General features: G+C 38.6%; 2 protein-coding genes across 5 annotated transcripts in view; both read left to right on the forward strand.

Annotated features, from left to right (window-relative positions):
* Nucleotides 1-13,452: 13,452 nt before the first annotated feature.
* Nucleotides 13,453-44,399, forward strand: LOC140942705 (bone morphogenetic protein 2-A-like). 4 transcript variants are annotated; one of them, XM_073391671.1, is made up of 4 exons: nt 13,453-13,588; nt 15,532-15,638; nt 41,137-41,462; nt 42,162-44,399. In XM_073391671.1, the coding sequence occupies exons 3-4, from the start codon at nt 41,150-41,152 to the stop codon at nt 42,980-42,982; spliced, it is 1,134 nt and encodes a 377-aa protein (XP_073247772.1). In that variant the 5' UTR covers nt 13,453-13,588; nt 15,532-15,638; nt 41,137-41,149; the 3' UTR covers nt 42,983-44,399. The 4 variants fall into 4 exon arrangements, with proteins under 4 accessions (XP_073247772.1, XP_073247774.1, XP_073247775.1 ...); XM_073391673.1 differs by lacking the exons at nt 13,453-13,588; nt 15,532-15,638 and adding an exon at nt 26,284-26,418; XM_073391674.1 differs by lacking the exons at nt 13,453-13,588; nt 15,532-15,638 and adding an exon at nt 34,252-34,273.
* Nucleotides 44,400-48,539: 4,140 nt separating this feature from the next.
* The window catches only part of LOC140942703 (uncharacterized), a 29,941-nt gene continuing 6,391 nt past the window's right edge, over nt 48,540-72,089 (forward strand). The window contains exons 1-9 of the mRNA XM_073391668.1: nt 48,540-49,570; nt 50,189-50,295; nt 52,143-52,239; nt 53,117-53,183; nt 54,583-54,732; nt 55,050-55,106; nt 55,724-55,780; nt 70,814-71,055; nt 71,613-71,705. Coding sequence (XP_073247769.1) covers nt 48,620-49,570; nt 50,189-50,295; nt 52,143-52,239; nt 53,117-53,183; nt 54,583-54,732; nt 55,050-55,106; nt 55,724-55,780; nt 70,814-71,055; nt 71,613-71,705 — 1,821 coding nt within the window. The 5' untranslated portion in view covers nt 48,540-48,619. The remainder of the gene's footprint in view (nt 49,571-50,188; nt 50,296-52,142; nt 52,240-53,116; nt 53,184-54,582; nt 54,733-55,049; nt 55,107-55,723; nt 55,781-70,813; nt 71,056-71,612; nt 71,706-72,089) is intronic.

Consider the following 72,089-nt stretch of genomic DNA (forward strand, 5'->3'; position numbering starts at 1 on the left):
CCCCGAGGTCCATCCCCTATTTTTTGTAAACCATTTTTGACAGAAAAAAGGTACTTCTTTCGTAAACCTTCTTTTGACAACTACAGTTAATAGTAGCCCCCTTTCACATCCCTCGTTGAAAAACGTTGCATTTCTTTTAGCTACTGCAAATGCACTTTCTTTAAAATATGAATAAATCACAAAAACAGAACATTTTCTCTCCTTTTACACCGCCATAAAATGCATATGTTGGCACTTTTGAGCCTTTTTACAGACCGAAATGACAGATTTCTACCATTACTTATATTTCAACCAGTGAAATTCCTACCCTTTTATAAACCCGCCTGAAAAAGATACCCCTTCCGGTGGAGCCTTCCCGTATAGACCATTATAGGGAGTCCCTCCCCCACCCCCTGGAGAGGAATGTTGGAGTTCAAATCTTACCAGACCACCAACCAAGATATTAAAAGTATCTCAATGATAATTCATGCTGACTGCAATTAACACCCTGCATCCCTACTTCAGTATGAGATGGCCTTCCTTGCGTACACACAGTGAAGTTGCATTGTCGGTATTCCGTAGCATGAGTTCGTGAAACAGTGAAGACAGACCTACTGTACTGATGATCGAAACAGGCCAGTGTCTTTTTTTTATCTAAGCTTAGGTCAAGTCACAAGACCCAGAATGACTGTCACAGGCGTCTAGCCAAGGGCCAAATAACCATAAATTTAATGTCTTGCGATTATTGCAGCACGTGCTATACCAGTGACTGAGTCCAACAAAGCTTGTGAATTGACTTATAAGAAAAACCTCCCATAATCCCTTTTTCGTCCCTAGGTTCGTACGTATGCCGATTAGCTTGAAATATCAGAGGCGCAAATTCGGTTATTAGTGCCTCGATATATTATGTACGACGAATTCATTTATAGTTCTGCGACAAGAGGCATTATCGCTCAAATCAGCTTCAGTGTCCGAATTTGAACCTATACTGGGCCAGAGAAAACTTGTAACTGTACTGAAGGGCAATGCAGAAATAGAAATGGAATTTTAAAAATTCTTGGGACTACCGAAAGATTTCATCCAATTATAATTATAACATAAGTTGGGCAAAACGTAATCCTGTCTGGCTAGTTTTTTTTTTGACAATAAAACTAAAACAAGCACTTAATGTTTCACTTTGTTTGGTTAAGTTCAATCATTCTATACATTGTAGCTTTATAACTAGGAGCGTTGCGACCTCCACCCGGAAACGAAAAAAGTGTGTAAGAGTTAGAGGCGTTCACCTTACTAAGCTTTGGTTAATACTACAATTAAAAATGATCTACAGAGAAAAGTCGTAAGCATTTTATTCCGTGACTACGTAACACAAGGCACGCAAAAGGGAAAAATACAAATATTAGTGGTAATAAATTAAATTATCTAAAAAAGCTTTAACTAAGTTCGTTCTGAAGGCCTGAATAACTTGGATAATCGGTTTGATCTTGTTAGGCTTAAAAAGACGACCTTTCACAAATTCGAGCGCAGAAAGTTCTAAGGAAGTAACATTATGTGGCCCTTTGAAACCAACCCTTTTGACGGCGGAAGCATTTCACTTTGCGTGGGCACATCATCTGAGGTTACCTATTGACTCTCTGATGTCGGGTGCGGTGCATGGTTTGTTTGTTTTTTGCGTAACCTTTGTATGCAATTGGTTCCCAGAAAACCCCAACCCTCCCTTTTCATATATGGATATCTTGACCACACAGAAGCCAAAATTCCTTCTGATGAAAAATATCATTGTAAATGAGAAGCTTGAAATTCATAAAAAGTGGGGTGGTATTGAGTTAGACCTTTGGAGAGGATCAAAAACTGGCCGAATGTAAATCATTCTTCCTTCGGACACAGCCGGAACTTTGGTAATTTCCATCGTCAACACCCTATGCTATAAACGTTTTGGTCTAGAGCCCTGCTGCCCAATTCCATTTTTGGGGGGATGGGTAGGGAAGGTGGGGGGGGGGGGGAAGGGAGTTGTAACACAAAATCTGGCCACGCTTTTGTCAGTCAAAGTAAAACGAAACGAAAAATTTCATCTCCCCAGAGATGGTTTAATTCTAGTGGTATGGAAAAGCCCAAGTTTTGTGAAACACCTTCACTCTCGACTTCGTAGAATTTAATCACATTTCACTACCGTATTACCTTTACTTTTAATTACTCTGTTAAATTTAACGTTTTTAATTAGCTATTCTTAATTTGGTTGCAAAAGGGAGTTGATGAGGGTTAAGTCATTTTTGTCAAAAACACCGAGTTTAAAAAATCATTAAATCCTTGACTGGAATTTGTCCTTTATTTTTGGGGACTGAGTGTTTTCGTCTAGATTTTAACAGCTTTTGTCATTGGCCTAATGTAGGAGAAGACCACTGATGTGTTGGTTTGATAAGAATAACTAGAACGATAGAAACCCTAAGCGACTGGTGCAAAGATCTTCAAAAAAGGTGGGTCCATAGAATAGTTACCCCAAACCTTAAGGCAACTCCTGGTACAAATTCATATGGAAATACACGCGTTTATTTTTGTAAATTCATTTTTTCGTTGAAATGGCTGGCCCTCTTTGAAAATAGGTCAAACCTAAATCGAAAAATATTTCCTTATATATATATCTATTTTTTGATTAAAAAATGGAAAGTTTTTATGGTGCATGCAACAAAACAAAGCGTAACACAGCGACCAAAAGAAAAGCAAAAAGGTATTATAACCCACAGGTCAAACGAAATGATTGTGTTCTGCCTTTGAATTCCTCCACACTCTCGAACTTAACAAATTAGACGTTATTATTGTGCAGGTGACCAATTCGATAAAGATCGATAAAACAAGGGCCACCGATTAAGACCGGTATTTAAGGGCTGAGTGGAAGATCAAGAGCGCCCACGCTAGCCCTAAAGCCGAATGCCAAAGTAGTAAAACGTGGAATTTTGGATGCCCCTTTGTAACCTGGAATAGTTCGAGGGTATACAGGGATAGATATAGATATAGACATAGATATAGATATAGATAGGCCAAACAGGGAAAGGAATAGGCCACTCCTTTCAATACCTCCTCGGTAAGATAGATATGTCGATCACAATATCGCATTTCTGAACTGAAACGTCAAGAGTATAGTCGAGACAATTTTAATCTCCCACGCACCACCGCTGTTCTTTGTGTCTTCACAAACCGCTGAATTGTATGTCTGAAATTGTTAAAAATATCTCAGTGGAATCTTTTTTATAGAGCCTTGATTTTTTGCCAGAGATGCTGATGCTCACAGAGTTCTTCAACCAAAAAAAAGGTTTTCCATCCCCGCAGGGGGAGGGGATACTTCCTTATAAGAGGCTAACGGTGATGTGCCGCTGGATGCGGTCGCCTTTTCACGACTGGATTGACTAGAATGGTGTCGCATTTTCAATAGAGTTACTAGAATGGGGTCGCACATTTTCGGATTCTTGGGGTAAAACGTTCTTCATATTTACGGTTAGCAAACGTACCAGAATGTTTGTATTGTAGGTGAAAAGTTAAGTGTTCTTCATTCAATGTAAGGTAGATACATAAATAGAAAGAGACTAAGTTGGGATCGCGAAAATTACATATTTGCCCAAAAGTGACTAAGATGAGGTCTATAATTGGCCACAGAGTAGACTATATTGGGTAGGGGCTCTGAGAGGCCAGCGGCACATACCCAGCAAAAATTAACCCAAGTACCCTCCCGGGCTTTCAACCCCCTCTTTCTGCAGGGGACCCGCCCCTGTTAACTAATCTTTTCAGTGTTGTTATATCTCTTTCATTGGAACTAACCCTCGTTGCTTCTTGTTTTACAGAGGCAAAAACGTTCAATGCTGAAGTTTATGTAACCGCGATTTGGTATCAGTTTAATGCATGAATTTGATGAATATTGACTACACCGTTGGCACGTTTTTGAGTGTACGGGTTTTGCTTTTACACTGCGAAATGCGAACAGCAGCATTCACACTTTTGTGAAAAAGCTAAGTTGTTGCACATTTCCTTCTCGAGATCAAATTGTCTTCGAAGTCATACCCATAAATCTTCTTTGATAGGAAAACAATACTAATAGGTGAATAGTTAACAAGGGTGGTATTGCTCCTTTCGCGCGGGTCGTCACTTTTAGGTAGGCTAGGGGGGAGGGGGGAGAAGGTTCTTTTTCCCAACTTAACGAAACTTAAAAAGATAAAGGCAGCTGGTATTTTCAGCAAATGTAAAGGATCGGAGAGCCTTTTTGTTTTAAAACGATTAAGGAATCAATAATCCCAAAATCCCGCAGAAAATTCAAGCGATTACTGTCAGTGTGTTGAGTTAATGTGGTCGAATTTTTGGTGTGGCCACGATTTCGGAGTCAGTAATATAAGGGGCATAAAAAAGCGTCAACGTCTTCGAAACCTACGCCCTTAAAGGAATAGGACATTTTTTCTAGTGACAGTTTTAAATACCAACGAAAAGTTTTCGTAAATTGAATGGCAAACAAATGACTAAAAGATAAGTAGGTAAATGTCTTCGATCATAGTTTGCTAAAATGAGAATGGATACAGTCGTTGGTACAAAGTTGACAAAAGTTAGTATTCGAGTTGATATTCACTAATTTCATCTTCCTGGGTGATCCAAAAGGTGTTTATGTCATGACAAAGGTATTTTGCTTGAGTAAAACCCGATACAACAAACTCTTACATGATGAACACATCGTTATATCGTATTCCAATGTATAATTTTAGCTTGTTAAACCATTAATGGAATAAAGGCCACGATAAACCAAAATGACAGGAGCTACAATGGTCAAAGCTCATTGTTTATCACTCAGGGTCAGAGATCAAGCATGGCGGCGTCGCACATGTCTACCTACAGATCGGAGAGTCTAGCCGCGGAGTAGCTTCGTCTTTCTGTGTCAGTTTAGGAAAGTACCTCAGGAGTTACTTTGTTATGTGGCAAAGAAAGTTAAGCCAAATAAAGTCGAAGAATTCTCTAGAAAAATTGTTGAGTTTCAGTTGCGCTTTTCTTGTTTGGAATGATTTAAGGGACCTGGCTGTTGAAATGTTTTCTTTAAAAGCCTCTTTTCAAACGTCAGTAGTCGCAAATATTAAGCTGGATTAGGTATTTTAATAGCTTTTTTCAAGATGTACTTAACGGGATTTATTTTATGTCATTTTGATTAGCCTAAAAACAATACATCTCTGTTAATCCTTGAGCGGACAGCCAGCTTTAGGACGTCAATAAGCATTCATGACAATAAACATTCGACTTATATCCCTCCGACAAACCAGAGAACCGGTGGGTTCGAGAAAAAAAAAAAGAAGATGCACCCTCTTTTTAAGATCGCATAGGCGTCCCCCCTTAACATGGACACAATCGGATGTATGTGTTTGTTTTAAATTCATTACTTTTTCTCACCTTTAGTTAAAAAAGCAACGGTAACTTTGCCTGCTTGTCTTTAAAAGAGCCTAGTAGGTGTTTCCCTTTTCTTATTTATTGTAAGGATTAGTTAACGCTTTTCTATTCTATTTGCTTCATAACGATTCTCTACTTAGAACATACTAGCACAGCCCTAACAAAATCCAACGTATCAACATCTACACCCCCTTTCCGGACGAGGAGCCCTCTGATTGGCTGATCACCAGGTGGGCTTAAAGCATGTATAAAATGCTCCGAAATGTTGTACATGTTATTTACTTGAGTCTTTCTATATTCTCCCTGAAGACCTTCACCTTACGAATCCCAAGGAATTGATACGGTATGTATAAAAGTTACTTTAGGGGCGTTTTTGGCACAATTTGAGCGAGTCTTTTTTAGAAATAAGAGAAAAAATGCCTTTGAATAAATAACCGCGGAGGAGTACATCCTGGCTCTTTTAGGCGTGGGCTTCGAGTTACACTTTTGGACAAAATCCTTCCTATTTGAACATCAAGTTTCTAGAATTTCCTTTTGCGGTAAGGACAAAAGCGTAAACAACTTTTCACTGTTAGGTGCATTTTTTTTCTTGCGTTTGTGTGTGTGCTTACGTAGCACCGTAAGAGAATTGACTAAGGACTTTGCCAGAAAGCCTCCGCAAGTCGAATGGAAGTTAGACTTCATATACGTGCGTTCTCGTTGTTGAGTGGCTATTATGCCGTGTTGCTGCGCTCTTTGTGTGGTCATATTTTCTCTCCTTTTACTGACGATAAAGTTAAGACATCTTCGAAGAAGCTACTATGAAGAAACGAAGGCTCTTTTCTGTAGGCACTTCGGCTACAACGAGGCCTCTGATTCATAGACCATGACGTGTTAGTTCTCACGTACAAAATACTGTGAAACTCATTACAGTCTTCTTATATCCTCCTTGTAGTCCTTGCACTCTGCCGAGATTGGTGCTGTAAGCCTTCTCACGACTCGTACAAACAGCGGGTAAGTACTGTACGGCGTTGCTTGAGTAAAACCGTGAGATCTACAGCACTGTTCAAGCCGCGTAAGTGTTAGAGTAAAGTCGACCAGGCCAGTAACTAAGCCAGATGTCTTAAAAAACAAATACTCCTAACAAGGCATTTATCGAGGTTCAGAATCACCAAATGGCATTCAGGAATGCCCAGGATTGCTTTATAAAATACAGAAATGGGCGAAGGATTGCAGTTGTAACGAATGGATTTTCTATTTAAGCATGAAACATTCTGGAATATCCTTTGAGGTCAAGAGAATAAAGAGTAAGGGAGTAAGCAACCTTTACACTTCCATATAATTAAGAGCATTTTTGTGTTACATTTTTTAACAAGTGTGTTTGTTTTTTAGCGCAACAATGTTGCGCTTATAAAGGTATGCGTTTATCTGTGCAAAGCCAAGAGAAAATACATCACGGGATTGAACCATAAAGGCCTGTTTAAGTCAAATAGTCGAGAGTTAGACTTGCTATACCAAGGTTCATCGTTGTTGTTGTGTAATACTGTTCGTTGTTTCCGTGCCGACGGAAAATTTGCAGCAACCTTGACGCATCACCAAGTTCAGTACTGACACTAGTACTTTGAACAAGTGAGCGCTATTCAGAGTCTATTTTGTTGCTGATGTTTAATGTAGGAATGAATTCTTACTGATAAAGAATAGCCGGAGATGCATGGAAGATAGAACAAACTATTAGCAAGATCTTTCATGGCGAATACGAATGGTAGCCGATGGCTGTCCTTTTATGACACACCTCAACGAAAATCGCGTTTTTCTACAAATCGCTACATTATTAGAACATTTTTATTATTGTTGTGCAGTTTTCAGTATTTGTTAAGTAATCAAATTTTTAATCCGAATACTGGTAGGAATTAAGTTTCACACACGCACGATTTATCACAAGGATCTCAGTCTTCATGGAAAGATGTTTTCTCAAGGTCGTCACTGAAAATGATCGGCTCTTTTGCGGAAATCTTTCTACGATTGAAGGTCTCTCGTAGTTTATCTCAGAAAAATGCTGACTCGTCGCTGACTCATGATGACGAAGGAATGCATTCAGGTCGCCAGGAAATCGATCCGTGGGAGATCTTCACTAGGTCTAGCTCTTGTACAAAAATGACAATCGGCGAACTTTTTTTTTCAGTGATTTTTTTACTAGCAGTCAGAGTTGTTAGGATTATGTAGGCTCCCTAACAAAACACAGCAAACAAAATTAGACGAAAATTCATCGTCGATAAATTGACTTGCACACTATCAATATCTCTTTTTTCACTATAACTTGAAGGTAGCTATTGCAGATTATTCCATAAAACTTGGCAAACTGAAGAAAGCGAACAAATTGTTCGAGATTTGCTGTTCATTTTGAATCATTCAGGGCCGGTGAATAAAAACCAGTTAAAAGAACGTAATTTGACAACTTTCAGTACAAAAAAGACTAAAATCTAAAATAGATAACTAAAACCGTTGTGGTCTCATGACCTTCGTTATAGTTACAAAACAGCAGCAGTGATGCAAAATGAGACTATAACAATAACTAAACATCAGACAACTCGCCTGTTACGTGACGAGTTTTAATAAAGGCTAAAAAACTCAGAACAATCATGAAGTTGAATTGAAAAATACGAATGAACTACGGTAGGAATTGTACAAATATTACTACGACAAACGATTGGAAGTTATCAGAGCAGTTATGTAACAGGCAATAGGTCGGCCACTCAGAACCTTTGAAAATTCTTACACTTAGGAAGATCAACAAGCAGGATCCTTTAACAAAAAGTAATAAAATCCCCACTGAAAGCCCATGAATGGAAGTGCTTCCGTTAAATTTCGCTTACCTCGATCAGTGTTCTTGCTCTCTTTTTTCCTTGCGCGATCTGTATGTTCTTTATGCTTGCTCCGTGGTTTGTTTAACCCATTTTTTTCGTCTGTCCAGCAGTCTACAGAATTTAATAGCGTATTTGAAGGGTGGAAAGCTAAATAAATCACAATACCGCAAGGAATTAAAGTGAGCCAATCAGATCATGCTCTAGGCAAATATAAAATAACCCGCTCCAAGCAACTAAATTACTATTGCCTTGGAAGTAGCCTGTTCGAGGCTATGAGATAGTAATGTACAGATGACTGATGCAAAAAATGCGCGGGGACTGGGGAGAGAAACCCTTTTTTTCTCGCATCCACCCCTGATCCCAGATCACGCGCGGCTTATTTCTCCTGACGTCCATTCCATCTGAAAGCCTTGCACAGGCTACCCTACAAGACACCCATATTAATCAGCGTGGCGGGGATCGTCTCGAATTCTCTCTTGTCTCGAGAAAATACGGAATTGCAGATTGTGGCATCAATTAGGATGTGCATTCCATCGATCCTCCGAAATAAGAATTCTCACAAATTGGTGACAAATCCGCTCTTTAACTGGCGCAAGTGTTTGGACCACTGGAATACTCTATTCATCTCTGAGTGGAGATGATGTGAAGCGATGTTAGAGAGCTTTAGATTCTAAGACGAGTACGACTAGGAGTACGAGATTTTCTCAATACTAAGTAAAGCTTGCGCGTGAACCAGCGTCATTTTGGCAGGAAAATGTGGTAGCCGTCATCACTCTACTACGAGTTTTAGCGAGAATGTCGTGGTGGCGAAAACAAGATATCAAATGTTAGAGGTTTTATAATTTTGCGATGGGGAAAGCGCGAAACCTCCTTCACTAAAGGTAACAGTGCTAACTTTTCTTGTGAAATATGAGATTTGAGATTTTCCATATATTTGTCTGTAGTTTTACAGGGACTTTCTTACAGACAAATGTATAGAAATTTAAAAAAGTGGTTCTAGGTCTTCTGGTGCATGTAATTCCCTTAATTTTTTTCAGTAGAATCCTCAGGAGTGAAGCTTTAGTTTACAAATCATATTTTTTTCAGAGGAGCCGTTTTACGGAAATTATTCGACATTAGATTCTCAAACAAACACTGCAATTTCTCACGCATTTGCCTACTCGTCAAGATGGCTTCGAAAACCGTGACAAGGTCTATTGTGTTGTGGTCCGGGCACAGTTGAGGGTTTTTTCAATCCCTTGTTCACGTCATTTGGCAACACTAAGAAACTACCGGCTTAGGATGTCGAGGACGAAACACTAATATCTTTACACTCTCAGTATGCTTAGGGTTGGTTCAAGTAATGAAAATAGCAGAAAAGACGATAGATCATTTTACAGTTGTGAGCTTAGTAACTAAGCCTTTGAGTGAAATTGAGGCTGAGGTTGGCCTTGTTTTAATACAAACCTCTTTTCTTTTCTTATGGAAATTATGCTTAAAAAATACTAGTTAGAATAAGAACGACATGATGTACAAAATAAAGTAGGAAGGGTTGTATCAAAACAAGATCAACTCCCGCTCCGTTTCCACCTTTAACTGTAAATGAAAGAAAAAAAAGAATCATTCAATGAAAACTTCGTTTTCGGAGTTAAAACTACCATTAAGCTCTTATTGGCTGTCTATCTTAGATTGTTATCCTTCAGGGGCCAAATAAATCCCAATAGAAAGCCGCACCCAGATTTGTTCTCCTCTTATAGTTTGATTCAGAAGCATAAAGCTCCTGTTTCAGGTTCCGATTTTGTGGCCAACGACGACCCCAGCCCGCCTCTTTAATATGGCAGTCACTTCGAGCTATAATCTCACTTAATCTTACTTTGCCTCTGCTTAGTTAAGGAAAGTAGCGAGATTCTCTGTCACTCATAAAAGGTCAACCGTGGAGAAAAGGAGTAATTTCGAAATTTTTTTTTGGTGGATGGAGAACGCAATAAAAGTTATCTATTCACAAATTATTACCAGGATAGAGGAAGGATTGGAAGTAATTGATCATTTAAATAGAAGCTGTCTTCTCTTTTTTTGGAACGTATGAATGCCATGCTCCTTCGGAGTTAAAACACCGCTTTTTGTAATGCTACAGCTGGACCAGCTTTTTCCGAGAATTTCATCAAAACCGTATTCCTAAAACGACCGGACTGTCCAAAATATGAGGAAGAATTCTCTTGACGATTTTTATAAAAATCAAAAAACACCAATTCAAAGTCTGTTTTTCACAACAAACCGAAGTCAACGGAGGACAATGAACGAGTTAACTCCTGGAAATATCCGCTTTCTGAGATCTTTTATCACAATTACTGAGATGTGTGAGGTAGCTGTATAATTATCAATAAAAGAAGTTTAAGAAAATCCCTTTACGATAAAGGTACGAAATATAACCTGGCAAATTTTGAAGCTGAACTTAACAAAATTTTATCGAGGAAAAAAATAAACCAAAGTTCTTTGCACTTAAAGGCTTAAACACTGTATACTGGTCGATAAGCTTTAGGAAGATAACGTTGAACGTTAAAATCATTATCTTACCATTTTGCGGGGACAAGATGTCCCGGAAAATTTCTCTAATCCAAGATCTACCTTCTTTGAATTTCTATCTAATTAAGCGAGTGATCGTGATCTTTTGTTTATTCTCGGGGTTCCTATCACTAAACCAAATAAGTAAAACAGCTTTAAATGACAGCTGTGCTAAAGTTACAAATGGTTAACTATATCAAAGGAAAAATTTTTAACTGAAAAGAGGGTGAAATAAGAAGCAGGAACTCTGAACGCTGATAACTGTAGCTTAAAAGAGGGTTTTTTGCCTGAATCAAAGCGGAATGTGGGAGGTCATTTTAAGGTCCACTGTTTTATGCAATATACTCATTACCAGGCTTACAAAGAAATAGATCTTTATCGTCATAGCGAAGATTGTTTCTTATACTCTGATTTGGTTTGAAAAGCCTTTGCTGGCAACTCTGCGTTCCGCAGAGTTATCAAGAATTTTGCGCTTTGTTCCAAGCTTGGAACATAGCGGACCTTTTCCAGATTGAGTGTCATAAAACTATGAGGAAAGTCATTATTTTGACAGTACACCTAGATATTCCAATGAACTAATCCGGGCCAGATTGTTAGAAACCCTGACTAGAGCTAGTTAATCCAGCGATTAAATTGTAATCGTTGTATGTTTGCTTTCCTGTTGCTTGAAGCGCGAAAATCGTTAACCTACGATTCATCATAGCTATATTACAATATTTCACACGTGAAAGAAATCTTTCTCATGCAGTTTGAGTATGCGAAATTTCATATCTTCACTTTCATCTAAAAAAATTGTCAAATCTGATTGGCTATCCCCCAAGAATCTCTGAGGTTTGGAGGACACGTATCTCTGTAACAAAATTCTCTAATCTGATTGGCTATTCGCACCTCTGACGTTAATTGGAACAATTAAACTTGAATGGCTTCTTTCTCAGTTTTTCTCGCGCGTTTAGCAGAAGAAAAAAAATCTCGACAGACCTTATTCTGTTTTCAAAAAAATTGATATCATTACAAATTTATGCCTCAATTGATGGTGGCAAAACTTTGTTTTGTCCAATTTTGTCTGTTATCACACTCGTAATTAAACGTGTATTTTCATATGATTAGAGACCAAATTGGATTCCCTTTTATCCTTTAAAAACAATTACTAATGTTAAAATAAACCCACCTAACTATCGTAAAAAATACGATATGACGACAAAATAGTCAGGAATAGTTATTGTAGCGCTGTTGCCCGTTTTTAACATCTACGTTGTTTTTTCCTGAGCCAGTCTGATTCCGTACAGGCAGTTCCTTTTTTACTGAAGTGTGTTTAATGTGTAAATCTCCAAGTTTCCTTCAAATTTTTCCTTTCTTACGGAAACGTTTCTAGGTGAAAATCCTAAGAGAAAAAATAGCCCGTTGCAACATTTCAGCAAGAGGCCTTGTTTGGCTGTTAACAACAGAAGTATTTCGCTGTCTCGGCTCAGATTTAGAGTGGCTCAAGCAAATAGTTACTCGCCTTAACAGGGCTAGAGCTCTAAAGCTTAAAGAGTTAATGGACTGCCTTTCTTGTCACTTTGCATTACATTGTAGGTGAGAGAAAATTGGGTTTTAGCCAGCAATTTGTGCGGGTCAGTAAGCCAATAATACAAAACTTTTTAATTGCCAGTTTGTGGCGACCTTCTCTAACTTTTGACGGCTTCCTGTTTACAGAGGTTTACACAGGGCATAACATTCTACTCTAGAAGTTGTTTTGCGGTTAGCTACCCAGCAGTTAATGGAGAAAGAGCTTTAACACTTAAGATTATATAGAGAGAGCTTGAATAAATATCTCCCCCGGCTTTGTTCCCCTCTTGCTAGGCAAACTTAAGTTGAGGAAAAACAATTTTTCATAAATGTCCCTAAGTCACTCTCTATGATCAACTATGTTATTCTAGTATGCTTAACCAAAACCAAATTATTCAGTACCTCCAAATCACCCATTTTCATCTATTTTGCACTTGTTCAGAGACCTCCAGGGGTTAAGAAATCTTGAACGCAAATTTGCTTTGAATTACGTATTGTATTTGAGGACTTAAAACAATTTTTAAGGGAAACCATTTTGCGTTGTTCTTCTAAGATTCCTCTCGGCTTAAGTGACTGTTTAAATGTTTAGGACGTTCGTGAAAAAATCTGCATAGCGTTTACCACAACCAGATTAAAAAAACCTTAGGGCTTTCAGAAATACAAAAAGGGAAAAAACAAAAGAAGGTCAATGACCTTAAGTCAAAAATAAACCTCGTGAACTATAATAACATTCAAATATTAATGGTAACTTGCCTTTTAGCTTCAGGCGATTTGGGTGGTACTGGTTACTTTATCACACAGAAACTGGGCGTATGTTAAACCCCATTTTTTTAAAACTTTCGAATGGCTTGCGAATCTCGCAGCCTCCCTTTTCAGACCACATTACACGCAGCAAAGTTTAGCCGGACAAGACCATTTATTTTTCCCCAATTATTCTCAAAATTAGTGTGGTAAGGAGAAGACTCGAATTCCCATAATATCACGTCCTACTCTACGTCACTAGTTCATCCCTGGGAAAAATAACTTAGACTAGTAGTGGTTTTATGCAAATTCTCACCATATTAATCGGCCTTAAGGTTTAAGCTGTATACTCACTTATAAGCCGCCGTGAATTGCTAGCATGGGGGCCTACGTCCTTGTACAGATTGTAATGCCATCACGATCTTACTGACTTAGATAGAACGAAGAAATTGCAAACACAAAACCGTTTCGTAACTGCTGGACCAAAGATATACGGACTCAGGAACCCATTTCCTCGGATGCACTAGAATGTAAGTAAATTTGCATTTTTAATAAGTGCCAAATTCGAGGAACATTTGTGTGGCTCAATAAATTGACCCTCAGTTTTGCTAAAATCTTCACTTTTAAATTCTTCACCGTGTTGATGGAAAATGTATCCCGCAGGTACAACTTCCAGTTAATGGAACAATAATGGAGTGGGAAAAAGGAATACTGATAACGTGTATGAAGAAGAAGGCAATTTGCTTTACCATTAAGCCTTCTCCCTGACTGAATGCTCCCCTGCAGAGTTCCATTTTTTTAAATCACCCCCTTCTCTGTGAGACTCTAATATCGACCAGCCTCTCACCACAAAAAACTGTAGACGGGCTAGGATCTAATATCAGAAGCCGGCTTAATGAATGTAAGCACATTTTATGAGTTCGAACTAGGTTTGAGTTTGAAATCGTAAAGGCAAGTATTGGCAGATTGTGTTACTATTTTTAAAAAAGTGTTATCACCTTTGAACCTTGTAGAGCTTTAAGTAACTCCTTCATCTTATTAATCCGTATTTTCAATCAAGCCCCATATCTAGAAAGCCTGAATATAGATAAGGCCCACCTCTTGGAGTTACATACAGCGTTTAAAGTATTCCTCGGTTAACAAGCCTTTACATCTTAATTTCTCTGCTTTTGAAACGTTTTGCTTACGAACCATGCTTAATTTTTTCAACATTATTAGAGTGTGCGAATCCTATGTGACAGAGGTTTGCTTCACTTTTTGTTTGAAATGGCCTAAAAAAGCTAGGATAACATTTACAAATTGTTTCGTAAAAGTGGTCAAAGTATATAATAATTCAGCCTAATAACCACAAAATATAACTTAATCTTACGTGGTGCAGGGCGTTGATTGTATTTCGCTGTGCAAAATGGTTGTAAGGGGCACGTTTTTGCGTCGTTGTAAACATCACCACTACACCCTGATTATATGACACATAAAGTACTGTTCCGTTCTTGCATGTTAATAAAAATGACAAGCCCATCTTGATAGGATTATTATACTTTTGTTACTGATTGTGAACAAGTGCCAGGGACAATTTCAGTTGTATTTTGCAGTCTTATCTGTTTGTGGGGTCCAACACTTTTATAATATCATCATCAGATGGATTCGGAGCAGAGCTTCTTTGTTACGTTAAGTGATCCTCTGTCATTTTATTTGAAGATTTACGGTAGCCTGCATCTGAAATGTGTTAAGCTAGTTGCAAAATTGTAAGCATGCTCACATATCCCAACAAGTGTGCGAAGGATTATTTTATCAGAATGCATAATTCGGCGAGCCCAATTGTTTATCAAGGGGTAGATGGAGCTGATAATCACGCATGCGTACATAAATGATCACCAGCGATCAATTTTGCAACGACGACAGTCGTTCAGCATTTGCCTCAAAGACAGTAAAGCAGAAGGCGATTTTCCAACGAAATTCTGGCTAGTTTGAAAGTAAGTTCTTATGCCAGTCTCTGATATAAGCAGAATGACGAAATCACCAATTCGTGAGCGACTAGTCTATCGAAACCCCTAGGAGATCAATCAGTCTTAGCATAACATTCGAAACTCATTATCCAATCAAACAGCTTGTCACATTGTCGCTATTAGAGCGGTATTTCTTAAGTCGTTTATGCTCAAACCTGCTTGTTCAGGTTCCGTTGAACATTGGACAAGGGCCTAAAGCCAAACTGAGAGCTAGTTTCCTTACTTTTGCGCAGGGTAGGCGTTGCAATAAGTAACTTTTATCCTTACAAGTCCTTATCTCTTCCGAGTCTCACCTACATATTCAGCAACAAGTGAAAGTAATCTCATTGATACAAAAAGAGAGACTTCTCGCGTCTTTAATTTTTTTACTAGCTTTAATGAAGTGAGGGTTTAGCCCTTCTTGTTGAAGCTATTTCAGAACCGTTATTTTGCGATAATGGTTTGTTGGAAATTTCTTATCTTGACAGAGGGGAAAAGACTCATCTATTTTATATACTTCCTCACGCACGGATACTCCGCCAGAAAAACTTCCATAAAGAAGAATTGCAGACAAAAACGCAAGACGTCTTAAAAGGTAACTCTATATTATCATAGCAGGGTGGCTCTTTTGTTTAAAATATAGAATTGTCTAACACTTCTTTAAAGCGAAAGACGAAGACTGTCATAACATATTATTAGTGAACAGTATAACTTACAAGCTGGGTGAGTATGTTTCTGTTTCATTGCTAACGCCAGGAGGGATGGGAAAACATAAGATTTGAAATTAGCGGAACAGGAGACTATGCCTCCCCGCCTATAAAACGGGGGTTCACATTATGTTAGCGAGCAATAAAATTAACCGAAGGCTTTCAATCGTTATAAAGACAATACATGGATGATGACCATCTAAACGTTGTGTTGTTTTGAGAGACTAAATATCCACATTGTTGTTGCTATTTACGTTGTAGAACAACTGTTTTCTTATTTATTTAAAATATTCGTATAAACGACTTTTTCCTTTGATCTAGTCTTCAGCTGAATTGCTCCCTCAAACATTCAGTTTATACGTTTTCCTTGCTTTCTGATGTTTCAGTAATGTCAAATGCAAAGTAAACCGACTATTCTTTTTTCACTAATCCTGTTGGCTCGCAGCCCTTTCTTATGACGCACAGAAACACCCTGTAGAATCGCGCACTTAGAACTTCCACTTCTACGTCATCCATGCATTAAGAAAATACTTGCTTCCTGGTTACATTTTGGTTAATTTAGTTGTAGAAATGTGTATAAAAGAGGGTGTTTTATATTTGTAATACTATTTTCTAAGAAGTGAATGCAGAGGAAAAACAAAACGCGAGACTACTTGTTTTTGTAATCTTATCTTAAAAGAGGGTTTAAGGCAATCGTCTTGGAAAATGGATATTTTTTCACAAAACTAAGTCGGGTTTATTTTTTGTTCCTTTGTTGCATAACCAGGCAAATCTACAAAGATAATGAAATACGAAAAAGCAACTGAGCTAAGCTGTGGCTTAGCTAAAAGAAAGGGCGCAAAATCAACGCAAAAATATATAACCAAGCGACAAGACCCCACCAGCGTCCCAAAGCCAGCGTACAGGGCTAGCACCTGAGCCATGTCTTCTTAGTTCAGTGAAGAACATTTCCTGGTGAAACTTGCTCACGTGCCACAACTACTAAGTCCACTTAGAACATTTCCGTTTTGGCAGCTCAGAGTCAACGTTTTGTAAAGCAACAACAGTGATCAAGCGTTAGTTCCCATGAAAATGAGATTCGTAAGTGTGAGGTCACTAAAGCAAAATAACAACTGTCGAGCCAGGCCTCTAAGGTTTAAGCATGTCTGCACGAATTTTTTTCTGTGTTTTAATCTTAGGTCATAAAGTGAAGCTAAAAATGCTTCTGCTGAAACAGCCATACATTATATTATCAACTTTATCACTCTATCCCAGATCAGCGGGATTTCCTTAGCCTCACGTTTGCCATGAGTTTTTTATGTTGGATCTAATCCATGGATTTTGTACCATACTTTAAATCATCTACAAATCTATGTCATTTTCAGCCATAATAGAAAATGGCCATGTTGATTATGAGACCATGATCGCTAAATAGTTTGCCAAACAGTTCTTTCAGACTAATACGGGAAAAAATGTGTTCATTGTTAGTACAAAAAGGCTTTAAGCTAATACCCCTTGGGCTTGCATACCTTCATAGTTTCCACAAAAGGGTTCCTTTTGGAAAATTACGTCATCATCACCTAAACTAATTTTTAGAGCCAAGTGCGAAGGGACCGATGAAATACTTTTCCCTGATACGGCTTTTATATTACATTACAACAAGTTCCTTCTCCATACATTTCCGTATGCGGTGAGACACTGATAAGGCGAACTGCTGTATACAGACACCTCTCTTTAATGAGCGGGACACTCTCGAGGCCGTGAGTTAGTGTAATAGAGACAGTCCGTAAAAATGAGATGTGAGAAGAGAGAACAGATTTTCCTAGAAAACGTTTGCGTTAGAGGAATGTTTTTACGTCTTCAATTGAAGCGCGGCAGAAAATGTGTATATCCAACCAAAAAACAAATAATATATGATAAAAGCAAAGAGTATGGAGCATTTTTTATTGCGTCTGAATCTTGAACAATGACGATGGGAGAGTTACTAGAGTTGGCTGTCGGATTAAAAAAGAATTGGCTGTTGGAAGCTAAGGAATTGTCAGTAAGTCCGTAACAGCTAGATTCCATAATTCAAGAAGATTCAAGAATCCAAGAAGAAGTTCAAGGTTTCACTTTAACAACGGTAAGTTTAGCCGGCGATTTAGCTGCTATCAATATTATTTGCGTGTCCATCCATAATAGTGAGTCTGTGCCCACAATACGAATTTTGCCGGACTGTCTAATAAACATCTGCGGCTGTATACCGAATGACTGAACAGATATACTTCGCCCAGATCTAAAAACTAGTCATCTTGTTGCTTAAGTTGCAAAACAATGTACAACAACAAACTTAACCCACATACATTTATAGCGTCGCCACGTGATTCGAAACTCGGGTGGAAGCCAAGTGCTAGCTCTTACTACTGCGCCACTCTTGGCCCCCTTGGAAGAGATAGACGCACCACTTGGGCGATTAGGTTCCATCCTTGCCGCCCAAGATCGAGAGACCTCTTACTTAGTTCAAATAGCGAATCTTGACAAGAGAAGAAATGAGCGCTTTTTTAGTTTAAGCGAGGATCTTACCCGTGGAGTGCTCTGAAGATGTCAACACAACTTTCGTAAAATCAGTGATTTGATGGTCAACGAGGCCAAATGCAGAACAAACGTCAGTTTGCTTGGTTGGCGACTGTCATGAAAAAATGTCTATGATCTTTCCAAACTTGATAGGCTTATCATTGTTTACCATTGTCAAGAGAGATTAACCAACTTTCAGCCTTAAACTCATCTTGTAATCACCTGTAAGTGTTTATATCTGAGTAATGAATTGTTTACATATCGCGCTACCGTTTTCCACATATTTATGTGAGAGGAATGCAAAATGCAGACCGAATCGAAACGCAAAAGAGTACGGCCGGAGCCGTGCATTTAAACTGGTCTTTTGCTCCTTCTGTAAACTCCTATTAATCACATGAAACCCATGATTAAAGTTCCAAAAAAATGAGTAGAAAACACGCAAATTAGATGTCGAAAATTTGTCATAGTAGAGATCTGTACTTTAAGTCCTCTAATAAAGTTTGACAACAGTATCAATCAATATTAGTTTCATTTTTAATTTTTACCTCGAAAAAAACAAATATCGATCTAAAACATGACAAGAATGCATGACTGCACAGTATGCCGCATTATGCCAGTGATACGGAATCTTTCACCCAGAAATTTATCCATAAATTTCTCAAAAAATTCAAAAGTTGCAGAAGTTAGCACAGCTACCTTGCGTGCCAAAGTAGATTTTCGCGCACAAGAACCTAACGCAAAAAAGTAGCTACTCCCTACATGCTTGTAGCTATCCAAGGTTGCTTTGTTATTTCCTATTTATTTACAATAGTTCACCTGTGCATGTGAGCAAATAAAGGTTATTTATCTAAGAAGTGGCAGACATTTGTTTTTTAACTTGCCCTAGTCAAGTGTATCTTAAGCTTTGACATACTGAGTGCTTCTTTGTCCGGCTATTGACTGTTTTTGGGGGATGAATAATTCCATTGAGACTTTCGAGAGCTGAAAAAATAAATGAATCTTGTGGAGAATTTATATAGTCGTATCATCTACATTTATATCAATAAATTGTAAAATCCCTAAGAGGACATATTGACTGAAACTCAATACCAGTATGCAGCAAAATTTTTTATCGAAACAAACTTTCGAAAGCAAACAGCAATCTCTGATATTCTCTGACGTGAAGATGATTACATCTTAGAACGTGTTATACCTATTTCAGACCGAAGCTACCAAAAAGATGTTACGAGTTAGAGTTAAGAAAGGGGTGGAGACACTAGTTTTACTGACAAGTAAATTTGTTAATCGTCCATTTTTCTTAATCTTGCCCCACCTCGTTGAGCTTTCGTAATAACTAGCAGTAATTATCTATTCAAAATATTTTGAAGAAGAAGAACTTTGGCAACATTATTGTCACCGCTAACACTTTAGCAGACGCTTGTAAACATTCGTGTGCTCTTTGACAGTCTGAATGGATAAGCTCCGTGAGACTGTTGGAACTGATTTGAAACGTAGTGCGCGATTTGAAACTAGGTGTTTTTCTTTATTTTAAGCTAATTTTGAACGCGAGTAATCTTGAATGAAACCACAGGGGCACCCAACGGCAATTTTCGGGAAAATATCTGTTCGGAAGACGATATGAGAACTAGAATTTTCGGAACATTTGTTGCAAAATTTCTTGCTTGCCTGCCTCTCCTAGGATTTTCGAACATCTACAAAATGGTATCATTACCCATTTTAAACGGATATTTACCCTAAAAAAGGCCACCTAGAATTTTCGGGAGCCTTTTCCTGGCTGAAATTTTCGAAAAGGTAAGTTTTGATCCCTATAATTTTCGGATCATTAGACTTTCAGCTAGGAAATCCGAACAGATGAAAAGTTTTTAGGGGATAAAAATATGCCTATATCTACCGTTTAAATACTAAAATACGTTCAACAATGCTATGTTAAGTGGTTTTGAACTATATCCTCGTTTGGTGCCCCTGAAACCATTTGTTTTGTCCTTTTCAGATAAATACGTATAACTGAGGTATTCATAAGAAACCTTGTAACACACAAACCCACATTATTTTAGTGTTAATGCTTTTTAACACGAAGTTAAACAGCGACGTTTTTAGAAACCATTTGCCCAAGAATTTGTTCAAAATCAAGCAGTGCAAAATGTCCACTTCCGGCTTACGTGTGTCGCTCAAAAACGTCGTTGCTTCAACTCCCTAGTATTAATTAAGGACGCAATTTTAACATCTCCTTCTGGATACGTGGCCGTCATTTTAGCTGGTCATCCAAGCTACGCGAGGCTAAAGCCTTTTGCAAGGCAAAAGGAGAACTTTTAATTCTCAGTTATTCAGTTAAGACCCTGAATATTGGTCCGGCCTCAGGAATCGAAACAACCTCCCGCTCTGCAGCCAAGCGCTCTACCAACTGAGCTAGTCATCGCGTTTTTCTGGAACTTAACATAGCTGAGACAAGTGTGACCTCGCAAAAACTTAACATAGCACAAAGAAGTGTGACCTCGCAAAAACTCAAATTTGTGCAATTATGGGTTTGGTTGGCTTATTCAAGATTGGTTTGGGACAACAATATGGCGGAAGTGACGTCATGTGAAAACTTTCTATACTGAGCTTGTTTAACAGATTACTGGTGACCGATGGGGAGCGTTTGTCACTTCCGCCAAATTGTTGTCCCAAACAAACCCTCTCCCCAAGGCTCTAAAAGAATCAATTGGTGGAGTTATGTAATAAATGGTGAAAAAGATGGACGGGTATAGGTAAACGGTTGAACAAGCTGAGTGTGAAGAAAATAATGCAGTTAACATCCACACAATATGAAACGATTAATTCATAGGCGTTGTATCTACCGGTATTTTAACGATGGTTATCCTTTCCTTAGCTGCAAATTATAGCTATTTTTAACGGTTAATTGTTTGAATGGAAATATAAGTCATATATGATTCATATATTTTGAACTGCGGATAACTATATGAAAGTAGAAATGATCCTCGCAGTTAAATGAACAACCTAAGCGGTTGTTTGTTTGATACCGTGTCCATGACATCAAACGACAAACATAATACAAAATTTTCTCAAACATATGAGGAAAATCAACTAGAAATGTAACTAGCTTTTATCATCATTTTGAAAATATGTTGAGAAAAAGACTGGGCAAAATTCTATCGGATTTGGTTGAGAACATACCTAGACTGAGTTGAGATTATTATTTCTTTTGCATTGGTTTTTGTTTATGACATAATATCACACTTTCCAGTTTTGTAAATAATAGTTCCAACCGATTTCACAAACTGAAAAGTAACATAAAATATCGGTAAAGTTTGTATCCTGAAGTTGCTTGTAAGTCCTCATTTATCAGTTGAAAAAAGCGGCTTGCTGCAAACGTTTCTCCTCGGGTGTATGAAACAAACCAACTACGCGACTGACAAGCCACGCGAACAACTTTGTTAACGTAAGAGAGAATATTCTCCCTTAGTTAACTCTAAAAGCCATGCAAGAGAGAAATCTCTTCTCGCGGGGTAAAAAAATTTATGTATGACAAGTGAAATCCTTTAGGAACCTCCTGTGATTTTCTTCCCCCTTAATTGCATTCAAATTAACTACCGTATTATCCTAATTAATAAATGGAAAGATTGTTTTCACCACTAATTCAATTGGTGGAAAATAAATAAAGTAAGGTTAGCTGTAAGGCCGGGGCCACCCACAAGGTCAGTAACATAGTATTTGAAAGGGTTTAAATTTTATATGACCATCACGTGGTCGAATAAACCAACAATGTCCATTCTCGTTTTTTTCTACTACCATTTGCCAAAACAAACAATAACACACAATATAATACTTAATTCCATTAACTTATTTCCAAAGATTCTATACGATAATAGCTCAAGCCGTTTTACTCCTAATTCCATTTATCAAACGTCTCTGGATGGATGAATGCTCAACGCCAAATATAATAAACACGAGGAATGGTGTTTTATCGGATTTCTGAACACTAAAATGCTGTTCTGAAAGCAAATTCTATTTCTTGTTTTTTATAAAAATTGATTCATGATGGACAAAACAAAAGTCAGAGGCCTGTTAAAAGATGATGTTGATGAATTTTGCGTAATTTATTCATTGGTCTGATTTTCCTATGATGATCCACGTGGAGCCTGTCAACAACATAAAAGTTTAAGTAGCGTTTTCCATGTTTCGAAATTTGTTTATAGTTTTTTCTGTGGATGAAAACCTAAATTGTGACCGGCAACGCCATTGAGGTCACTGAGCAGTCACGATGGTGCCGTTTGTATTATTCATCCGGGACTTATAAGTAATCTCTCTGGATTGTGATCAGCTCTATAACAGCTACATACATGCACTTTCTCATGATGCCGTTTGTTTTCATTTTACGGTGCTGGGTACTTTCTTGGGCCAATTTTCTGTTTGGAGCTCCAATCATAGACAAAACTGTTGGGAAGATTACCACTTTAATTTACCTCCGTTTTCATTTCTCTCCCCGCACCCCTGGGGAAATGTTGTGAAAAACTGAAGTATTTAAGTACGTATGCCTTGTTTGATTTCCCATCACTAAAGGTTTAGAAGGAACAAGGGGATATTTGGGACGAGGAAAAACCGTGTTATTCAACATCAAAAAGAACTGGATAAAATGTAAGGTCAAGGATGTTCATTTAGGTCACTTTCCCAAGTTCTTTTGTCTACGATTGTAGGTTAAAAAAAATTAATACACTTTGTGGTTTAGGGCCATGCCCCTACTGAATCCAACCCATTGTATTGACTGTTATTTCTAAAAGTCCACACATATCGTGTTACTGACGTAAATTACACACCTTGCAGACTGGGTGGGAAAAATTGGACGGCTTTGTATACGTACTTGCCTCTTAATTCAGCTTACAAAGTTCATGAATAATTGATGAAAAAAATACAAACGAAAATCTCAAGATTAAGACAAAGCTGAGTTTAAGGCTCAGATATTCTTAGGTAAATAATCAAAACCCTTAGGATTATTAGAAGAAAAAACAGATATGCAGCAATTAAGTTTTTAAAGCCGTTTGATTAACCACTAACTCTCGTTTGATCATACCTAAGCCTTGTGTTTTAAACCTGATAGAACATTCTTGCTCGTTTATCAAGCAATACTTAGTCAAAGCATATTTAGCTTCCAGTCCAGTCTTCAATCAGAACAACAACACCACAAGGCGATGAATGTCTAGCCTTAGTGAATGACGCAAATAAAAGCTTCTTCTAGGAACCCATTTTCGGACAGCAGCTGGGCAAATGTCTTGGAACAAATGCAAGTTTTTACATGAGACAAAAATTCAATCCCCTCAGGATTTTTTCGCTAACTTGACAAACATGGCCAAACTTCATTGTTTTGTACACGAATATGGCCGACGAGAAGTCATGTGAAAACGATCTGATAAAAGCTTTTCAATCACGTGGCCATCAGACTATGCAAATTTGTTGGAACAAAAGTAAGTTTGTATATGAGAAAAGAGGTCAGTCCCCACAGGATTACAAATTCATGGCCGCTGTTTCATTGTCATTGGCAACGTGACGTCATTTGAAAACGATCCAGTAAATAAGAACCATAAGGGCTTTCTATGCTGAATGCTAAGTGCTGATGGGGCTTCTCTGCGTTTGAGAATGTCAAAACTCCCCAAGTCGACATATTGGGTACAGGCGTGAACGTTTTATTAATACAATAGATTTCCGTTTCGTTTCGTGGAAAAAAATCTTATGAAGGCTTTCAATTACTGTTTCTATAGTTTGCAAAAGACAGTCGACTTAAGGTATTCTTTAAGTATCTCTTTAGTTCAAAGAATTAACACATGGCCTTGACAGAATAACTGTGAACTCGACAAAATTGTCAAATTAACCTCGATGAAAGCAGAAAGAACATGGAGTTGCTTAAACGTTTGTTTTGTGTATTCAAACAAAGATATTTGGTAGTTTTTTTGGTTTTCTAGGTGGTTGTCTAAGAAAGAAAAATTATTAACCTCTTGAGAGCTCGAACGGTTAAAGCAATGTTGAGTTGCCCAACATCGCCAACTATCGCGAGCAGTTTGTTACGGTTCTTCGTGAACATCGTGCATGTGTTCCTAAAACGGAACTCCTTTGGTTTTAATTAAGTAAAGTTAACCTGGAACATATGAGGAATTTTGCCTCTGCGCCGTTAAGGCTACTTCTAAATTGCGATTTAACCCCTAGCATGTTTGGTCAGTTTATTAGTTTCGCTATCATCCCTTTCCATATGTACAAAAGGTCACAGCCCTATTCATCTAGACAATTTAGTGTCTTTAATAGTAAAAACATTCTTTTTCAAAAGCTATGTTGCGAGAAGTGCTGGCTAGGTTCTTCACATACCTGCATGCATCGTTCTTTCGCATCTGTAGTAACCATTTAAAGATTGAGAAGCCAAAGTGAATTGATTGTAGTGGACTGGTTCCAGCATTGCATTAGCAAGTGATTTAGCTTGAAACTCTGTCTTAATTAACAACTATTAACAGCAGCCAACATTAATTAATAACATCTTTACATGAATTGTCTAATACTAAGAACTCAAAAGAGCTACTGACATCTTGGCTCCGATATAATACTTCCTGCGGAATTTCCGTTATTTAACCTGCGATGAGTACATCTTGACGAATGCATGACGTGCACTTGTTCATAATTTTACTATCTTTGCTCTGGCAATGAGATCTTGCTCTGGCGGGGGGAGAGGGGGGATTATCAAAGGATCGACGTGGTGTGCTCATCGAAAAAATTGGGATCACAGCCACAGCTCCAAAGGGGACTAATTTGGGCGAGGCCAAGCTTTATTTAACCCCTAAAGTATACCATTCTAAATTCTGAAAACCAAATAATAGTATAGTAATTTCAATAGGCAATGAAGCAGCTGTCACAGAATCTTTCTTTTCTTCACTCATTTGCTCTTTCTTTCTTTTTTTTTTTTCATTTTATCATTCTCTTTCATTTCTACAGTCACAGCCATGAGCAAATCTTTGTGGGACGGTTAAAAAGATTGGCGTTTCCTAAGTTATTGTGGGAGTTCTCCTTTTCTCACCCAACCACCTCCTCCCCCCGCCACTGTAGGAAAGAATGTCCCTGATTATTCTAGTTTAATAAAATTAAAGAGAAATAAGAATGACAATGCTTCATATCAAATTCAAATCATCAGTTTAAGAAAGAGATCCAACTCAGTTGATCTGTGACGATCCATCACAATGATATTCAATTTAGGGTTAACTCTATTGTCTGTCTTGTCTAACAACGGAAATTAAGTCAACATGAGCAAATGAGGCACAGCCAGTAGCAATTTGATGGCGATAATACCTCTCTTGTCACGAGACGCGAATTAAATAATCACGAGTGTCAGTTCTAGTGATTGAACGTTCGATGGAGTTATATTTGCGGTTTGTTTCTTTCGATTACTAAAATCTACTAAATCCCCCGATATAGTTTTGGAACAATTGGTGGTATTTGGTTGCATTCAAGCATCCTAATAATTGATGTGGACTAAGTATGTCCTTATCAAGATTAAATGACGAAGAATTATGCCCTTAGAATTAAAACTACCCAAAACATCAAAGGAAATTTCTCCACATTAGACAATGAAGCTCTTTCTAGGACTATACTGGCAAGCGCCTACTATTCTTCCGTAAGTCTAAGAGAAACCGCAAACAACCTGTAAAGCCTTTATGGGAAGGAAACAGCACTCCCTTTTTCCTTAATCTTCTTTCCAAAATAATACTTGTATCAATAAATACTATTAAACACGTGCAGACTTTTGTAACGTCAAAATGGTTCGAAATCAGTCTGGCTAAAAAGTGTAATTTATATCCTTGCGAGAGTTGGTACTTTCGGAAACTTGCTCTTTTTTCACAGACTGCAAGGTTCATATCGATAACCTTGCAGTGCTGTAAGGATTTGTAATTGAACACGTAAAACTTTTTGTCTGTTATTCAGTCGCAATGCGAAGCGGCCCCAAACACTAAATTGTCGATAAACGCTTATCTGGCATATCTTGAGATAAGCATAAGTTTCCTCTACAAAATTAACCTTGGGCCATTACTAAGCAAAGCTGTCGTGAGGAGGTCGCTCAGTGTGCTCTGAAGACAACATTTTGCAAGAAATACTCAACGTTGCGAGGTAAGGCCAGCTGATTTGGTTTAAATTTTAGGTTAGTTTGTCTAAAGAAAAAAGTGGTGTGAGGAAATGCCTTCTAGAAATTTTGGAAACTGGTTATTTCCTCAGTGAGGCTAGCGTGCTGTTTTGGAAGGACAACGAATAAGCTTGCAGTTAGTGGATTCAAGTTTACTTGCTTCCGAAGATAACCTGACAAGAAAAAGTGCTGATTTCCAATCTTCGACTCCTTCTCGTCCAAAAGTACAAAAATAAGCTTATTTGATAGTTATCCTTGTAAGAGGGCCAAAGCCTATCTAATCGGATAAGGATAACAAATAAGACGATTGCGTGCAGTGTGACAATATTCTGAAGTCGTGGATTTGATTGCCCTTGTGGCGTCCTTCCTTAGGGCGTGTTTGTACGGAAACCTGGCTGCAAATCACTATGACAGGATCATAATAAATGCAAAAATTCGAAGGCATTTCAGACATAGTATTGCCAAATTAGGGCGATAAAGCTTCCCGGAAGCCCTGAATACTTGTGCGGCTGTTTAAAATCCAGTTGCAGTGCCGGTAGTTGGTCATGGAGTCGATTCTGGTTTCAGCTATTTCAAAACCCTTATGAAAATGGAAAAATTGTTAGAAAGGAAGTTGGTTGGTCAAATAGTTTACAGCGTTGAATTTAAGAGGGAAATGAGGACATTTGCCTGCAAAAGCCCCTGTTAGGGTATGATAAGAGAATTCATGTCAAATGATTTGATGGAATTTTCAGTTTTGGCTTAGAATTAACAGTGTTAATTTAGTTGATAAGGTTTAGTAAGGTTGTGATGACAGTTTATTTAAATATGAGCTGTGACCAAGTTTCAGCTCATTTCAATTCAGTTCCTCACAACTTATTCGGTAATCTTCACATTCTTACAGCCACAGCCTTTTTAACATTTATAGCTACATACCTTTTTATTTGATTAATATGAAGGTTTTAAGATTTTTTTCCAATTATAAAGTGACCACTGGAAAACCTTTCGTTGGCCTCGAGCACCGATCACAAAGCAATGATACATTTGTCTGTCTTTGGCGAAGGGTAGACTGTGTAATCAATATGAGCAAAACATATGTTTCAAAGATAAAAAAAAACATAAAATGAAACGTTTTATACATGGAGAAGGAATTATTAACTTTACGCAGACATGGTGCGAAGAAAAAATATTCTACGGACAACTAAAAAGGAAATTGAGTAAACTCAAGAAAATTGAACTCATTTAAAAACTCGGGAGAAAGAGTGTTCCATTTTTCTCTGCCTTTCGTTTCTTTACTTTTAGTCAAGATTAAATATTTGCTTTTATTAAGATATGTTAGCTTCGCAAAATCAGGAGAATTTTGGCCTGACATGAAATGAAATTCTACAACATGTGTGGCCTCGCAAACGTTTTCAGAATTTGTTGCTGTGGGGGTTAAACAGAATGGATATTAGCAAGACCGGTCTAGAACTGATTCTATGCTCATAATAAGAAATGAAAAGGTCTCGAACTTTACTTTGTAAACTAATAATAAAATGACCTGCTGATAACCAGTAAAAACACTGCTCCAATAGGTTTCCTTTCGATGGCCACACCACAGTATTTGGATTACAGACTTACTTAAATGTGTGAATTCCATGACCTTTCACCTTTATTTCCTCTCCTTACGTAAGAGTTTAGCAAGAATTCAAACATTTTCATTTATTATCTTCACACGCAATCACCCTAATCACTTAAATTCTCAAGAATTTGGTTACTTTGATGCTGTTGTATCTAAAGTACAGCAGCAATTAACAGCTTTAAATTACTGACTTCTTTTAACTGCTGGTCAGTCACGTCTTGGGGCAAAATCTATGCTGTGACAATTGAAATAAACTTCTTCACTCATACTTCCACATCGTAAATTTCATGTTTTTGCAATATTGGGAATAAGAGAATCCAAAGTGGGCATCAGATATTACTTTTGTATCTCACTGCTATACGATATTTGATATCTCATTCTCAAAGTTTTTGTTTAATCACCGACATTGCTCGGAATCACAACTAATCTAAAAAAGATCTAAATTTAATAATTCAAGTTATTAAAAACAAACATCGCAACATTGAGATTTAAGTACTTTAACCTGGAGGGTAGACTATAGTTTTGAATCTACGCTTTTTCCCAAATTTTCATAGTTTAGGCCTGGTCTCTAAATACCATACCAGGTTTCAGAGCTGGCATCAAAAGATTATATTCGATTAGAGAACGCATTTTTATTTCATGATTTATTCGGAGAGTTCGTTCCTCGTATTTGCCTTAAAAATGTCCAAATTGTGACCAACATGGCCAAACATCCCCACACCTTTTACTTTAGATCAGTTTTCCCCGATTATGCTCCGTTAATATTAAACTCCTGAACCCTGCAAGACTTTCTAAACAAGCAAATCAAGTCAGAGCCACTCTCTACATCATAAAAAATACAGTTAGATGTAATTCAAGTTCACGGTCACTATTAAAATGGTTTACTCGACATTGCTCCGAACCGACCAAAAAAGTAACTTCAGGCCAAACAAAATTGGAACTAATTATGTACCATGTGGCGACACAAATGGGTCAAAGTTATTTCTTCACAAAGATATTTTCTCTACAGCAGTTGCCATCAGAAATGCTCGACATTTTTTCTAATTGTCCCTTAGTTTTGGACCACAAACTCATTTCAAGGAATTACTAAGTAACATAATATCTCATACACAGGTTGATGTTCTTTTTGTAACAATATAGCAGTCAGATGTAAATATGGCAAATACCTGAGAGAGCGTACTCTCTGATGCTATTACGACCTCAGCTTACTAATGTCCTACTTTATCATCTCACTCAAATTCACGACAGTTTCAAGACTAAAATCGTTTCAAACAATATGATAAAGATCACACAACTGCAATTAACTGTTGCAACAGAACGATATTGTTGCATTGTTTTTCACGACGGTTACGTAACTACATAAAGCGACTGAAAAATTTTGCCCCTAGATGAACTCATGTAAGGTAAGAAACTTTAAATTTTCGGGTGGTTTTTTAAAGTTTTATGAAGATTGCAAAGAGATATTTTCATTCTAGGACGTTTCAATTAGTTTGAGCTTTATTACATAGGAATTAACACAACAGACGAATGAATTGACTTGCAAAAAAACAGTTTTCGGTAAGTATATTGGTCTTCGCCCTTCCAAGCTGAATATTATTAGACCTGACTAAATAAGAAAATTTTTGTCAATCTTGCCGATCTCAGAATCACAGACTTCTCAGATCACTCCCATTAAAAACGTTTGTACTACTGTTAAATCATCAAGTCTGGTGGCTTTAACCACAATTCCAGCTTCTCTAGCACCTCTCAGGTTCTCGATAAGAGCTTGACATTGATCAAGCACAAATATAGTGCCGCAGCTATATTGTACTGAATCTAGAAACTGTACTATAATACTAAGTTCGTGCAATATATAGCATACCCCTATTCCTCCAGTCTGTGGGTAACGAGTGTGTGTAACCAAAACACTTCGACCAAAGAGGAAATCTTCCCTGCTATACATGTTATTATTTTAAATTATCACCAATAAATTCCTTTATGAAATCCTTATAAGTGACGTTTCCAAGGACTGATTTTCATTTTTCAAAGCTACGACAAGCTATTTCCCGTCCTTTGAAAAAGGCAGTACGTGTCTCCGCATCAATTAAAATCCAAAAATAACGGCGCTGTTTTGTGAAATAAGACTATATTTAGCAATTAAAACCGTTTCCTGTTGTCTGTTGCTACGGATGGCAAGAATAGACAAGCCGATTGAAACTTGAAAAGATTGGGCCAACTTTTGAAAGTTCTCAGTGCTATGCGTGCAGAAATCACCCTAAAAATTATTATAATAGTGTGCCCCGTGGTGGAATTTGTTTAGATCTTCTTCAAAACTCTGCAGTAGCATTTTGTGTATGGGTAATTGAGGCACTAGGTAACGACTTCAGCAATATAATTGACCTAAACAGCAATATACTCGTGACATAACCCCGTACAGTACTTTCGAGACTTGATTTATATTTTTGTACAACCGGCGGTCGGGCTCGTGGCTACAGCTCCACCATTACAGTGAGAACACTCAAGTGCTATTGACACTTGATTTATAACTTTTCGTTACGAAAATACAACTGGTAGATTCAAGGTCAAAGCCCCACTCAAACCTTCACTAAAGTCAGATCTTTAACAATTGCGGCTCTCGGGAACTAGAGAGCAACTGAAGGTAACTTATTCTCTACTTCGTGTGTTATTTGTTCAAGTCTAGCTATGCTAAGGTACAGACTATATTACAATACACCGCCGATTTATAGAGGTCATGAGTTGAGGTTTTTCAGGTGATTATTTAGAATAAAGTATTCTTTTTTCGTTTAATGGACGCTTTTCAGTCGAGTACTTTGCTCATCTCCTTGACGTGAGCGACGGGTAATTCACATGATCAGAGGAACAGAAATGAAAAGAAATATGTAGCTATGCAAAAAGCTAGAACACTAGTGATATGAGAGGTTTTGCACCGGCTGAAAAGGGCCAATATTGTCCTTGTTTCGTTCAGTTATGTTCCTTACTAACCTAATGATTGGTAAGGCCGGAAAGTGTTCCTAAGCTAAAAGAGTAGTCTGCAGTAACAGAAGGCAGAAGGAGAGAAGTCTTTCTGAATAGTTAGAAAATGAGGGCATACCCTCTAAAGTTATATCAATCGCAGAGAAGGGTCCTGTCCTCGTGAATGAAGTTAAACGTACTTATGGGTCATGGTTAAACTAGGAGTAAAAATAGTTTGATGTTAGTCACTGAGAAAATACTACGTCCTAATGAACGTTTACAGCAATACGTACAATTGATTTAAAAATATGCCTTTAGCATGGTACTTTAAGGTGGCTTAGTACAGTTTGGTAGGTTGTGAATTCATTATTTTCACTATTGCAGGTATAAAGCTCAAATTTGGCATGGATAAACTATATTTATGAGGCATCACGTTTATTAGGTAAAACGTAACGTTTCTTTTGTTGCCATGGCAACATGGACGTTTTTAACAAATGACAGTGATATTCATCTTACTAGCGATCATAGCAAGCGTGTCTCGGTGAGCTCGTTCGCTCACGTTTCTACCGCGGGCGTGGAAACAATAGGCACGCAGATTATCCCCTGATCCTAAGGTAGACCGCGCGAATAAGAAGGATCGCTTTCATATTTACGCGTTGACTACAGGTGACCCAGGCTCTGTGATAAAATTACAGTGTTTGTATATGGGGTAAAGTTACGATCCTAAAATTTGTCGGAAATACTAAATAAAAAGTTAAAGCAGTTAGAGTTGCTGTTGTCTTTAATCCTCACTCTCAAATTCTCCCTTCATGCAATAAAATAGACAAAGTAGGCGGTAAAAGATGAACTAGCGGTCGCCATCGCTCACTACAAACACTTTACTCGTACTGTGGTACTATCATAGAACCTGGGTTACCTGTGCGTTGACGGAAGGATCCTATCCCATGACGGAAGTAAAGTTATTAACACACGCAAGCGCCCGGAAAATCTCCCCCTCGGCCTCCCGAGGAAATGTGATGTACAGCTAATTGAGTACTGTAAATCCCCCACCCCACTACCCGTTCATCGACCCGACGATCACATCTCTGTTTTGTCATCTTTTTGTGTATTCCACCGGGGAATGCAGTCACGAGTTTGGCACTGTTTGGAGCCATAACGGTTGGGCTGGTAAAGTACTGCCTTTTTGCAAGTAGACGCGGAAACCTATAGCGGACCTCTGGCCTAGAGCTCTATCATAGGTCAAAAAATATTGCCGGTCAGTGTACGATATTCACGAAACTTAAATTGAAAATGAAACAAGGCAAGAGGCATTTCTGATTAGTATCGTTTGCTGGGGTAAGGATAGCATTGCGGACTTCATGTTTACAGTACAGTGCTAGTGCATGTTGATCGGAAGTTTTAGAAAATCTCACATTAAATTCATTTCGAACAAATTTTTATTCTTTTCACTCGGCTGGTACTAGTTGTGCGTTCATGAACTGCTAGATGAATTGACTTTGTTCACCGGAACTGAATCTCGTAAACCAATATCCTCTCAAAGAAAAATTTTTGATGCGCATTTTTCAAACTACTTTAACCACCTCGCAGGTAAAGGTCACAGTCATTATTTATTTTTTATACATATTTGACATACCCTTATGCAGTTTAAGAGTCAACATTTTTCTTTTCATTTTTATCCTATACTGTTTACAGTAGCGGATGGCGGGAAAAGCGATCGGTCAAGTGTTATTAACGTCGATATTTCCAAAATTCTCAAGTTTTCGAGTAGTTGAACGCCATGCTGCAGGAATAGAGAATTTTAAAGTTTTCGCAAAAATGTAACATTATGGGGTGTTTAACTTGTTACATTAACGGTTCCGGATTATCGATATTTGTATTCCTTGATTTAAAAAATGCATCTCCGGAGCAGCTCAAGGTAAAAAGTGAAACCACGGCATCGTGAAATCTGTAGAATGTGGTGCGAAGTTGTTTGATCTCAGAGTGGGAGCTTTACGAGTGAATTTAGTTGAATGCATCCATGTGGAAGACCGCTGCTATTCCTTACATGGCAGAGCAACGGGCATTAGACATTGTTTTAAGTCACGTGCACAGCCCAATACTCCTATTGAATCTTGATGCTTTCGGCTTTACTCTATATACCAACGCATTTCGAGTAATCCCTGCGCAAGGTCGCAAGTGACCTTGATACAGCCGCACATTTCTTCTTTATTATATCTCGCTAAAGGAATTACGAGGTAACACGCCTTCATCTCTTTACGTTTAGCTGCGCGTAAGGTAAATGTCCGAATTCTTTCTCTTACTTTGTTAAACATTCCTATAGCCGACTTGCAAAAGGCGTTCATTTTTTCATACGGCGCAATTTTTAATTTTCTTAAACCGGTGCAAACCGAAGGTGGTTCCATGTTAAGACCGGAACTCCGTCCTCAATACTTGGTCCGATTTGTCCCGAATGCAAAACAAAAAATCTTGGGGGTTCTGTTTGTGGCTTTTCAAAACTCTATGTGACTAAAATGCTTTACTGAACTCAAATGCCACTTAGCCATAATTGTTTCCAAAATTCTCTAATTCGTTAACCGCAAAACTCACACTTGAGATTGTTACATTATTGCAAATGTGTTACATTTTTTTTCTACTTAATATCTCCGCGACGCTTAAGACTGATAAATAGATGCTCGGGCAGTTTGGCACGATAACTTAAAAGCTGCCAAAAACTATAAATTATGTACCCTGAATTGCATTCTTCCTGACCTTATAAAACATATTTTCATCGTCTTAAAGGATGCAAAGTCTTAGAAACCCAAATTCCTATGCCATGCTCTGGCTAATTATACGGTAATTCGTGAAAACCAGCTTTTAAAACAATGCTTTGAGAACGAATTTGCAGTATTTAGCGTATGCTCAAAATAAACGCAAATTCCTTTGATTAACGAGCTTTCCCGAAGCAATATTGAAAGTTGTATTCGGTGAAGCCATGGGTGAAATATACACAGATTTAAAGTTCCCCATTGGTCTTCAGTACCGGAGCACCATTAAGACACAATGGATGTCATAGCCCCTCATGACAGTGGTATCATATCAGAGTTGACACTGTAAACTGCTGTATCTCAGTCCATGCTGTAGGGGGTTAATCGCCTCATATAAAGCGTGTTGGCTTGCTTATAGATGCCAGTGTATTTCGTACGCGGGATGAAATACAGTCGTGCCAGGATAACAGCTCCAGTTAGAGAGGGTAACTTCTCGTTTTGTTAGTTTTCTTCAGCATTTGCAAAATCGTAGCTGACTATATATAGGTGAGTACAAATTGGTACAAATAAGCCTTTCTAATATCTTGAGTGTTTTTTACCGCGACTAGCAGATACATCTTCACGTTTCTCTCTCTTTTTGGTACTCTTAACGTAGTTTCGCAGTTGATAGCTAGTGCGGTTACTGATAGAGAGGGCTGATTTAGATTAAGCCTCTCTTGGTTCGAAACTGTAGATAATATTGTTTGCCCTCTAAATTCGTACAAAGTTTAGTTACTTAAGTGAGTCTTCCGCCGTGCGTTCCGCTACGTTATTTCACGCCATATGCTAGTGAATCATCAAAAAACGGAAAGAACAACGCCCTGTCGATGCAGGCTTTAAAAGGACACACCGGAGACTCCTTCTAAAGATTTTTGTTGGCTTTCAAAGACTACAACGGTGAAACTTGAATTTGTACGTACTTGCTTCATAACGAATGGCAAAAGGATCCGAATTTTTCGCGCCCACACGAAAGCACTGTTAAGAAATGCACGTAATTATGGCTCATTGTCGATTTGTTTTATTACCAGTCACAAGAAAAACGAATGATATGCTAAGCTCTTAGGCAGAGCGTTTGATTCGGGTACACCCAAACTGAACGCATGATGGCTGCATGCGTGGTTGCAAGGACTTGGCATCAATCTAGGTCAACAGTAGCTATTGGGTAAATCTAATTTACAATTGTCAGTCTCTTTCGAAACTTTATTAACTCAGTACAGTGGCAGATAAACCCTAGAAGCAAAACTGACTTTACGAAATTAATTACAGAAACATTGGTCAAGTCGAAGAGATTGTAAACAATATTTGCTCCGACACTTTCATGACCTCTTGGAGGAGGCTTAACGCAGAGTCAATCACGTCCCTTTTGAATCACTACAGTTGATTATCATATGTATTGGTACTCCGCGCATAGCTATCGTTTCATATAAAGAAGTGCTAATAGGTGTTTTATTCAAACATAAACACTCGTTACCTTATCTTTCGATCTTAGACAAATACCCGTTCACCACGACTGACTTCATTTGAGTTGACTAGATTGACAATGGGAATTACTGTTTAGTTTGCACGCGGATCGTGGAGCAAACGGTTTTAAACATGTTGAAACGGAGTGACTGACAGGTTGCGCATTGACTCTCCAGTTTTTAAGAGTGCAAAAATACAACGCTGCCAAGTTTTTTAACACCTGACTAAGAAAAACAAAGAAAACGCAATAACTAGAAGTGGAACTGAGTTCTTTGGTAGTGAAAGCCGGAGCCATTTTGCTTCATTGTTTGCAGGATTTTTTTTCGGAATTATTGAACACCTAGGACAAGTAGCTCAGACTCTTACTGCTTATAAGTTTTTATTGAATGTTAGCCGATCTTATTTTCTTATAGCCTTTTCCTTGTCAAACACAACGACTAAGAGTACAACAGCTGTTGTAGACTGTATTCTGGATTGCCTTCAGGTGATTGCTTACACTCGTGATGAATGACACTGCTTTTTGTTGTTGATTCCTCTTTTTGGCACGGCATCACCCTCAGTTTTTTGGTCTTGAGAGCCAAAAGGTGTATTGCTTCATGTCATTTGTCTTAGGTATATAAGACATGCAAGACAGCTATCACAGAGGAGACAAAAAAACTTAGATATTCCGCCTATATTGTAACACTTCGGAAAACTTGCAGGAAAGTTCATTTCCCTCATTACATCTAAGACAGCCGCCGTCGGAAAAACTATCGTGCCTTATGTGACAAAGGAACGAACTTCAGGGAACACTACAGTTCGGATATTGGCACGAGGAAGTTCATATCGTAATTGCTAATTATTTTGTATCCCAGACTGTTTGAAACTATAGTACTGAGAAGGGTTATACATTCCGCGGCAATAAAACGTTTAGCAACTATGTAATTAACGTGTTGCGCTTCCCCGAAACAAAAATATTTCAGTACTTTGCGGGGTTTTCCTGTTCTAATTATCCTAAGAAGTTATTGTTTTGCTTTCTTTTGTTTCGGGTACCTTAAGTGCAATTTAACAACTCTGGGGGCATTGTCCTTTTAATTTTGCTTTTTCATGGCGTTAAATCGGACCAACTTCAAGACAACTCGCCGGTTTGTTGTTAAGTAATTCCCAGTGGAAATTACCTTCGTGGGGGCTTGTGCAGACAAACTGCGAAACAATGTGTAATTATAAGCCGATCTTTGCTGCGAGAGAAAAAGACAAAGAGACAGACTTAACGCACATTTCACCACCATCATTCAATAAAAAAATCCATAGCTATTCTCTCCCAGGAGTTAACTTAAACGTGTCGGCACAGTTACAAGTTTGTCGACAAGGTAATGGTCTGTAGGCACGTGTTTGACGAGGCTGAAACATTTCAAGTTTTTTTTCCACTTTGAGAGACTGAGAAATAAGCTGAACGTTGTTGCAGGAATCTATTTAACATGTTCTCTGATCCTCCTTAGTTTGGGGCAACATATGGGAGTTCGCATAAGGTGTATGGATAGGATATTACCGTTCTGTCCGAAGAGCGTGAACATACCATGATCTTCTGGGCAAAGAATCTAATAGTATGGTGTAAAAAAGCGATAGATTTCATAGTTTAAATGACAAACATCTATCAGTTGCCGTTATAGCGTTTGATAACAACTGTAATCGGCCAAACAGGAAGTCATATAATTATGCGTACCTAAGGCTAACCTGGTGACGTAGAATGTCACTTGGCCTGATAGCTTCACATCATAAACCTGCAAACTTTAATTAAAAGATCCGGGCAATGTCTTGCATGTGTAAAGAATACTTTTGTACGTTGAATACAATTGTTTACCTTAGTTTACCTGACAGTTCATTTTGGCCCCCAGCGTGTTTGTGTTGTCGAATAATTGTAAATTAGTTGCTTTGTTCAAAGTCAACCTTTGAAGACAAAGTTAACTGGCCTTGGGAAGTGGAACGCTACGTTGTTTGAGCAGACAAACTGCCCAGTTTATGGTAAGATTACTTACGTTTCTGGAATTCTTTAACACTCCATTCGTGTCATAAAAGCACTACGACGCTATTGTAACGAGAAACTGTTCACTAACAACTAAACCTGTTTCGCAAAAAGCCAGTTTCGTGCTTTCCCTCAAACGGAGCTCACACAGCTAGTTTTGCGCGAATTTCGCGTGGCATTGACAACATTTAGCGACAGACGCGTCATTATTATATAGTACTACATTGCAGTCAACATAATGCGAGAAGCACCTTAAACTATGGAGACTTGCGTTCGGAATATTTGTGTAAGTGGAATCTGCTATTAATCCAACCTTGATGTTTCGCCAAGATGATAGCGCGTACAATTAAAATCATGAACCTAATAATTCATCCGGCCCACATATCATAGGATTGCCTTAGTCCTGTTTCAAGCTCAAATCCTACCTATTCTACGCGAAATCTTATCGTCAGGTTAAATCGTTAAGAAGAAATTCCTTGATATAGCATTTGGCAACCTCGTGTAGGTGGTTAGTATACTGAACCACAGTTTATCTTGCAGTCAGCCTAGTATTCTTGACTCTGCTTCGCCTAAACAGAAGACACGTGAAAATTTACTATCTTGACATCAGTTTTTTTTTTGTCTTTCCTTGACCTCCAAGCTTAGTAGCCGCACAATCAAAAGCAGTGATGCTATAATTCATTTTGCTCCTTGAGCTCTAGCTGAAGTTATTAATAATTATTAGACTGGTAGAACTTTTGAGCAAGTCTTGCGAAACTGTATTGCAAAAAGATCTTTCGAGCGTTGTTAATATTCGATTCTCCAAGCACTAAGCTCCAAAAGACCGCAACTTGCAAAAACGTTTTCTGGTATCATAGTGTCGTGAGGCAAGGATTACTTAACGCTGTCCTCTTTCAGAGTAGTAATCTTCATTTTTCGTGACCCTACATGATTATCAACATAAGTTGGTTGCCACTTTTAAATATTATCTATAGGATAATAAACCTTACGACTCAATTTATCAGTTATGTATGAAAAGTTTCGGTTTTACATGATCCCAAACTAAAATCTTTCATCATGAACAATGTGTGCACTGTCATGATGCAATCTATCCGATGTTCGTAATTTTCTATAAATATATATTGTTAGAGTCAAGACGTCCATAAGAATATGTTTTTAATTCTGAACGGTGTTTCCGGCCTTCTTTCAGAATCAAACCTTTTAAAACCTGTAAAAATGACGTGAACTTGAGTTTGTGGATTCAGTTCTAAGGCGTGACCATTACGTAAAGTAAACGAAACTTTTCGATGCTTCATGGTTCAGTTTCTTTTGTTTTGCTACAGAAAAAAGGATACATCATCTTGTTTTTATAATTAGATACACTTAAAAGCTGAAACAGGTGAGTGAGAGATTTTGCCCCCCCAAGATAAACGTAGTTTTCACCTAGATATGGTAAAATGAATAATATAGAATGGAAAAAAAATCGGGTTAGGCTGAAATGTGTTCTCCAAAAGTTTCATCTTTGCTGTCTCGTGGGAAGTTTAAAAATATTTATAAATGCATGGGGTGTGGTTTTCTAATGGCATAGTTCATTGCAGGTTAGTTTATAAACGTAATTAAAAATCATTAGATATTACTTGCACTAATGTTCTTAATTGAAGTATCACAGACGTGATTAGATAAACGCAGTAAGAAGAGAAATGGTGAAAAACTTTTTGTGGAGGGTGCGTTTTCAAAACTTTTCAATGAACTTGAAACCGAAACTTGATTGCCGAAACACCTCATAGTTCCCAGTGCGTACTCACTGATTTTAGAGGAAAACTAAAGTACTGTTCAACGGATTTTCTTTCCGGAAGGATTACAAGCAGAATAGAAAAGTTGGAAACTTTGTACAAACTAACAGGCACAGCAGAAAATAATCTTCTGTAGCTATATTGCTAAAATGGTCAGGCCTTGAGATTTTATCCACGGAATCGAAAGAGAGGGTTATTTTGTTCAGCATAATAGCAAATACTTCGTCGGGAAAGTGCTGCTTAGTGCATGGCATAAATGATTTATTTCATGCATCGTCAAATTCAAAAGTTAGCCTTCAACCAACTTGTACAGCATAATACAAGACAAAGTACTGTTTAGGAGCTTTTATTTGGAAGATTACACCTAGGATTTCATTCATAAAGTGTAATGTAAATTCATGTTCATTCTCACAGGAAAGTATTGCCTCAATACAGCCACTATACCAACGAGCATATTCCGGCCTCGCATCTTATAATCAGCGATCAACATCCTTATTCTCACGGGCTTTATGGTTGATCAAGTATTGGTAATATAAGGAGAAAATTGATCTTAGTTACTACATCAGGGCTAAAGAGTCAGGGGCTTGTTCAGGGATATTAGTCAATACATGTCAAAGTTCATATTACTTTTCCTCTTAAGATATTGTTCTAATTAAACGCGGTCATGTATAATTTGTTTTCTTTTGAAAAGAACCCTTTCATTATCCATCAATAACGAGTTTTGACTTTTTATCGTAAGAAAACATTGCACAAACTCCATAAACCGTCCAGAGCAACCTTAGTTTAGCACAAGTGAGTTAAATCCAGTTATCGAACTGTCAGGCTATAAATTTCCTCCATTTATACTAGCTTCCCACTGCATCGAATATCAGTTATAGAGATTAGATCAAAACTATACCCCAGATGACGAAAGCTCACGGCAAGTCCATCGTTTTCTTAGATTTCTCGTGGCGTGAAATTGTCTAGTCACTTTCGTATTACACCTAACCGGCGACTTGTTTAACGAGTATCGCGCCGTTTCAGGGGTTTCAATGATCGAAAGTAGATCAAATTTATTGTCCTCTTGAGAGAAGTTTAGTAAACGGAAATTTTGGGTTGTCGTGAGAATCACAATAATTAAGTTTTCACTTGGCACCTTTTTATAACCGCTGCGGCTCTTTAAGAATCCTTTTAATTCACTTTTAATAGCGTGTGTAATTATTGGCTAACTTCCGTTCTGAAAAGTTTAAATAGACCTCCTACTGCGTTCTTGTACTTACAGGCCTTTGTTTTACAACGGCAGCTGTTTATAAGTTTAGATGGCTGCTGTGAAGTACATTCAGGGGCCCCTCGCTTTAAACCGCACCGATCAAACATCGTGTAGACTTCTTTGGGCTCCTGGATAGAATACCATTAATTTGAGCCAAAAGCGCGAAGGCAGTAACTTGTCAAAAAGTTTGTTGTTTTTGGGCGATTCCTTCTTGTTTTGCATAGCCGAAGACAGAAATTGTCGCCACTGAGCGTTGGGTACGGATTCCTTTCATAAAAACGCCTTCGGATCGTATTTGCGTGTGTTGTGTGTGAATTTCTTTTAAACAGTTGAAGCGATCGTTCGTGCACGCTGTTGACTGTTGTTAAATCGCCGCCTCGTTTCAAGCAGTGACCCTTTGATCTTCAAGCTGGGGGTTTGACATTCGGCGCGAGGCTTTTTGTGGAACGTAAGCAAATATTGGAAACGTGATACGACAATTATTTAATTTACTTTAGAGGGAAACAATATAAGCGTTATGATTTTTGTTGTAAATTGCTTGAGGCGGCTTGGAATTCGCTGAGAATTTTTATGTGAAACAGCAGCAGTAGTGCGGTGAAAATACCAAGCCCAACACCTTTAAATTTGGTCCTTTGACGCATTGGCGAGGTAACTTTATGAAACGACTTAGTTTAAGTTGATGATACCAAAAGACTGCGTGGCATATACTCGGTTGCTGGAAAGCCACTCGATTTTAAACTGACGGGAAGTGCTAATTCTTGAGAGTTAATGACCTTATCTCCTTAATCACTGGGCAGCACTTTCCCACTTATCCTGAGATCCCATTTAGATAAATAAAATCATGCTATCAGGTCTCTTAATCATACTAACTCTCTTTTTGTCTCAGTTTACGGTGAAAGATGTTGATCGCTCGGCTATGCTGTTTATTCTTTGGGACAACGGTTTGTCTGGGACTACCTTCAACGTACGTGAAGAGCAATTCCAACTCAAAGCGTTCGACGGAACTGTTTCAAACAACAGAACAGGCCTTCCTGCAGAAGATGGGTATGAGAGCGCGCCCCAACCCGAAGAAAGGATGGAAAGACAGAGTACCACAGTTTATCCTTGATTTGTACCACAATCATATCAGTGACCCTGAGTGGATTTCCACGAATTTCAAACATAAAGGAAAATGGACCTCGGCTAACACGATCCGCGCATTTCAGCACGAAGGTAAGCTAATCTAAAAACACTTAAATGGTTGAAGCTCGAAGCAAGAACACGGAAAAACAAAAATATTGTTGCATGTCCCAAAATACACCTAGATAGCACATGTGTCAATAGCTTTTATTTAGATGATCGTACAAGAGGATTTAACAAGCTTAGGGTACGAATTACATACGAATTACATGACGCAACTTCAACCGTGAGAATCAAGCGGAAACAAAACAATACTGACACGAGCTAATATTTTGCCATGGAACCACTCCGGCTTTGCGACCATGAAATGGGAAACAAAGTAATTCGCGATCAGCCTTCCTTCTTAGGACGCGAGGGGAAAACGAACTTTTGCGTTCGCACTGAAAAAAAAAGAACGCCTGGCCCGGCGCTCGTTGGGACCAATGCGAAGCGCGTCCACTTAATTTCTTCCTGAGCACTCCGTGAGAACAAGAAGTAGCACGATTCCCTTTACCCCCTGGCTTAAACCCTAATTTCGTGATGTTTTGCCAGTCACGTATTTCATGTCGCTACGGTCATATGGCGAAGTGCTTCATTGAGTGGACTGTGCGACCATTCATTTTTTTTTTTCGGAAACTTTTGCATGACTTTGCTGTGACGCCGTTTATTGCAGTCAATACTTTCCCAAATGTCTTTTCAACATTCAGCCTCAATAGGTGTTAATAACTCCGATTATTTCTGTTTGTACAACAGGTGACCATCTGGCCACTACGGTGTCGCAATTGTCTCCGAACAGATGGAACCTCTTTTTCGACCTTTCGTCTCTACCAGATGTGGAAACCCTTACTGCTGCAGAGCTCCGGTTGACGTTTTCAACTGTAAAGAACGCTTCGAGAAACGCTATCGCAACTACGAAACAGCATCGTGTTAAAGTCTATCAAGTGCTTCTCCCAAGAACAGCTGGGCAACCTGGCCTGACACGATTAATAGAAACAAGACCAACATCCGCTAATGGAACTGACAACTTTGACATAAGACCTACTGTTCAACATTGGTCACAAAATCCCGGCGAAAATTTTGGCCTTGAAGTGCATTTGGACACTACTGGAGAATCTCCAGTCGTTCACTTGAACAATAACGGGAACGCTGCAGCAGAGAAAAAGCCTCTTCTGGTCACGTTCAGTCATGACGGAACGCAACACGTCTATCGTCGTCGTAAACGGCGAAGCGCGGGGAAAACGAAAGTTAAGAATGATCGCAATTTCTGTCAGAGACATCCTCTCTACGTTAACTTTGTGGATGTTGGATGGAACGATTGGATTATGGCGCCGCCAGGTTATTCTGCTTTTTACTGCAGCGGCCAGTGCCCCTTCCCAATAGCGGATCACTTGAATACCACAAACCACGCCATTGTGCAGACCCTTATGAACAGTGTCAACGCTGATGACGTTCCACCAGCGTGTTGTGTGCCTACAACATTGGACCCAATAAGTATGTTGTATTTAAACGAACACGGTAAAGTTGTGCTTAAAAATTACCAAGACATGGTGGTGGATGGGTGTGGTTGTCGGTGAGCGAATTAGGAGAACACAACAGGGAGCCAGAATTCGGCCCGCAGTAATAGTCTTCTGCTACTACTGACTATACGGCCTCTAGTGTCTCTATCTTTGGACTAAAGGCAGTCAATTTTACCCCGAAAGGTCTCAACGCGAAAGGCAGGACCACTTGACACTTGGTAGACGATATAGCCTACTGACAGACGACTAAAAAGCCCTTTTATACAGGTGTATGTATATCAGACATTTTACCAAAAGCGGACACAGTCAATCAAATTGATCATGCACCTCTAGGAAAAATTATTCATAGTCTAGAAAACGTGTTGTACATAGAGACTGTCAACTATAAATTAATATGTTGTTGACAAATTAAAAAAAGCCAGCGGCGAAAGATAGTAGAACTTTGATCTCTTAGGTCAAAGATAAATTAAAATACCTATAATTGTATCTGAAATGGTTTTATCCATTCGTTTTATATATCTACAGCAGGATTTATATAAAACTTAGTAATAAACAAAATTTATTCCCTTGGTAAAATTGTTGTCGGAAAAAAAGAAATAATGAAAGAGACCTCAGTTTTCTGAGTGTACAGAAAGTTTCGTTTATAAAATTAAGTATTAAACATGTTGAATGCTACTAATTGTCCGATACAACCAACATGAAATATTAACTATCGGGCGTTCTAAACATCTCAATTTATCCAGATAAAGGGCTATTGATTGCAATTTCAGTGTTGTTTCGTTTTCTTTTCTTCTCTTTATTTTTACCATTTCATTTAACCATTAATCTGGTACTTGCGTAGTGGGTCGTTCGATTCTATGTAGGAAATCAGTTAACCCTTTTAATCAATTAACTTTAAAGGCCTGCAATGTTTTAGTTACTTTTAAGTCTGGGCAATGTGACCAATCAAAAGAAACGTCTTCAGCAGTTTTTTTCGTTAAGACTGATGCTATTTATTATTCAGTATATTTACAAAAAATGGGATTTTCAATCCTGGTCAGTGTGCAATAAATACTGAATGAAAGAAAGGAGTGATAGCGACAGTATTTACATGAAACTCGTTTTCTTTGCAAGGAAGGGGCTCGAGGCGACGTGCCAGTGCGAGTTAACTTCAGTAATTACTTTTACTGTTTGTATTTAGGAGCTGACGGCACGCAATCGGGTCAACCTAACGACAGATCTCTACCATTAGAGTTAAAATAAAGGTCACCAGATTAAAAAGTTAACTTACGTAATGCACTTTATATTTAAGAGACGCAAAAAAACTCTTATTTTCAAGAGTTTAAAAGATGTTTCCTATTCGTTAGTGGCCGGTAGTTTTCCTATTAAATCCTGTTATTTAATTTATACCAAAGTTTATAAACTTAATGTATAGTTTCCAAAATTTGTGCAAGTAACGATATATAAATAAATGCCATGAACTGACGTGATTAAATTGTGGCGTTGGTTTGTAGGCTCGAACCAGAGAGTATACGTTGTACACACCTTCTGAGTGCTGGTGTGGATCATAAAACAGGGCTCAAAAAAATTCCCGTCAGGTATTCACGGGACAAGTAGATTTTCTTGTTGGGCAAGTAACTTTTAAAGCTCACTTTCCCAAACGGGGCAAATGTGAGAGCTGCTTGCCCAAAGCACAAGCTCAGGAATTCAAGTGTTTTCGAACTCTGGTAGATGGCTTCTGAAATTGTAAAGCGTTTTCTCCACTCAACTTAACAAGCACGACGCTGTTAACTCTTGAGGTATAACAATGGGACTCTTAAATACCGTCATACCGACCAGAGATTTTCCAGCAGGCCCACTTTGTCAACGGTTTTTAATGGATAAAACTTACCACGAACGTCCTACAGCCTGGGTTTAATTTCAATTTTCTTATCTTCAAACACCCAAAAGCAGACAGTCGGATCAAAAAAACTGTTCCTTTTAAATCTTTAACTCTTACTTTCTAATAAATTGAAACCTGCTTCGCCCCCACCCAGTTGTAGTCAAATGTATGGCACAGGACCCCGTTGTTAACGGTTTTTCCTCGTTTTTATAACGAAGGATTTTCCACCGTAATTTACCGACTAGATCACGAGATCTACACATGGGTCATTAGTATATAGAGCAAATAAGGTCGATTAGGGTGTCCTACGCAAAAGCCAATATTTCAGTCTAGCAGTCAAGGTCGCCTGAAGTTGCACGTGAGGAAATTGAATCAACTCTGGCACCACATTTCCTACGTGTTTTGGTGGTCTAGATAAAAATGGAAATCTCTTCCATCATCATAGCAGAATCACTGAACCTCAGACTATCTTGAATTTTTCATGGTAATTGGCTCTTCCTAAAGGGGTATGTTTTAAGGCCAAACAAAGGTCGTGCCACACCCAATTTAGGATAATTCTTATTTACCTTCCAGCATCCTGGCCCCTTGACTAGCGAGTTCCGCCCTTTCCTAAACTGGAGGCTGCCACGTGGATATTACTGTTTAAGGTGGATTCTGAGCCAAAGCCTACTTATTGCCTCTAACTATGCACAAAGTGCTCCTGTAGACTTTGAAGAAGATATCAAATGAATCTTATCAGAGAGCGCTAACCATAATAATGTTTTGGTGATTTTTGCAAGCTGGTATAGCAATGCAAATTGAAAAAGGTGGCCTAATTTTTTTCATGTTTCAATCTGTGACCATCCTTGCTATCATGACTATCCGTAGCAACATATTACAGAGAACAGTTTCCATATACTCTTATATAACAAAACTGAACTGTTAGTTTTGGAATTAACCCTTTCACTGCCAGAGAGGATGATGGAGTTTTGTAAGGTGACTCTTACTTTTGAGTCTGCGGACGAAATCCTATGATGTGACCATTCAAATGAAAGCTCTCTGCCTGTACTTGCACATAGTGCTATCTGTTCTTCAACATTAAACAAAATGAAATTTGGACATTCGGTCGAATTTGCTTTTTGCTAAATTTGTCAGGGAAAGGATTAAACTGATGCGAAGACACGTTTTCGCTTTTTAAGAAGACAGCAGATAACGTGACATAACTCCTTTCATAAAAAAAATTCTTTCCTTGTCAACGACACGTAGTAGTGTAAGATGAGATTATTCTCACGGGGATGTAGACAATCACTTTTAATTCATCAACCTTGGGGTCTTAGTTAACTGAATCCCACTGGAGGTCTCATAGCTGAAAATTGAATCATTAAGAGAAAGAATTCTTATCCTATTCTTCGTTGTTTTAAAGTTGTTTTTAGCTGCACGAGAGAGCTTTATCATTCTGTGGAATGCAAAAGAGTTAGCCAATGCGATAGGAGCAGTCTCTGAATCTTCAAATGGTGCCTCATGAAATTACGGCTATTAGCTCGTCAAATCTATTATATATATCTGGTGAATTCACTCATTACTTACAACGCCGGTTGCCCTCATAAAACGGAGCTGTCGATTTTCACACCCTATAGCCACTTGAGTTAACTGATGTTTTTAATTTAAAGTCTTTTCATTTGCTATATTCGTTCCCTATTAGGGATTCTCGTGCCCACTTTTAGGAGTTAATTTTCGGGCAATTTACTCTGTTGTTTGCGGCTTTTTATGGCCGTTTCATAACTTGGGGCTATTTGTACTTCATAGCACTGTTAGTAAGCGACTTTTAATTGCATCACCTGGTGCACTGACCCCTATGAACGTTCCCTTATATAGCAATAATAGCAATGAAAGATCGTTTTCAGAGTGTTTTTGCCGACTAAAGACGATTACAATTCCAGACACGTGCGGACTATTGATCACTCGATTTAATCCCAGACGTATTTACAACGAGTATGGGTGGGTATACCTATTTCCTGTTTAAAAGTGTCAAAAATATCTGTCATTTTTTTCTTTTTGCCCTCTACTGAAATTTCTGTAATGCTGTCCCGAACAGTGATCTCGGCGATGGGCTTGTTCACTGAGACGAAGGAATTTTAATTTAACTCCACTGGCACCCCATGCAAAGAGTGACAATTTTCGCGGGAGGTACAGCGCAATGAATCCTGCGTTTTATCCAGCCTTGTTATTTTTGCAATTCATCTGTAATCATCACGTTGTATTTATTACTAAACAGAATGCATTTGAATAGGTGCTAAGTGGCCTTCACTCCACGCCTCATAACTAGAATAATCTTCTTTATACGTTCTGTCAAAGATAAAAAGGGGTCGAGGGGTGGGTCAGATTAGAATGTCCGCGATAGTGGAATACTCCTCAAGTTGCTGCAAAACAGGAAGATGTTGGCACGGAAAAAATTGACCGCAGAAAATCGACTTAGGAACATTTTGCATAACTAAGACATTTTGTGGACTTCAATTTTACCTACGCAACAGCAGGAACAACAAACAAGCTTTCAGTTGTGCTCCAGTGAAAACTTAAATATATGAACAGAATCCTATAATTACAACTAACACCCTGGTGAAACGAATGACATTAGTTGTACATGTTTTGTCGAGTCAGGTACAAATACGCGTGTTATGTAGAAATAACATCATAATTCTAATCAAGCTTACACTCTTATTGTTTTCGATGTTTTTTTTTTTTTTTAATGCGATAACCACTTACAGTAATCAGTATATTGACCCAGACGGAAGAATGTGTTATTTTTCCAGTCTTCTCATTCAGATTTTAGAGTTAAGTACTACATTTCTGTGCAATTTAGGTAATACTGGTGGAAAAAAAAAAAAAAGAAAAAGACTATTTGTACAAATTAAAAGTTTCAGTTCCATAATACCAGCCTGGTAACTAAAATAGTCTATGTCCAAGAAAGTTCCAAATCAGGGACATTGTGATGTTTTCAAAATGCGTTAAAGGATTTGCCCCACCCCATCTCTGTGAGAGGTTTATAAGAAAAATGGCGATGTGCACTTTCGTAACACCAGAAACAAGAACAAGTTAGACATGCCCTTCTTTAGACCTGCTGCTGGTCAGTGGTCATTTGTTCCTCGAGCATTCCGCTTCTGGAATGACCGTCTAGAATCTCTAGCTACTAAAGTTTAAGGCAGAAGTGAAGAAGCTTTTTCTTGAAGCGTTTTTTTCTTAATTTTTAACGAAGTTTATATATTTTAAATATAATTTATCATTATGCTTGTATCAGTTTAGACCAGTAAAGTTGGCTAAAATAGCCATTTTTATGGAATAAATAATAAAATGGAATTTCGGAATCTCAACTCCAACGGTGTGAACATTCAAATAAAAGCTACTAAGAAGTACTTTCCTGATGATTCTGTAGCTACATTTCAGACAAGTCTTAACTGTGCTGATTTTTCGGACGTGGTTGGGCAAGAAAAAAGGTGCTCAAGGACTCATGTAAAATAGAAAAAATAAATGCTAGTAGATAAATACTGTTCGCTATGCCACAACTTGTATTTTAAAACTTTATCGAAAATTTGCCCGCAAAAAACTAATTCCTGTTTGCTTATTTCCGACAAAGTTGTTGGCAACAATCTACTGATTTATGGCAGGAGTTCCCTCGTTGCTTGTGTAAAAAACAACTATAAGTTTGGAACACGCACAGGTTTTTTAAACAGATTATTCTAAAAAGATTGTTTATTATTCATCATGCTTGGGTTACCTGTGGTACACTCCTAGAAGACTGGCGACAAGCTCGGTTGCCAAGGAACGCCTTGAAAAGAACAACAAAGAATTCCGCCAAAATGGCGGACGGAAGAATTTTACCGATCGTCAAAGAAAACACGTCGAAAAAAGGAAAACATAACAAGCGGATCGGATTCAAAAGCATTCATAAGCCTTTGGTGCTCCCTAGTTTGGAACTCAGCACGGTCGATGTGCAGTTAGTGAGCAGTTTGTTCTCCCACAAGCAGATTTGCAAGAAGGTTTGTGAATGGTTTACAAGTTGGAGGTCTTGGCAGCAAAGGATTTTACTGTGTGGTGTGTCTGACAAATGTACCAAAAGTCAGCTACAGGCGTTAGTGACGACTCTCGAGCCGGTTTTTCACCGAGATTTCACGACAAGTCTCAAAGGAATGTATCCAACAACTCTTATCAAAGCGCGGCTAGTTCGGACTGCGCCAATTCCAGCTAGCTTTTCCAAGGACGAACTAATGATCGTGCTGCAGCCTAAACGAACGGAAGAATTACACGAACCTCGGGTTGATTCGTCGAAAACAGTTGCAGAAGATATCGAGAGGCTCAATAGTGGGGATGTGGATTCTTTGCAAATTGACCATGAGTCGGACGATTTACAACAGAGTTTACAGGCCGTAAATATTGTACATGTAGATGAAGACGAGTCACTGAAAGAAGCAGATTCTCCGTCTTTTCTCCCTGAGGAGACAATGCTGTCTGCATCAGCTCATACTGTTCAACAAGCGCTCGACATCGAGGAATATACCCGACACGAGCATGCTCCGCCGTTTATTCGGAGAGTTAGCACGCCACATTTTTTCCCCCAATTTGATCATCGACAGTTGGGGTTAATGAAAACTGCTCTCAGAACTGGTGATACTGATAAACTTTACGGGAATGCACCAGTTACATTCAAACATGATAAGTGGTGGGAAGGACACAAAGGAGGACGCCTTATAAAGCCCCGCAGAAGTAAACTGTCTAAACACTTCAAGGAACAAATTGCTCAAATTCACCAGGTAGTACACATCTAGGGGGAGGTACTTTAGTAATGTTTGGGTAGGGATGGGCCTGCTGGGACCCGCGACTCTAAGCCAATATTTGTCCAGGTTTGGCTGAATTTTACTCCTCTAAGAGAGACTAAACTCCAAAAATCTCTCCCTACATGTATGCTACAGTCACTATTTTCCAGAAATTACTGAGGTCAATGCCTTCTTTGCTGTTAAACTGAGTTGCAGGTGATTTGCTTATTTTAGTTTCTTAGTATCAGTTCCAAGTCTCCTTAGACTAAAATTTTCAGCCAATTGATCAGTTTCCTGTAAAATGATACCCTATTCTAGACCTAAACTTTCTGATTTCTATACTCCATCCCCCGTCTATCTAACCCCCTCTCCTCCCATGGAAGGGGAGTGGACTCCCAAAGCCAAATGTTTAAAGTATGCCAAATTTCAAACAATATTGTTCATACAAGAAAGCTGGGTAACCTGGGTTACCATTTTATACAAGTTGGTGTGATCGTAAATAAAAGGCATGACAATAGCATACATGTACATGTATTTTGATAGCATAAGAAAATCATAATCTTATAAAAGAAATATTCCATGTAATATTATATTTAATATTTCATTCATGATTAGTGGCTGGATGATTGGCAGACACATGAGAGAGTGGAGCTTCTGTCTGAAGTAGTGAAGTGCTGTAATGATGAATGTCTTAATTTCTTTGCTCAGTGTCTATCACAAAGGTACATGTACCGGTATATACTTAACTTAATCCAAATAGGGCTGCTTTGGCAATTGGTCATTGGCAATTGGGCGTTTAGCCCGTGTCATATTTAAAACTTAGTTTAACCCCGGTTAGAGAGGTCTGTGAAGCAGCACCGATATCCTAATGTTCTGGGCCCCTAATGGACGCAACAAATTATCAGAAAGATGTTTCAAATTTCCCTTCCACCAGATTAATTAATGGACAGTGGTATTTAAAACAGGCCTATCATGGCACATACTCAAATCCTGGTACACATGTTGGGGGGGGGGGGGGAGTAGAAACAAAAATTTTTGCACTGTTTTGCAGACGGACTTAACCAGAAGTTTAGTCCTGTCCTCGGCACAGGCCATTGGGTAGTGGGCATAGACAACTCACTGCGATGTTTTGCTTGAGTGACTGGCAACAATAGTTTCCCAGTAAGCAATTCCAATGGCAGCCCAAATAAACCCTTTTTGAGTCAACTATAATATGTTTTTGCAGTTTTCTTTCATGTGAAGTAATTCCATGATTCATGATACAGCAGAGGTAAAGATAAAGAGAAATACTGGTGGTAACTTGTAGAGACAGTCATATGACCAGGGTTTTCATTTGAGGCCGGAGGCCGGACATTTCGTCCGGTCGTTTGCATTCCACGTCCAGTACTTTGAGATCAATATTGGCGATTTTTTTTTACTACTGTATTATATATTTTTCTTACTAAGGCATCTCATGAACATACTGACTAGAGGATAACAGAATAATCAATTACATTCTTCAAAAAGGCCTTATAACTCTTTTTTCTTTGCTTATTGAGCGGCGGGATATTTTATTCGTTTCCCCTCTTCATTTAAACGGAATTGTTACCAAACATCTTTTTTGAAAATCAAATAAATTCGCAATGATAAGCCAATGAAAATTCTGTTGTTGCCCTTCTCCCTCCCCCTCCCCCTACCAACTGACCATTTTCATTCAGTAATTTACTTTTTAAAGAGAATTTTAGTGAGCGCCAGCATTGCCTAGGAAACTGTTTCCTTGGTTCCAGAAACGCTGGAAATGGCGTTTCTGAGTATTCTATTTTAAAAATTTCCTGGGGGAGCATGCCCCCAGACCCCCCTAGGTGCTTGCGCCTTCGGCGCTCACAACGCGCCTTACGGCGCCAAGAAAAAATTCACGTCCAGTGCTTTCAGAAGTATGTCCACTACTTTACAAAACAGTTGAAAACCCTGTATGACCAAGTGAATTGTTTTACATAAATTTTGATAAGTTTATACAAGATTTTATTATCGAGAGGAGAGGAGCTGGGATATATAAATTGATTTCTCACCTTAATTTGAATCCCAGAATGGCTGCTGTCAAGCTTCCTTATGGTTCTTTTCGTCCAAATCTGTTTAAAAATGTAATATTGATTAATACAAAAACAAGTAAAAAACAACGCGGGCAAGAAAGAATGACGTTTCAGTGTCATCTTGATGTCATTTTCAAGTTCAAAATGCTTGATAAACTGTCAAAAAAGTTTTTCTGGCTGATAATTAGCATATATGAAATATGCAAAAGTTACGCAAAAAGTTTTGCATTTAGAGAGGGTGTTAGTTCCCTAATGGCGTCAAGATGACACTGAAACGTCATTCTTTCTTGCCCGCATTGTTTTTTACTTATTTTTGCATGACTATACCTTTGCTTAGTAAGAATAATGATTAAGTACTAAAAAAATCTGCCAACTTCTGTCCATTACTGCACAAGAGTGAACATTTGTACATGTAAGACAAAATTGGGAAAATTATCGGGGAGGTAAGTCCTCATTTAAATTAGACTGCTAATAATGATAGTTTCTTCAAACCTTTTCAGGCTCAGAGATCGGACAGATTTAAACTGTGTCCCAGACCACATTTTGCTTAACATATTCTCATACCTAAATGTCAGAAGTTTATGTCAAAGTTCTCAGGTAAAGTTGACCTTGTACACATAATTTGTCCATTGATTGTAGTTGCCATTAGAGTGTTAAAATTTTTGTGCCTCCAGAAGTAGATGCCCAAAAGTGAAGGTATAGTGACAGAGCAGCTGGCACCTTGAGGTTGTCCAATAAACCAACAACTTTATGCATGAAATTGTAGGCAGTATTGTCTTCACATTACAGTACCGTACAAAAGCACAACAGTAAAGAACAAAGCAAAAAAAAAAAATTTAACAAAGCCGAGAATAAATTATTTGTCAGAGTATTAGACAAGTATGGGCACCTCGTACTTGGGATCTGGGTTCAAGCCTTGCCATTGCATTGCTTCCTTTTTAAAAAAAGACTTGTTTCAATTTGCCTTACAAGTTTATCCAGGTGTATAAATGGGTGCTGGCAATATACATGTACATGTATAGCTGCCACAAGAACCCTGGAATAGACTACATGTAGCATTCCATCTGTGCTTCCTGAGACTGAAATTGGTGTGGAAAAGCTCTGTGTGGGCCGCATTGTCTTGTTTCACTTAACAATAAACTTTTACACACCCAAGTAATAGACATTCACTTACAGTGTATGATTTTGGCCACTTCTGAAAGTACAAAATAAAGTTCAGTCGGTGAGGTTGACTGAAGAACCACGCAACTTACAACTTTACAACTTGTTTCAAAATGCATAGATTATAAAATAATCATTGAGCATTGGCTGCATCAGATCTCTTTTCAATGTTAGTAAAATACTTACACTGGATTTTATTTACAGTAGATTTAGAAAAAACTTGTCATAAACAAGAAAGTTTGCTTTGACTTAACTGTGTGCAATTCTTAATAATATAATTTGTGAAAAGTGAATTTATTTTTATTTGTTTCAGGTTTGTTATAGGTGGAGGTTTTTAGCAAATGACAGCAGGCTTTGGAAGAACAAAATTGCTGCCTTAGGTGAGCTAATCTACTTGTTAAATAATAGTGCTATGGCTATGGATGAGAGCTGGAGTTGCTAAAAATAAATGGGAAAATACAACTACAGTTGTGTGTACTCATATGTAAAAAGCCCAAGGCAAACCTGTGTTAATTGATTAAGAGGTCAGTTTTGGAGAATGGCCTACTGACTGCTTTACAGTTTGACCATTTAACACGAGACTGCTCAAATAGAGATTCACTACTTAGTACTAGTTTGCTTTAATTATTAATACAAGTTTAGCTGCAGGAGCTCTTAGAATCTTTTAGCAAGTGTTGGTGTGTTTCAGATTGAAATGGCAATTAACATTTGAAATGGCAGCTTTTCTAGAGGTAGTTGGGTTGTGAAATTTATTATAAGTACCTGTAGAAAAATTACCTAGAGCAATAAAGAGGACCAACAACAAACTTGAGCCACCAATGGCATCCACTCTGGCATCAGCTGTGGGATGTGAACACAGACCACATTGACAGGAGACGACTGCTTTCATCACTGTGCCACACCCCTTTCTCTAACTAAAGATAAAACAAAAGTATAAAGTCTTGATGTTAGCATTCTCTGCATCACGTTTAAAAAGGAAGGGGAATGGTAGCCTGTGAGCAAACTCTCCATTTGGTAGTCTCCCTCGCTGTTGTTGTTTGGATGTCACAGGGGAGCGTTGCGTGACATCCAAAAAACGGCTGTGAGGGAGACTATCCATTTAAGGGAGTCACGAGAATTCACGCGAGAGCCTCACATGAAAGGAGATGTAAAGGTCAGGGGCTTTGCCACTCGCTCGTTATCTTGCGGCTTGCTTTGCTCCCCATAATTGCCGAACTTGCTCGCAGGCTAGGGGAACAGAATTTGGGTGAATGAGCATGCGCGAGGGAGGAGGCACATCAGGGGCACCCAACGACAATTTTCGGAAAATATCTGTTCGGAAGACGATTTGAGATCTAGCATTTTCAGAACATTTGTGGTAAAATTTCTTGCTTGCCTGCCTCTCCTAGGATTTTCGAACATCTAAAAAATGGTATAATTGCCCATTTTTAACGGATTTTTTACTCTTAAAAGGTCACCTAGAATTTTCGGGAGCCTTTTTTCTGGCTAAAATTTTCGAAAAGGTAACTTTTGATCCCTATAATTTTCTTATCACTAGACTTTCAGCTAGGAAATCCGAACAGATGAAACATTTCTAGGGGATAAAAATATGCCTATATCTACCGTTTAAATACTACAATACATTTAACAATGCTATGTTTAAGTGGTTTTGAATTATATTCTCGTTGGGTGCCCCTGGCACATTCCCATTTGAATGCCTACCTTGATATATTCTGAATTTACCACGCAGATAACTACTGGTATCAGTACATTTTAAGATTATTTGGATTGTCTTTACAGGTGCAAGTGAAGGAGTTGTAGATTTAGCCAAACGAATTGAAGTCCTTGGTCAAGGGCAAGCAGTAGACTGGAAACAAGCTTATAGAGAAGTGCATACCTTCTACAAGGATATACTCAAAGTAAAGCTTATGGAGGAACAAAAAGAAAAAGGTACTTATTATAATAACAAGCAAACAATATGATGATGATGATGATGGTGATGAAAGTATTCGAGCTCCTTATGATGATGATGATCATTGATGATGATGATGATGATGATGATGATGATGATGATGATGATGTTTACATTAATTAATGTTCCACCTTGAACAGTCAATAACACTGCAGGTTTCAGTGAAGGAAAGTTTCATCTAGAAAGGGATAACATTGCATTTAGCAGGCTACAAAAGATATATTATATTTTATTTTGATTAGCACCGTTAAATAATACTTAAAAATATGCTGACATTCCCTTTTTTTCTTGACAGAGCTAAAACAAAAACTAGCGGCGGCAAGACAACAAAAGAGGAAGCTAAGATCATCTGGTAAGGAAGTTGATTTGAGTTATTGTTACTGCGATTTCGCGCATGTAAACTTGAAAATATTAAATTAACAGAAAATAAAGGAAATTACCATTCTTCACCACGGCCCATAGAAGAGTGTAGAGTAGATTTTAAAGCTGTTTCTTTCTTGAATTGTAATCGAGCGAATCGAGCGCCATCATTTTGAAAAGTATCGCCCGCTGAATGAGTCGACAGTGGGCTCAACTTTCGTGTTTGACCCAGTCTCCTACGCAGCTTTTTTTTTTTGGCGTGACGAACGAACCCCACGGGACGTCTGTGGGGAGGTAGCCTGCGTGGCAGGCGTTTGGAGGGGAAGGGAAAGGGAAAATATGTATAGAATGGCTTCCGAAGTCATTCCGTCGGGGTGGCTAAAGAGTATAGTCAGTGCTCAAAAGAATGCGAATTTTGATAAATGTGAATTAAGCAGTGACGGATAATTTGAAATATAAAAACACAATATTTCTTCGGATGCAACACTAGCATGGCGCGAACACCCCCTTGAATCACAGTCCTATTCTTCCCCTTCAAATACCTTCACCAACTAAAGCTCTGAAGTTGACTCAATCTTTATCCTAATGGCGGCGTGATTTTTTTTTCAGAGCTTCCCCCTAAGCCATCAGATAAAGATGATTCCAAGACTGTGATAAGTGGAGTCGGTAGGTGAATTTCTATTTTGAGTAACGAAATTTTCCATGGTTAGCTCAGTTTGTTGTGAGGTAATATTGCGGGTGAGAGGATTAGCCTTGGATATCAGCATAGAAGGCGCGCTGCGAATGTTCTGACTGTTCCGGCCATCTTGGTTTCAAATTTGATTAAAATGCAATGGTGTGAAGGGGGGCAGGGGGCGGGGGCGTCGGGGGTTTTAGCGATGAAGGCTGGGACTGCGAGAAATCCTTTGAAGCCGTCCCCCCTCCCCGTCAGTAGATTTAATGCTCATTCGGAAGCTAGACAGCCGTTACAGTAAGCGCTCGATCTCGAAGTGGGTGCCGCTACATTTATGAGCTCACTTAGAAGCGCATATAACCTATGATGCGACCATTCAGTTGAAATCTCTTTCATTTTATTCTACCATGAGATGTCGTAGCTTAACGGTCAGCATTATGTATGTTGTTAGCACTGAAACACTTTGGTGGAAGATGTCTTGACGAAAAAGACATCTCGATGACATCGCGGACCCCTTACAAGCCAGCTGTTTAAGTGGGCGGCAGCCAACATACCCGAACCGGTTCCTGACCCGACCTCATCCCCCAGGCTTTTTCCTAAGAGTATGGGAGGAGTTTATCAACCTTGTCCCCAGGGCGCTTTTCCCTGAAAGCCAGGGTCGGAAAAGCTCCCTGGGGCGAGGTTGGGAGTTAACCACAATACCTAAATAAGCACGATTCCTTCAAACTACGCACTTCCTTTAAAATAATTTGAAGAGTTTCGGGGTTTTCGCAAAAACTTGTCCCTCCGAATTAAATCCTTGTAAATACCCAACTAAAGAAAAAAAAACTGGGGTCTGAAAAAAGCGAAAGACGCCGGAGGGAGAGAAAGCGAAAGGCCAGAGACCTTTTAACTTTTAAGTAGCAAAGTAAGTTTTTTTGTGGCAAAAATAGAGATTGTTGTACGCATCTGGTGAAACGCAGGTGCCTCTTGTATCTCAGCCGGTGTGTATCTGGACTAGTTACCGGAAGGTCATAGGTTAGCCAAGGTTCAGCTCCTGTTGGAAGAACGCGGATTTTATTTCCCAGTCGGAAGTGTCACCGACAGAAAAAAAACAAAAAGAGATCCTTCTCCCATTACACGAATGTCGGGCACGTGCATGTAGTGAGAAAATAAATTTTAGGGAGAAAATGAGCCTTTTATTTTCGAAAAAAGATATCCTAACGGTTTAATACGGAAGGAACTCGCGATAAGCTATTGAGAACGCTCGTAAACAAGCTGCGAAATTTCTTCTCGACTATCAAAATACCAGTGATTTCTAAGTGATTCGTTGTATTGTAAAAAGTTTTCAGTGTTTTTGGTACGAAGGGAAAACCCTAAACAAGCTGCCTCCTTAATTAAACATCAGTTAATTGTGGTACCCTGTTTAACACAAGACGCCTTATTTTCTAATCCTGTGTAAGAGCAGAACCCAAACATCGTACCCTTTCCTTTTTCTAAATATTTTGTTCCAATTTGAAGTAAACGGCGACTTACTAAGCTAAAAACATACACATACTTTTAATTTTCTCCTAGCCGCGCTCCAGGCCGTGGCGTTCAGTTGATCTTCCTCTCCCTCCCCCCCCCCCCCCCCCCTTTAAGCTACACCAGTTACACAGGTTTAGGTCCGTGATAAAAAAAAGTGTTATCAGTTCTTAAAAAAGAGCGTAGTTTCAAGTGGTTTATCTCTAACTTGGTCTGGAACAGAGTATTATTTACAGGAAAAAGCTCTGATTCAAGGTAAATACAGTTAAATAACATAGAATGAGAATAGAAGCCTGGCAGGAAATCAACTTGTAACTTGGTCTAGAACAGGGTATTATTGACAGGAAAAACACTGATTTAAGGTAAAAGCAATTTAAATAACGTAGAAGGGAATTGAAGCTTGGCAGGAAATGAACGGAAATACAAAATAAACACAGTAAACTGCGATAAGGTGGTCTTTCTTCCCATATTCTTTTTTGTTGCCTGTCGCTCTTTCCCGGAAAAAAGAAACACGCCTGATCGCAGGTTATAAACACAGCAGCTTCGTCGACAATTTGTTTTCTAAACAACGTCAAGTGGCCCGTCTGGGGTAGGGTATGGATATCGGTCTTCCGCCTACGGTGGAGTTGCGGTAAGCATACTGAAGATGGTCTTGGCCCTCTTTATGATAAGGATTTTTGCCTTACTATGCAGATGAACCTGATCTGCATTAGGGGTAGAGTGACATTTCATGGATAACAACAAAAGCAAAAAAACCGTTTATTAGGCCGTCGTCTTTAGACCCTTGTTTGGCCCAGCGTTAATACACTGTCTTAAAAGGTTACAAAACTTAAAAAGAAAAAAAAAGGCCAATTTCTTAACAGCAACTATAATGTTACAGAATCGAGTCGAAATTTTGTTACACTTTACTCAGAAGAACCAAGTTAGGATCATTTGTTGAACAAGCTTAGTTTACATGTTGAACGCTCCGCCGGTTTGGCAGACTTTGATCATTAAATAGAATTCTACGATCAGTTTAAGTTGTTCTTTTATCAGGAAAAATATTTCATAAAATGGACTCATTTTACCATGTTTACATTTTTCTCGACTCTGGGTTACTTCCGGGGCTGGGTCAGATATTCCCATTCATGAGCTTTACGAGATATTCTGCTCCAAAGGGGTTTGTTTCTTAAACACGCTACAGGTATAGAACAAGTGGTAACCGGTTATTTCGCCCCCAAGTCATTTCGCCGCGGTTACTTAGCCCCCTATTTTCGAGTCATTTAGCGCGCTTCAAATGTAATATTCCTCGTTCTTTAAGCCATGAACCAAAAAAAGCACGCTTCAAATATGATACTCCTCGTTCTAGAAAAGGGGGCTAAGTAACCGGGGGGAGATGACTCGGGGGCGAAATGACCGGTAACCGAGCACGTTAGCTATTTTACGAGTTGAGGTATAGAAAAGGAACTTGGAAGACTGCTACATAACGGTCTTTTAAAGGACCTAAAGATACACACCTGGCAGTTGAGGGTAAAAATGTGATCTATGAGAGGGGGACATATTGGTCGACAGGGGTGTATAAATGAGTAAGGGTTTGGACTCAACGCGGAGCATCTGGCACACGCAAAGCTTTTGCAGCTACCTCTCACTCGGGGACAACGAGGATTACTTATACTAATTGTTCGAACTTTTTTCTACTGTTCCGCTTTCACGCACTTGTGTTTTTCGAGTCGTGTCATGCCATTTAGCCTTTCGTAATTCGCTTATTTCTAAGTGCGACAATTTTATTAATAAACCAGACTTATTATGAATACAGCCGTTTCTCCTTACTCCTCGCCTTTAGACACGTCTCTAGCGGTGAGAAGCAAGAAGGAACCGCTGTATTCGCATGCTAGATCCGATTTTGCTGGTTGCATTTTTTAGTGCTTTCCGTATTTGCTTGCTTCGCTTTTTTTTCAGCTTGTCCATTGTCGTCTCTCCCTGCCTTGCGCTCGGAGATAGCATTTGTCCTTCCAAAAAGTCGCTTCTCAATTTTTTTAGCCTGGGTGATGCTCATATTCCTGCACGTTAACTCGATTATTGCTACTCGAAACTGTCGTAATATGACGGAGTAGATGACCGGATTTATCAAGGAATTCAAAAGCGCCACTGTCGCTGTTAAAACGAACACTGTGTATGCTGTGTTGAGTGATATTTCATATCGATACTTTGGTAAAGTTATTCTTGAAACGGTTAAAGGTGTATAACATATTAACAACGTTCCTAGAACTATGGAAGTAATTTTTAGTGCCTTCTTGTCTTTTTCAAATTTTTCCCTCGCCTCTTTCGTAACTTGGTGAGCAGCAACATGCCGCTGGTGTCGATTGGTTTCGCGGTACACTGAAACGTGGCACAAAATGATGAAGGAAACTATCACAATGTGATAGGTAGTTTTCATAGAGAAATACAGAGTTTCCCCAAAAGCAATTGAAATCTGAAGAAATATGGAAAGAAGCCACGCCAATGTTGAAGCAAAGAGTAAATGAGCTTCGGTGACGATGGTCTTGTAGATGAACGGGTGCTTAATCGCCAGATAACGCTCTGTGCTAATTAATGCCAAGTGGGTTAGTGAAGCAGAAACCAGACAGCCCGCACAATGTCTAATAAAGTCAGTTTGCAATGCACAGAACCCGCTTTTGCCTTGTACGACTGTTGTTATCATTGCGATGAATGTTGGTTGAAGAATCAAACCAACCATGAGGTCGGTGCTCGCAAGTAAGGCCAGTAGGATGTTGGACTTGTGAGCTCTCAGCCGAGGTTTTTTCTTCATTGCGATTATTAACAGCGCATTCAAGACAACGGTGATGGGAGAGGCGATCGCGTTAATGACTGCACTGAAGATAATTACAGCTTGTGTTGTGTAGGAAGGCTGGTGAAGTCGCCCGCCTATAGTATGAAATATGCATTCAGGGAGAACTGTCCCGTTAACTGACGTACTAGAATTCATATTTAGCTTTCTATTCCTCCTTTCACCTTCTCCGTGTGTGTAACAACAGTGGACTTGTTAGATGGTCAATCTTTTTTGTTTCAGTTTGGTTTTCCGTAATTTTAGAAACACTCAAACGAGCCCTTTTTGTTGTTAACAATCAAGACTACTGCAAAGATTCGTTTTGTCTATGTTTTGCTTTGTTGTGAGGACAACACTCTAGTCACGTCAGTTGTACGACTATGGTTTCCATTTCAATTGTACCTTAAAGGAATAGTATGCCGTTACTGCGCATGCACCAAACTTTGATTTTTGGACAGGATGTCGCGAAATCAAAAGATGCGAGGAGAGTAAGAGAACCTTGAAAAATCCGTTTGCATCGCGCTTGACCAGGTTCAATACGACAGTAAAACTTCTCAGGATTACAGATCAATGATATATTGTTCCTGTTAAGTTTCGATTTGGGTAAAATCTGGATTTTTTGGCGTTACATTTATTGCTGTTGGCCTGAGGACCAAAAGATTGGAAGGACTTTGATGCCGGTTGAAGGCTTATTTCTTCTGCTAGCTTCCATACAAGCTCAGGTGAAAGGAATACGCAGAAATGAAACGGCAACAATAAACACTGTAAGAAAGAAACCATTGAGACATTGATGTGACTGAGGAGATCTTGTGGAGGGGAGCTTCGTGAAGCAGAATGTTTTGCAATGACGCGTTAGTAAACTTTTTTAAATGAATCTCCCTAACGGCCGACAAACTCAAACAAACAGGCGCTACATGTTTAGAAAAACTAGTGCCATGAAATCATAATATAATTTTTGACTAACCTTTCTGATGATTCATAGCGTTGAGATTGCATTTTTATTTATGTCTTTCAAACGTTTGAGGCTAGAACGCGAGCAAATCAGGCAGATATTACTAGACTTGGAACAACTGACCTCTGACACGAGTTTCAAATTAGAAAATAGGTTTTTAAAGCGAGCAGAACGAGATTTTCGGGTCGCGAGGCGGCCCAGCTAGCGATAAAATCGCCATAAGTTTTCAAACCGCGAGCCAAATTTTTATATAAGACGAAAGACTTCTTTAAAAGTCTAAAATATTACTTGAGAATATAAACAACAAATCTCTGTCGGCGGTGCGGTCCGGAAGGAAATCTTGTCGAGTCAATATACAGTTCTATTGTCTTTTGAAGAAAAAAAGGATGACGCGTGCGCATAATCGGGACACTGTCCCTATAAAGGAGAAAGTTTTGGGAGGGAATTCCTATCTATTGGCGCTCATTCTGTCGATTCAAAGTATTTCATAAGTGCACGCGGTCTCCAAACGAAAGGCCTGGGACGAATGTGATGCCTTCGAGAGCCAATGCTTCGCGGTCTTCAGTGTTGAGGTTTAAGTTTTACGGGGAAAAAAAAGTCATAAAAGCCAGTTGTTAACTATTCCTCGCAAGTCATAACGATGAAGTTTATCAAGAAGTATTTTATGGTTAACAGTGTCGAAGGCTTTTTTCAGGTCAACAAAAATTCCACATGTAAACAGGCGTTGGTCCATATTAGTCTGAATGGCTTCAACAATGTCAATAATGGCGTGGTGTGTGGCATGGGCCTTACGGAAGCCATACTGCAACGGGTTCAATATGTCATGTTTTTCTATGAAGTTTTTCATACGATTATACATTACTTTGTCAAATATTCTATTATAAGTTTGACAATAAAGATATCGGTGGATAATTGGAGGCATCACATTCATCATCACATTTAAAGACTGGGACAATTTTTGATATCTTAAGCTTAGAAGGATAGGCTCCTACCTCAGGTTCAATTGATATGTTGATAATGTCAGAAAGGATTGGAGATATAATGTCACAGGAGCACTTGAGAATTTGCGCACGGCAAGAGTGTAAACCATGTGATTTATCAATTTATTACATCCACTTTGAAATCGCTGGCTATCCGTGCAATCTGATTGGCTCTCAGCAGTGTGATTTATTCCTTTATTACATCCACTTTGAAATCGCTGGCTATCCGTGCAATCTGATTGGCTCTCAGCAGTGTGATTTATTCCTAAATCGCACCATTTTTTGCTCTAAATCGCATCTGTTCCAAATCGCGTCATTCATGTTCTAAATCGGATCATTTCTGTTTTAAATCGCACCATTTTTGTTCTATATCGCATCATTTCTGTTTCGAATACAAAATGAGATGTAAAAGCTTTTTTGTTTCGGCTTTTTAACAAACCGGCTACTCGATCAATAAACTATAGTACTGACTAAATTCTGCGATTTCAAAATGGATGTAATAAAGTGGTAATTGAACTTCGTGTCGTGCAATTTTGGTCTGAAATCATACTTGTGATTCAAATCAAACTCGCGCTGCGCGCTCGTTCGATTTTGAAATCACGCGTATGATTTCAGACCAAATTGCACTCCACTCAGTTCAATTACCATTATTAATCAATCAATCAATCTTTATTTGCCCTTTCACATATAATAACCAGGAATTTTAGTAGTACATAAAATCTCATTAGACTTCGTAATTTTTGTTTCTGTAACTCCGATTATATTAAACGGAAAATCTCTTTCATTCAAATAATGCGAAGTTAGTTTCTCTAGATTTCGATTCAAGCTAGTGGTATTATTATGAACAATTGCGAGCGGGCTATTTTCCAAACGATCTTTGTTTAGACAAAGACTATACTGGTTAAAATTATGGGGAGAAAAGTAATGACTTTGGATACGGGGTATTGACAAGTTATTTTCAGGACTAAGATTATTATCTAAAGTTGAATTCATACCAAATAAATCAAGATCAAAAAAACTAGGAAGGCATTCCAAATTTCTTTTAGTAGGAAGATCGCAAGAGAGCGAATTATTAAATGCACCTATGTAAAGAGCTAAATTACCTGTAAAGCTGAAAAATAGCAATTTTCTTAGTAAAGACCCAGTAATTATTTGCTGTTGCTTGATTCTGTTGCTTCTGACATCTTCACCATGTTTTTTTTTTTCATCGAGAAGATATCCTTAGTTGTATTAATAAAGTTCACTGAGTTACTCATCTGAAAGGTGAGCTGCTCCTTGGCTCTGCGTCATAAGCTTCGTCAAATCATCCATCTTAATTAGTTTCATTGGTCTTGAAGTTTCATTTTTGTGAAGGAAGATGACCGCATTTTTTGCCCAAGAGAATGAGGAGGAGAATGAGAATGGGAGGAGTTTGCCACAATACCCAAATAAGCACGATTCCTTCAAATTAGACACTTCCTTTAAAATAATTTGACGCGTTTCGGGGTTTTCGAGAAAACTTGTCCCTCCGAAAAAAACTGGGGTCTGAAAAAAAGAAAATTGCTGGATGGAGAGAAAGCGAAGGCCAGGGACTTTTAGCTTTTAATTAGCAAAATAACTTTTTTTGTAGCGAAAGAAAAAAGGTTCTGACTTAATCTTGTTGAACCTCGCAAAAATGAAGATTGTTATACTCATCATGTGAAACGCACTTTCCTCTTGTAAAAGCCTCTGGACTAGTCAATAGCAGGCCCCAGTGTTTCTAAAGGTCGATAACGCTAACCACCGGATAAATCGTGATTTATCCACTATCCACTGGATAGCGCAATTGGTTTCTCAAGTTTCTGTGATACTTATCCTTTGAATAGTGATTTATCCGATGGATAGCACTATCCAACTTTTGAACGGTTGGGGCTAGAAGGTCATAGGTTCGGCTGCTGTTGGAAGAACGCGGATTTTGTTTCCCAGTCGCAAGTGTCACCGACAGAAAAAAAAAAAAGGGATCCTTCTCTCATTACATGACTGTCGGGCACGTGCATGTAGTCAGAAAATAAATTTTAGGGAGAAAATGAGCCTTTTGTTTTCGAAAAAAGATATCCTAATGGTTTAATACGGAAGGAAATCGCGATAAGCTATTGAGAACGCTTCGTAAACAACCTACGAAATTTCTTCTCGTTTATTAAAATACTATGCAGTGATTTCTAAGTAATTCGTTGAATTGTAAAAAGTTTTCATTGTTTTTGGTACAAAGGGAAAACCCTAAACAAGCTGCCTACCTGTTTAAGACAAGACGCCTTATTTTCTAATCCTGTTTAAGAGGAGAACCCAACTATATCGTACTCTTTTCTTTTTCTAAAAACGTTTGTTCTAGTTTGAATTGAACGGCGAGTTACTAAACTAAAAACATGTACACATACTGTTAATTTTATTGAAGCCGCGCTCCAGGCCGTACCATTGAGGTTTCTTTTCCTTTACCTGTTTAAGCTACACCAGGTTTACACAGGTTTAGGTCCGTGATAAAAAGTGTTATCAGTTCTTTAAAAAGAGCGTAGTTGTCAAGTGGTTTATCTATAACTTGGTCTAGAACAGAGTATTATTTACCGGAAAAAGCTCTGATTTAAGGTAAAAACAATTTAAATAATATAGAATAATGGGAATTGAAGCTTGGCAGGAAAAGAACGGAAATACAGAATAAACACAGTTAACTGCGATAAGGTGGTCTTTTTTCCCTTATTCTTTTTCGTTGCCTGTCGCTCTTCCCCGAAAGAAAAAAACACGCCTGATCGCAGGTTATAAACACATCAGGTTCGTCGACAATTTGTTTTCCAAACGACGTGGTCTTCTGGGTTAGGGTAGGGTTATCTATCTTCAGTCTACAGTGGAGTGGCAAAAAGCAACTGAAAAGAGGGTCCCAATAGGTTTTTCGGGATAAGTGATTTCCCTTGTTTGAAACTCGGGATGCGGGATTTAAAAGCAAAATCAGAGCGAGTTTCGGGATTCAAAGTATGCGCGGGAAGTGGGATGCCAAATATAACCCTCGGATCACGGGATTGCACGAAATTTTGGGTCTCCCTCTGAAGATGGTCTAGGCCATCTTTACGGTAGTGGTTTTTGAGATTTTGATATATGCAACTGAAGAAGATCTGAATAAAGGTTAGAGTCTTAAAAGAGTCTTAAGGATTCTATTCTTAGAGGTCTCGTATAGCAAGGCCCTGGAAGATGCGGGTTTAAAAACACCTTTTCATATCTATCTATCTAGAGTGACATTTCATAGATACCAACTCAATTAAACTGGGCAAAAAACGTTTTCTGGTTTTCTTAGGCCTTTGTTTGTGGGCCACTTAATCTTTAGTCCCTTATTTTGCCTAGCGTTAATACACTTTCTTTAAAAGTACAAAATATGTAAAAGAAAGAAGAAAAGAGGGCAACTACAATGTTACGCAACCGAGTAGAGATTTTGATACACTGACACACTAAACCAAGAAGCACCATGTTAGGAACATTTGTTAAACAAGCTTGTTTTTACATGTCGAACACTCCGTTTGGCATACTATTGACGATCAATATCGAAGTTGATTCTTTCAATAACGTCACAAATTTATGATATAGTTACTGTACTAACTTAAATTTGAAGGATCCCATTTTGCTGGTTGCATTTTTCAGCGTTGTCTGTGTTTGCTTGCTTCGCACTTTCTTCAGTTGGTCCTTTGGGGTCTTGTACTGCCTCACGTTTGGAGATAGGATTTGGTCTTCCAAAAAGTCGTTTCTCAATTTGCTCGGCCTCGGTGACGTTTACATTCCTGCAAATCAACTCAATAATTGCTACGCGAAACTGTCGCAATCTGACGGAGTAGATGACTGGATTTATCAAGGAATTCAAAAGCGACACTGTCGCTGTTAAAACGAACACTGTGTATGATGCATTGAGTGATATTTCGTAACGATACTTTGGTAAAGTCACTCTTAAAATGGCTAACGGTGTATAACATATTAACAACGTTCCTAGAACAATGGAGGTAATTTTTAGTGCCTTCTTGTCTTTTTCAAATTTTTCCCTCGCCTCTTTCGTAACTTGGTGAGCAGCAACATGCCGCTGGTGTCGATTGGTTTCGCGGTACACTGAAACGTGGCACAAAATGATGAAGGAAACTATCACAACGTGACATGTAGTTTTTATAGTGAAATACAGAGTTTCCCCAAAAGTAATTGAAATCTGAAGAAATATGGAAAAAAGCCACGCCAATGTTGAAGCAAACAGTAAATGAGCTTCGGTGACGATAGTGTCATAGATGAACGGGTGCTTAATCGCCAGATAACGCTCTGTGCTAATTAATGCCAAGTGGGTTAACGAAGCAGAAACCAGACAGCCCGCACAATGTCTAAAAGCTTCAGTCAATGTACAGAACCCGGTTTTGCTTTGTACGACTGTTGTTATTATTGCGATGAATGTTGGTTGAAGAATCAAACCAACCATGAGGTCGGTGGTCGCAAGTAAGGCCAGTAGGATGTTGGACTTGTGAGCTCTCAGCCGAGGTTTCTTCTTCATTGCGATTATTAACAGCGCATTCAAGACAACGGTGATGGGAGAGGCGATCGCGTTAATGACTGCACTGAAGATAATTACAGCTTGTGTTGAGTAGGAAGGCTGGTGAAGTCGCCCGCCAAAGAAAGAATGAAATATGCATTCAGTCAGAACTGTCCCGTTAACTGACGTACTAGAATTCATATTTAGCTTTCTATTCTTCCTTTCACCTTCTCCGTGTGTGTAACAACGGTGGACTTGTTAGATGGTCGATCTTTTTTGTTTTAGTTTGCTTTTCCGTAATTTTAGAAACACTCAAACGAGCTTTTTTGTTGTTAATACTCAAGACTACTGCAAAGATTTGTTTCGTCTATATATGTTTTACTTTGTTGTGAGCACAACACTCTAGTCACGTCAGTTGTACTTCTATGGTTTCCATTTCAATTGTGCCTGTCGATTCAGGTTTAAGTCCGTGATAAAAAGTGTTATCAGTTCTTAAAAAAGAGCGTAGTTTCAAGTGGTTTATCTGTGACTTGGTCTAGAACAGAGTATTATTTACAGGAAAAAGCTCTGATTTTAGATAAAAACAATTTAAATAACATAGAATGGGAATTGAAGCTTGACAGGAAAAGAACGGTAACACAAAATAAACACAGTTAACTGCGATAAGGTGGTCTTTTTTCCCTTATTCTTTTTCGTTGCCTGTCGCTCTTCCCCGAAAAAAAAAAACGCCTGATTGCAGGTTATAAACACAGCAGCTTCGTCGACAATATGTTTTCCAAACAACGTGGTCGTCTGGATTAGGCTATGGTTATCGATCTTCAGTCTACAGTGGAGGGGCAAAAAGCAACTGAATTAAGAGGGGTCCCAATAGGTTTTTCGGGATATGTGATTTCCCTTATTTGAAGCTCGGGATTCGGGATTTAAAAGCAAAATCAGGGCGAGTTTCCGGGATTGAAAGTATGCGCGGGAGGTGGGATGCCAAATATAACCCTCGGGATCACGGGATTGCACGAAATTTTGGGTCGGGATTATGGGATTGTAAAACCTTATTGAGTACCCCCTGAAGCTGGTCTAGGCCATCTTTGGGGTAATGGTTTTTAAGATTGTAATATATGGAACTGAACAAGATCTGAATAAAGGTTAGAGTCTTAAAAGAGTCTTAAGGATTCTATTCACCCAGAGGTCTCGTATAGCAGGTCCCTGGAAGATGCAGGTTTAAAAACACTCTTTCATAGACGCGAGGAATTATGTAGCGCTCTCTGTTGAAATAAATTGTAGAGAGCAATGGCGAGCATAAACTAGCTGGCCTGCTGCCCGCGCGAAACGACAATGAGAGATACAAGTGTAGGAATAGGCGTATGTTTTCAATTTCACGTGTAAAAACAAAGAGGTTTAAAAATTCTTTTATAATGCACTATGCAGATAACCAACAATTGTAAATAGAACGTTTATACTAGATTTGATGTAATTTTATCATTATATAATGTTTTTTTTCTTATGATATAGTTAGGAATTTTTTTAAGGTTAAATTTTTATCAACATGTACATAACACAAGTAATTCAGCTTATAGCTGCCAGTTGTGATTTTGAATAAACGATTTATATATCTATCTACCTATCTATCTAGAGTGACATTTCATAGATACCAACTAAACTGGGCCAAAAAACCGTTTTCTGATTTTCTTAGGCCGTAGTGGGCCACTTAATCTTTCGTCCCTTATTTTGCCTAGCGTCAATATACTGTCTTTAAAATTACAAAATATGAAAAAAGAAAGAAGAAAAGAGGGCAACTACAATGTTACGCAACCGAGTAGAAATTTTGATACACTGACACACTAAACCCAGAAGAACCATGTTAGGAACATTTGTTAAACAAGCTTGTTTTACATGTCCAACACTCCGTTTGGCATACTTTGACGATCAATATCGAAGATGATTCTTTCAATAACGTCACAAAATTATGATATAGTTATACTGTACTAACTTAAATTTGAAGGATCCCATTTTGCTGGTTGCATTTTTCAGCGTTGTCTGTGTTTGCTTGCTTTGCACTTTCTTCAGTTGGTCCTTTGGGGTCTTGTACTGCCTCACGTTTGGAGATAGCATTTCGTCTTCCAAAAAGTCGTTTCTTAATTTGCTCGGCCTCGGTGACGTTTACATTCCTGCAAATCAACTCAATAATTGCTACGCGAAACTGTCGCAATCTGACGGAGTAGATGACCGGATTTATCAAGGAATTCAAAAGCGCCACTGTCGCGGATAAAACGAACACTGTATATGCTGCGTTGAGTGATATTTCATAACGATACTTTGGTAAAGTCATTCTTGAAACGGTTAAAGGTGTATAACATATTAACAGCGTTCCTAGAACTATGGAAGTAATTTTCAGTGCCTTCTTGTGTTTTTCAAATTTTCCCCTCGCCTCTTTCGTAACTTGGTGAGCAGCAACATGTCGCTCGTGTCGATTGGTTTCGCGGTATACTGAAAGATGGCACAAAATGGTGAAGGAAACTATCACAACGTGACATGTAGTTTTCATAGTGAAATACAGAGTTTTTCCAAAAACAACTGAAATCTGAAGAAATATGGAAAGAAGCCACGCCAATGTTGAAGCAAACAGTAAATGAGCTTCGGTTACGATGGTGTCGTAGATGAACGGGTGCTTAATCGCCAGATAGCGCTCCATGCTAATTAATGCCAAGTGTGTTAACGAAGCAGAAACCAGGCAGCCCCCACAATGTCTAAAAGCGTCAGTCAATGTACAGAACCCGCTTTTGCTTTGTACGACTGTTGTTATTATTAAGATGAATGTTGGTTGAAGAATCAAACCAACCACGAGGTCGGTGGTCGCAAGTAAGGCCAGTAGGATGTTGGACTTGTTAGCTCTCAGCCGAGGTTTCTTCTTCATTGCGATTATTAACAGTGCATTCAAGACAACGATGATGGGAGAGGCGATCGCGTTAATGACTGCACTGAAGATAATTACAGCTTGTGTTGAGTAGGAAGGCTGGTGAAGTCGCCCACCAGAGAGAGTATGAAATATACATTCAGTCAGAACTGTCCCGTTAACTGACGTACTAGAATTCATTTTTAGCTTTCTATTCTTCCTTTCACCTTCTCCGTGTGTGTAACAACAGTGGACTAGTTAGATGGTCGATCTTTTTTGTTTTAGTTTGCTTTTCCGTAATTTTAGAAACACTCAAACGAGCTTTGTTGTTGTTGATAATCAAGACCACTGCAGAGATTTGTTTTGTCTATGTTTTGCTTCGTTGTGAGCACAACACTCTTCTAGTCACGATAGCTTGTACGACTATGGTTTCGATAGTTTAATTGTACCTTAAAGGAGACATTTTTGGCAGGGAATCCTTATCTATTGGCGCTCATTCTATCGATTTAGGGTTTTTTTTTTTTTTTTTTTTCGATTTAGGGTTGATTTCCACTGTCGCGTAATTTTTCCGTGCGAAGGCTCGTTAATTTTACGCGCGTAAATAAAATAGAGGCAATGTTTGAAAGGGCGCGCGTTAGCGTAGAAGTTTGGCGAGGTTCAACTTTTACGTTTGCGCGTGACCTTCCATACATCGCCTCTATTTTATTTACCCGCGTAAAATGTACGTGCTTTCGCACGGAGAAAAATTACGCGAAAGTGGAAATCCACCTTCAAAGTATGTCATAAGTACACGCGGTCTTCAAACGAAAGGCCTGGGGCGAATGTGATGCTCCAGCCTTCGAGAGCCAATTCTTCGCGGTCTTCAGTGTTGAGGCTTAATTTTTACGGAAAAAAAAAAACAGCAGGATGAATGTTGACCAGTCTATGTAGAAAGCTAGTTAATGCCAATAATCTTGTGACATTAAGTCACTTTATCTGTAAGATTTTCATGACTCTGTAGTATGTACTCGCTGCTTTTTATAAAATCGCGGGCATTTGCATTTGTGATCAGTGGAAATGATTATACAGCGGAGTTAACAGCCATCTGCATAGAAAAAAATCATTTAACCCGAAACAGAACCAGTGCTTAGAGTTCCACAGTTTTTTTATCACGTATTTTCCTTAGGGTTGATTTCCAGTGTCGCGTAATTTTTACGTGCGTAGCCAAAAACGCGTCAGCGGAAATCAACCTTTAGATATATTTAGGAGGGGGACCATATTTACTTTATTGTGGGCTCTCTGTCAGAGACGGAATATTTATCCAATTTTGTTTTCAAGTTTTATTGACTCAAAAGAAACTCAACAGGCGACCAAGCGCTCATTGGACATAAACGTTATCTTTTGTTTCCTCCGTTTAGTCGACGTTCTCTGTACTCATTCCATTGAGAACGTTGGTCCTGCCCACTCCGCTGCCACCACTGAATTGCGAGAGCATGGAGACGAATTTACTGCGGAAGATTTTGATGGCAATGATTTGACAGGTGGAAACTTAAAACTGCTGACCCGCAGTCTTAAGGCTCTGACACGTGAAGATAAGCCGCAAGAACTAGACGTGGCTCTGGATGTGAGGCCAACTTTAGTTCAGGCATCTAATCTCTTGGTAAGAAGGCAGTAGATAAATCGTGTAGATGTAATCACGGTATCATGAAGATGTTGGTTCTTTGGCCTTTGTAGCTTAATTTTGAGGTAACTGTGGTTGTGTAGCAAAAACGGTCTTTGATTTTGATCAGATTTCCCAGTGGTTAGGGTTAGGGTCTTGAACAGACTAGAGACAGATAGTAGTAGTGTGAATGTTGTTGTTTATGATGATGATAATAATAATAATAATAATAATAATAATAATAATAATAATAATAATAATAAATAATGATGATGATGATGATGATGATGATGATGATGATGATGATGATGTTGATCATAATGATATTAGTGATATCGATGATGACTATGATGATGATGATGATGTTGATCATAATGATATTAGTGATATCGATGATGACTATGATGATGATTGTGTTGTGTTGTGTTGTGTTTTTCTTTTAATGCTCTTTAGTTCCTGATTTTTTTCCCTCTCCCTTCAAAGTTTCGGAGAAATACTTTCAATTACTGATAGTTGTTCCTTTTGATTTTATTTCTTTACTTCTTTCTATTTCACAGGAAAAAGACGGAGAAACAAATAAGCATAGATTCCGTTACTTGTCTCTGGCTGTTCAAGGTGTTTTCGCCGTCCGTAGGGTGCGAAGATTACAGGTAACAAAACTATAGTTAGGGTACGTTAATTTGTTACTAGCACTACTCATAGTTAATGGAGGTGACTGGTTATGAAGCCCGGCAAACATCAAAGGAGCAAACAAAGATGCCAAGATTTATGTTGGAAGGTCCACGACCCTGCACAATCTTTTGTTTTGCATTCATACGTTATGCATGAATTACGTAACCAGCACGTTTCTATTGGTTAGTTCCTCAATACGGAGTAAACAACTATTATGTTTTGTGCAGGGTCAAGGCCAAAAAAGAGAACAAAAACATACAACAAAGAACTTTGTCGGGTTTCATAACCATTCCCTCTATTAACTATGCACTACTTTGCGTGACAGATATCACAATAAAATACAGATCCTGATCATGAGCAAT

This window comes from Porites lutea, chromosome 7 (assembly GCF_958299795.1).
Source record: "Porites lutea chromosome 7, jaPorLute2.1, whole genome shotgun sequence".
Classification (NCBI taxonomy): domain Eukaryota; kingdom Metazoa; phylum Cnidaria; class Anthozoa; order Scleractinia; family Poritidae; genus Porites; species Porites lutea.

Coding starts and splice junctions, on each gene's coding strand:
- LOC140942705 (XM_073391671.1), top strand. CDS start 41,150: ATGTTGATCGCTCGGCTATGCTGTTTATTCTTTGGGACAACGGTTTGT. Junction 41,463..42,161: donor CCGCGCATTTCAGCACGAAG/GTAAGCTAATCT, acceptor TTTGTACAACAG/GTGACCATCTGGCCACTACG.